The sequence below is a fragment of the Crinia signifera genome, chromosome 8, assembly GCF_055691185.1.
Source record: "Crinia signifera chromosome 8, ASM5569118v1, whole genome shotgun sequence".
NCBI lineage: Eukaryota > Metazoa > Chordata > Amphibia > Anura > Myobatrachidae > Crinia > Crinia signifera.
Window position 1 is genome coordinate 146,051,934 of NC_139224.1, and position 72,089 is coordinate 146,124,022.

General features: G+C 45.6%; 1 protein-coding gene across 1 annotated transcript; it reads left to right on the plus strand.

Moving 5' to 3' along the window:
* Positions 1-6,391: 6,391 nt before the first annotated feature.
* LOC146027299 (cytochrome P450 4B1-like) lies at positions 6,392-50,896 on the plus strand. The gene is made up of 12 exons (XM_083158232.1): positions 6,392-6,589; positions 6,691-6,835; positions 19,413-19,457; positions 35,644-35,771; positions 36,484-36,608; positions 41,745-41,896; positions 43,149-43,255; positions 45,176-45,366; positions 45,906-46,039; positions 47,909-47,973; positions 50,216-50,298; positions 50,472-50,896. Exons 1-12 carry the CDS (start codon positions 6,392-6,394, stop codon positions 50,641-50,643), a joined length of 1,545 nt encoding a protein of 514 aa, XP_083014358.1. The 3' UTR covers positions 50,644-50,896.
* Positions 50,897-72,089: the final 21,193 nt, after the last annotated feature.

Below are 72,089 nucleotides of genomic sequence, written 5' to 3' on the forward strand. Positions count from 1 at the left end.
GTGAAAGGGGGGCGAGAAGAGGCTACGTTGTGGGGGCGGGGCGAGGCTGATGTCACTAAGCCCTGCCCCCATGACCGGCAGCCACATCAATTTGCAGGTCCGTGGATGGTGGGCGGGGCTAAATGATGAAAATCGCGTCATTTTAGCCCTGCCCCTCCCTGCGGACCCGCAAAATCCGGGGCTATAAACCGCGGGGAAGGGGGGAGCCGGGGCTGTAGGGAAAATGCAGGAGACTTGCCCACCTTACTGGGGGCCGGGAGGGGGACCCGATTTGCGTAGGCAAGTCTGCTGAACTCGCATGATTCCGTCTCCTGGTTCCCTCCAGTACAGCAAACCCTGGGTTGCGCTGCGGGAGCGGTAATAATCCCCAATGATTGTCTCAGCAAAGGTGCCTGCATATCTGATCTCAGTAACGGGTACATCTTCTTATCTTATCTGTGCAGGAACATCTTACTACAGTACATTCTGCATATATGTTAAAGGTCTCCACAATGATGAACAGGTTGGAATATTGGCAGGAGGTTGTTACAGGCAGATCTAACTGTAGACAGTTTCAAGTAGGGATGGCCATCGGTGCCTTTGCCATGGATGACAAAAGTGCAACTGGCCATCGATGGCGCATAATGATGTTTTTACATATCGATGGTCATCCATTTTCTTTGACTGATTGGCCTATTGGCCAATCAGAATACAGGAGCGGGGCTTCACTGGTGTCCTTGGCGGAGCTATGCTCCGTGTCCCAGGAAAAAGCAAAACTAAACTATTCGTTTGAGCTTGACATCGAAGGTGGGAAACCATCTGGTTCTCCCCCATCGATAGCAAAACTATTCAACATCGGCCATAAACCAGCAATGTTTTCTAAACATCGATGATCGATGGCCATCCCTAGTTTCAAGTGACTTGGTATAACACAAAAGCTTTTCACTGTGAGCCCATCTTAGCACAACTCTGGTACATACTGTAGTTTTCTCTAAAAACAATATAAAATACAACAAATAATGAAGTATTTGGCTGCTGCTCACCCAAATAGAGGAATGCTAACCCTCCACACACAGCTCCACCTCCACACACACCTCCACCTCCACACACACCTCCACACACACCTCCACCTCCACACATACCTCCACCTCCACACACACCTCCACCTCCACACACAGCTCTAAATGGAAATGAGAGCGCTACCATTCCTGTTTTTTTCTCTACCTATTTCTATATCAACTGCCCTGAACCCCAATTTTCCTTCCACATCAGTAATGTATATAAACATACCACAACCTATAAGCCTAATTCAGGTTCAGTCGTAGAAGTGTGGAAATCGTTGACTAGCAATTTCTGCATTTGCAAATTGGCAGAGCACATGCGCCGGCAATCTAAGCGCCAGCGGTGGGTTGATGACACTGCATTTTTGGGGCGTCAACATGGCGTTGTCTGGACTGTTTGTGGGGTGACCCATGGCGGCTTGGTGAAGTCACACGCAGCCAGTGCAACTCAGAACATGGCGACCCTGCGCATGCCTTTGCAGCTAGGCTGCGCATGCAGTGGGGTACCCATAAGATGTGAGTGCTTAGCTGTACCTGCATGTAAGGAGTTGTAGTTTTGCGATTAATCGGGGACCTGCGACAATCCCATAAGCCACCTGGATAAATAGATGTGACTAGTGGATGGAACACAATTATATCCTGTTATGAATACAGCAATGCACAAAGATGTTGCATGGAATGTATGGACAGTAAAAAAAAAGGTCATAGTACTAAAGAATTATATTGAAAAACATAAGAATCAATAACTAATAAGTTCTCCAACCAACTGTATTTGTTCTCTTCCTTCTCTCTCAGCAGACAGCAGACATTGGGGTTGGTTCAGACTTTCTTGCAGCAGGTCCAAATGATCACCTTGGCCAATGGTGGGCCACTGCGCATGTGCCTAGTTGCTGATGCGCATGTACAGGGCCCAGCTGTGCGCACCTTCAGCAAATTTTCCCTTTGTCTGACAGGCAGGTGGCGTTCCGGGGTGTACCCATGGCGTTTCATGGGCGTTCCTATAGAAACACTGGCGAGCCCCAGTGAACGCAGACGTTCCCAGGACGGTGGAATTAAGTCAGTGCCCGCCCCAAAATTGCTAAGTAACCAGCAGACACTGAGTGACTCCTGGGTCACGCGGTGGCTGTGAGCGCGCAAGACAGGAGGATAAATGATTCCATGGTAAGTAAACATCAAATGATTTCTCCTCTGTGTGGGTGCTAGGGAATGGATGTGCACCCGAACACATCCCCTCGCAGCCCTGCACAGCGGGGTGGTGGTAACCTCTGAACCTTGCAAGCAGGTCTGAATCTTCCACATGGTCTTATGTATAAAGACGGAGATTAAGGACCAGTCAATCAGCTCATGTTGCAGACTGTTTGAATAATTACAGTTAGGAGCCGAATGGTCATTAATTTCTCTTTCTCCAAGGCCTAGTACATAGTTTTGTGGTCTCATTATGACATGTACATTAAGCTAAGAGAGTGAGTTGTGTTTGGTGCGCACATTTTCTCGTTCTACAAGGTCGTAGTATTTATATTTGATCCACATCACCAGCATTTATTATAAAATTCATGGTGTAGTGTTCTGTGAGAGTACCATCAGTTATACAGTAAGGGCCTGATTCAGACCTGAACGCACAGCTGCGAATTCTGCAATTATCGATACACTGCGCATGCATACGGTTGACAGTACACATACACAACGCCATCCTGTGATGAAGTCCTGCGACATTTGTCATTTATTTTCTGCATATAGCCCTATCTAGCTGTTGTATAGGGGCACAGAGCAGTGAAGCAGGTACTGTAGGTTATTTAACATGTCCTTCCAGGGAAGCAATCACAGAGTCCTGCAAAAACGTACTGTTATCAGCTGCTTATCTTACACTATTGGTCTATATTGCCACAGTTATATAGCACATGCATCTGCTTTCTAATGACAGATATGACCTACAAATTGCCTCAAGGCCGGCATATACTTTCTGCAGGAAGACCGCAGTCAGCAAAAAATATGGTGGCCTTAAATTTTTTATTCTTTTTAAATGCATCAAGAAAGGAGCAAAACTATTCTGCATTCCGGGGCTTGGTGCATACGAGCTAAGCTCCCAAAACCTCCGGAAACTGCATTTTTGGAGGTTTGGCCGCATTTATGGTAGAGATGTGCAGGTTCTGATTTACTCTGATTTCAAAGCAGGATCTTATTGGCTATCCCAAATCACATGACAGTTGTTGACAGTTGATAGCCAATAAGATCCTGCTTTGAAATCAGAGTAAATCAGAGCCTGCACATATCTAATTTATGGGGTTGCTGCTTCCAGACCAAAGTAATTTTGTAATGTGATTGAATCGTTATATTGATTACATTTTGATGTTAGTTAACCTTTTGCATTGTTTATTTTTTAAATAAATAAATAGAACATACTACAAACCCCCCCAAAAAACCAACAGTGTCTACGTTGACTGTCACCATAGACACCGGCACCCTATGGTCCATACCGTGAAATAGGAAGCCGCAATGGAAGTATCAATATATCCACCATGGGAATGGTGGTTAAGAAAATATATAGATTGTAAGCTTGGCCCTTATTCAGATCTGTGCGGCCGGAGCCGCACACGGTGCTCCGGCCGCACAAACCAATCCCCGCCCACGATACGGATCGCCACGGCCGTCCGTACACGGACGGCTGGCGATCCGCAAGAAAATGGTGGGGCGTACGCCTCCACCATGGTGGGAGCTGCCCCCTGCATTCGATGGTCGGCGACCATCGAAGGCAGGGCCGCACGCCCCACCAGGTCCCGCAAGCTGAGACCACACGGACAATCGTCCGTGTGATAGCTTGTATGGGGGCTGAGAGCTGACATCCGGCGACGTCAGCTTCCCGCCCCCATCACTGGCGTCATACCCTCATTAGCATGCATACGCCCCGCGTTTGCATGGGAACGCCCATGAAACGCGGGGCGTATGCATAGGGAAATGAGGGTATGAAGCCCCTCACGCCCCTATACGCCCCCTTTGCGGCGGACAAACTACGTCTGCGGCGAATTGGGCTGCACATGCGCAGATTGACCTCTGCGCATGTGCAGACTGAAAACATCGGCGGTACGGCCGCACGCGGGCCGTACCGCACGATTCAGAATAAGGGCCCTTGTGAGCAGGGATTCGGTGTGAAATCCTGACGGTCAAAATCCCGACAGGGTCAAAATCCCGAATGGGTCATAATACCGATAAGGACAAAATCCCGACAGGGTCAAAATACCGACAAATAGAATATACAGGTGAAACAGTCAACTTGACTTTCCGTCGTGAGGTCGACATGGGTTTTTTCACTGTTTTTTTTACCTGAATGTTGACACAGTCGACATGGACACAGTTGGAAGTGAACCGCAGCCCTTCGCATAGCTCGCTTCGCTCGCAATGCTTCGGGCACGTTGCCTCGCTGTGCTCGGCACACTATTTTATTTTCCCACCACGCCCTAGTGGATGGTAGGGCATTAAATACCGCCTGTCGGCACATGTCGGGTCAAAAAACAGTGAAAAAACCCATGTCGACCTTGCGACCCATCGACGAAAAGTCATGTTGACTGTTTCACCTGTACATTCTATTTGTCGGTATTTTGACCCTGTCGGGATTTTAAATGTCGGGATTTTGTCCTTGTCGGGATTTTGTCCTTGTCAGTATTATGACCCATTCGGGATTTTGACCCTGTCGGGATTTTGACCGTCGGGATTTTGACTGCATCCCGCGAGCAGTGCCCTCCTACCTCTATGTCGGTTTGGTACTACCAATTGTAAAGCACAACGGAATACGCTGCGCTATATAAGACACTGTAAATAAATAATAAGACCCCCACCCCAGTAAACTGTGCTGCAAATCTCTCCCGACCAAACGCATGTGCTTGCAAATTTTGTGCAATCTTGTCTGCAGCCCGGACCCCCCAGAAGCCTAGGTTAGTATGTGCACATGCCGCTGGGTAATCTTGCCGATATGTGAAAAATTGCAAAGCCACAAACGTTTGGTTATTGTTTTCATATTACAGCTGTTTCCGCTGAAGTTGTTACATGGATATAAAAGGGAAAAGTTATTTTTTTCTACGTTATCTGTTTCATACAAAGCAAGGTTCAATGTAAGTGACAAAGAGCTGGTTATAGCACATTTGGCATTTACCGCCTCTTCTTGCATCTCGCCCTTCAAGGTTCAGAGTGCAGTATGTTCGGAGATGGTCTTCTCCTTACAACTGATATAATGCATGGGTCCTGTCAGCGTGATTCACTCTGGTCATTCTCCACTGTCCTCTCGCATTGAGGGCAAGATGTACTAAGCATCGCATCCGAGATCCGCCTCTTATTGCGAGCATACCTTTCGGGAATGTACATAGAAATGCAGTTATGACCGCAAAGGATGGCTTTGCTGTCTAGAAATCGTAACTCCCCCCCTGCGAGGTCTTTGGCCTATCCACCCCTGCTCCCTAAAAATATGATTTCACCTACAGGACTGCTGCTCCCTTGCTATTTTTTTTGTTCTGTGAATCATTATTAGAAAATGTAGATACTGTTGTTTATAAAAATCCCAAGAAAGCGGCAATTTCAGATAAATGAACCCAGACCTTCCGGAAGGGTTACCCACCTTTTCAGGGGGCCGGGAGGGGTACCCTGATTTTTGGGAGCCTCCTGGTCATTTCAGGAGGGAAGGCAACCCTGGTTTACTTTGACAATGTCCATTTGGGTCAACTAACGTGAAAACTCATGTCGACCTAATCCTTTTGTGTCGACCTCCCAACCTTGTTGATCTTAGCCTTGTTGACCTACAGTATTTCAGGTGTTGACTTAAGGCCTTTCAGCCTTCATTGGTTGACCCATTCCCACTGTGGGTGTACGTAATAATGTGGCCATTAAGTGTATACATGTGTGTAAACACCCCACCAAATGTCTGCAACGAGTAGGGATAAAAAAGCCAAGTGGCCAGCGATAGGAAAACAGTATGCCAAATGTAACCCAACATCTCTGTGAGAGGTGCGCAAAATATCGGCTAAAAGTGCCAGTGTCGCTGCATTTGTTATATAAATTCAAATAAAAAATTTTTTGTGTAAAAAATTATATTTCCTAAATAATGTAACATCATTGTGATGAATAAAAATGTTTTCTTACCAATTTTCACACCTATTTTGACAAATTCACTTGGCACTCAAAGGGTTAAACCCTACATTATCTTTGAATAAACTTCCCTTGGATTACCTATTGCCAGTCCCCTCCCTTCCTCCCTCATTAGCACACATAGCACTGCTGCTCCCATCCCATCCCAGTGCCCTCCTACCAGTCCACTAGCACCAGTCCTGTATGTCAGTCTGTCACATCCAGTGGCTACTATTCTCACTATGAATTTGTCAGTCCTGCTGCCTGTTCCCATCTTCCCCCTCAGTGTCAGCGAGCTCTGCCGCTGGGCTGCCTCTCTCTGTCTCTTTTATTTGCTGTTTAAAGCCTTTAAGTTGTATTTGAATTGGAGAAAGCTGGAGAGTACGTTCGAATCTTTCCCAGGTCCTGAATGCCACTGGCTATACGGCAATGCCCGTGAGGTAAGGGTCTCTTCAGTCTATCACACACACACACAACTAGTGTATCAGTTACTTCCCCACTAACCCCGGCTTATGTTGCTGTGTTCTCCCTCTGATTGTAGTTTCTGAAGACCACATCGAACTTGGACCTCATTATACGATGGGCTCAGACGTATACGTATGGATTTCCCTTGTGGCTGGGGAAGTTATTTGGAGCACTTATAATTACACACCCTGAATACGCAAAGGCTATTCTCTCCAGACAGGGTAAGAGACTTGATGCAGATTTATGTTTATTTATTTGGTGTTTGACTTTTTTTTTTAAGTTTCTGTTACACTCATAGGGGGTAGATGTATGAAGCAGTGATACAGGATGAGAAGTGAGCCAGAGAAGTAGTAGCCCATCAGTAACCAATCAGCTGCTCTGTATAATTTTATATCATGCAAATTATAGATGTTACTTCGGTGCTGATTGGTTGCCATGGACCACTTCTCCTCTGGCTCACTTCTCCGCTCTTATCACTGCTTCATATATCTATCCAATAATGAGGATTCAATGAGTTGAATGCAAGTCGCCTAGCCAACGTATAGTGGTGGGGTCTTTGCATCTTTGTGTGTATGCATTAAAAATGTATATTTAGCAATATTATAAGGTTGCTGCTACTACTATATATATATATATATATATATATATATATATATAATATTAGAAATATTAGAAACAGGATTGATATACCAGTTCAGTGGGTGACATTGAAAATGTTCATGGTCAAAATATAGACTTGCTTATGTTTAAACTGTGCAGTTACCTACAGTATACTCTGGATGTCGATATTTCAACAACTACACACAATTGGGAAAATGTAATAGGATGAGAGACTCAGAAAGTGAGAGATTTGGTAAGAAATTGTCTTTTTTTGGGGGGGGGGGGGTTTAAAGCGGCGACCATTTACACTGCAAAACCAGTTTACTTTTGAAGTGTAAATGATTGTTGCTTTAAAAAATAAATAAATGGCGATTTCTGACCAAATCTCTCACTTTCTGAATCTCCCATCCTATTAAATTTCACCCAATACAGTATGTCAACATGATTTTATTGGCACCTTCTAACTTCAATACTCATGTGATTTAACAAATGTCCATTAATGGCATTATTTGTATTTCCACACATTTCTGATAATAATGAAAGTTGCTATTTGGGGGTATTAGGGTACGACTTACCATAATACATTATTATTATTTAGTGTTTGTCGACATTATGACTGTGGATTTTTTGACTGTGTCAAAATTTTAATTGTTGACATTGGCTGTGTCTACATCTAATCTGTCAGCATAATGGCAATGGCAACCTCATGTCCACGTCAACGTTCTGATTATCAACCTTTTGACTGTGTCCACATGTTAATTGTCGACATTTTGACGTCAACCTTATGATTACCTAGATTTTCGTTGTAAACATTTTAACTACATTGCCAGTTGAACATATAGGGGTATATTCAATGCGGCCGGCGTGGGTGTTTTTATGGCGAGGGCGGCTTGTTTTTAGCGAGATTCGATGAAAACAAGCCATCCTTGCCGTTTAACCCCCTCGCCGGCACCTCGTCCTATTCTATGTTCTGGGGGAATCCTTGCTGTTCTCTGATGGCAAGGATTCCCCCGAACGGTGAGGTTCATGGCTAATGAAGCGAGCCCGCTGTATATGGCCGAACATGTTGTTTCCAGCTTGTGAGGTGGAAACGGCGAGTTCAGGGGTCAGTTGAATAGGCACTGCGCGCCGTCACAGCTCGCCTGATAGGCATTGAATATATTACAGAATGTAAGTACTCAGCACATCAACATGAGAACGCTGACAGGGTCTAATAGTCAACATTTGACATGTCAAACTTTGACATAATGTTGACATATTCAACATGTTGACATTATGCATGTGAAAGATGGCAATGTTGATGATGATATTTATTCCAAGCTGCAAACTAACCCTGACTGCAGCCGAACACTAACACTGATTGTGCAATGTAGATCTGTATTTTGTCGACATTTTGGATATTCCAACATGCTAAATGTAGACCTTCTGAACAATGGCAACATTATGAATGTCAACATTACATCCTTGCCTACTCTCCTGCAATTTGCGGAAGACTATTTCTTGGGCAGTCCCCTGCACCCACTGAAGAGTTCCCCGATCTCCTTCAGGAGGAGATTATACAGGGAATTTGGATGTCCTTAGGGGCAGGGCTAAATTACAGTAATTTGCAACATTCAGCCCTCCTGCAGACCGGCAACTCACTGGATTTTGGGGCATTGACTGATAGATAGTGTGACCACACCCCCGATGTAGATTAGCATCTCCTCTATGGGTTTTTAATGAAGAGGAACTTAAAACATACAGTGAGGCAATTAGCAACATACAAAGTGATTTGTCTACCTGACTACATATCCCTAGAAATAGCATGAATGAGAAATAAAAACCTATGACATTTTTTAAAAAAAAGACAGCAAAAACTCCTGTTTGTAGCCTTGAACTTTATACTGATGTGAACGATTTTTCTTTACCTCTTTACCTCTATTATCTACAGTATATAACATTTACATTGTAAACAGTTGATTAGGCTTTTATCCCTCTTGCTCAATCTTAGCGATCACACAATTGTTAAACTGTCCTCTGTGCATTATTGTTATACTGTCCTCTGTGCATTATTTACTCTTAATATACAAAGAAAGAAAAGTGTGCCATGGTGTGGTGCACCATAGAGAAATAATCAATGACAATAAAATATAGCTTTTAATAAGACATCTTTAAAACTGCGAAATATAAAAAAACATTCAAATGACAAACAAAGTGTAAATAGTGCGTGTTTAAAAACATTTGTTATATATACAATATTGTATATACAGTATAACAAATTTAACAAGAGGATATATTTCCCACATTTGAAACAGTAACTGTTACCATATATAGACAAATCCTGAGACGCTACATTGTAAAACTATAGAGACTTACTAAAACACACAATCAGTCCCCACACGTGCTGTTTTTAAACACGCACTATTTACACTTTGTTTGTCATTTGAATGTTTTTTTTATATTTCCCAGTTTTAAAGATGTCTTATTAAAAGCTATATTTTATGGGCATTGATTATTTCTCTATGGTGCACCACACCATGACACACTTTTCTTTCTTTATATATGCTAACATGCAATAGGTCGACATGGTCAAAAGGTTGACATGAAAAAGGTTGACATGCAATTTTGTACTCAATTTTCAGCCGGCATGTGCTTTAAACCCTATCAACCTTTTTTTTTTTCCATCAATAAATTTTTATTAACACAGATTTTATATGGGGTACAGAAAAGAAAAAAGAGGGGACATGGGGGGGGGGGGGACAGCATTCTGAATTAGATACGGTACAATCTTGTACTTAAAACACAGTCTTGTAAATTCAATAGATGTCATACAGATAAAATACATGAGACACTGCACAACATTCCGCTACGCAGAGCGGGTTATACATAATATAGGTGATACACATACCGAGTAAAACAACAAGGCAAGCCGAGGTGGGCCTATATAAATAATCCTGGCTCATTTATCCTGGCCTGGCCTGATCTGACTATTGTCTAACACCTAGGGTGGAGGAGATTCTGGATCTGGAGTTTCATTCAAACTGAACATGGGTGGTTGCCCGGGGGGGTCAGCGGGGGAGAGCCTGGTCCCCGGTCCTTTTGTTATGTAGTCTTGCCACAGGGACCATCTGGAGTGGGATGGAGAGGTGTTGGTCGAATAGAGTTGGGAGCTGGTCTCCATAAGATAATGGTGGTTTGTTTTTATGATAACCTGGGGGAGGGTTGGTGGGGAAGACAGTTTCCAATGCTGGGCTAGAGTTGCCCGAGCTGCGATAAGAATGTGTCCGAGCACATATGTTTTCTCCGATGGGAGTTCCTGGGGGTATATGTGAAGTAGGGCTAGAAGTGGGTCAGGTGGGAGGTTTATCTGAATCACTATAGAGATCAGGTTGAAGACTTCTCCCCAATATTCCCTGAGTTTGGGGCAGGCCCAGAAGATATGATATATATTACCTATATTTCCACATTGACGCCAGCACATGTTGGAGCATGTTGGCCAGAAGGTGTGGAGTCGTTCAGGGGTTAGGTAGAGACGGTTAATCAATTTTATATGCATCTCGGAATGGTTGAGGCAGCGGGACATTTTGTGTGAGGTCAGGAAAATCTTGCCCCATTGGGTGGCTGAAAACTGGACGCCTAGGTCTTTCTCCCATTTCTTATGGGCCGCTGTTTTGGTGAACTCAGGGGGGGTTATCAGTATCCTGTACCAGAAGGAGATGTCACCAGTAGAGAGTGTCATGAGGGGGCGGGAGAGGGCCGTCTGGTGGTGAGCCTCTGGGGGGGGGCGTTTGGAGAAGTGGGAATTCCACCAATGGGCCAGCTGCAGATAATGGTAGTGCTCATGGGAGGGGAGGAGGTATGTCTCTTGAAGGGAGGCGAAGGGGAGAATCGTATTGACGTTGGTCACGTCACCCAAGGTTTTGATTCCATTACGTTTCCAGATGTTCAAATTAAGATTAGGTATGATTTTTGCCATTGTGGTGATAGGGAGAGTAGTGATAAGAGTCGTATGGGCTCGAAGGGTAGTGAGTAGTTGATCCCATACATGCAGGGTGGCAATTGTCGCTGGGAGTAGGGCTGGGAGGGGGGGTCTGATATGCTTAGGGATCTTTAGTAGGTCGGGGAGGGGGATGTGCGGGGAATAAAATTGTTCGATTTCCACCCAGGCTCTGCGTGAGGGGCTTTCAGAGTAATGTTTGGATGGGGCCAGGAGGCAGGCGGCCTGGTACTGGGACAGGTCGGGGAGGTCGAGTCCTCCAAACGCCCTAGGAAGGGACATTTTGGAGCGGGCCATAGCTGGGGGTTTTGTCAACCATACGTATTTTGTCAGGCCATATGCAGGGATTTTTTCGGGAATATGTAAGGAATGGTACGGAACAAGTACATGAGTTTGGGTAGGAGCGACATTTTGAATGCCGCTATCCTTCCCATCCATGAGATTTCGAATGACATCCATGATCTGGAGATTGATGTAAGGGATGTGAGGAGGGGGGACAGGTTAACTTCGAATACATCTTTCATGTTTGGGGGGATGTGTATGCCGAGGTATTTTATAGAATTGGGTTGCCAGTTGTAGTTATAAGTGGATTTCAAGAAAGGGAGAGATTCCGCAAGGTTAATCGGGAGGGCGTCGGTTTTTGATGTGTTAAGCTTGTAATAAGAGGCAGCGCTATAGGAGGACAGCGTCGAGTGAATGTGGGGGAGTGTATTGGTGGGGTCTGTCACGAATAGTAGGACGTCATCTGCAAATAGACTCAGTTTATGATTAGAGGGGCCTACCTGTAGACCTGGTATATTAGGATTGTTGCGAATGGACATAGCTAGTGGTTCGATGGAAAGAACAAATACCAGGGGGGAGAGTGGGCAACCCTGCCTTGTGCCGTTGGAGATTGGGAAAGGGGTGGATAGGAATCCGTTGCTGAACACCCTGGCCGACGGAGAACTATATAGAGACATAATTGAGCTCAGAATCCGGTCTTTGAAACCAAAACGCGACAGGACCTCTCGCATGTATTGCCAGTTAAGTCGGTCAAATGCCTTTTCGGCATCGAGTGAGAGAAGGAGCAGGTCCTGACTTGGGGATAATGAGTCAACCAAGTTGAAAACTCTTCTAGTGTTGTCCGGGGCCTGCCGCCCAGGGACAAACCCTGTCTGGTCCGGGTGGACCAGTCCGGGTAGGAAGCGATTAATTCGGGATGCCATTAACTTAGCGAAGATTTTAATATCGGTGTTCAGCAAGGCTATCGGGCGGTAATTTTGGCACAACGCAGGGTTTTTGCCTGGTTTCGGGATGGTCACAATCCGAGCTTCCAACAATTCTGGAGGGGCCTGTCCTGTAGACGAAAGCTCATTGAATAGGTCTCTGAGGTAGGGGGACAACAGGTCGCTAAAGGACTTATAGAATTCTGTGATAAAGCCATCCGGCCCTGGGGCTTTGTTGCTGGGGAGTGACTTAATGACCAACTGGATTTCTTCCTGGGACCAAGGCGCGTTGAGGGATTCTAGCTGTTCTGGAGAGAGCGAGGGGAATTGTAGGCTGTTTAGGAAGTCACAGATAGTGGCCTCCGTGGGTTGTGGTGTGGAAGGGTCTAAGGAGAGATTGTAAAGCTTAGAATAGTAATCCGCAAATTGATTTGCAATAGATTTAGGGTTGAGTATTTTTTCTTTACTAGGGGAGATGATGTATTTAATTCTATTTCTGGCCTGCTGAGCTCTTAGTTTTCGGGCTAACATTCTGCCCGATCTATTACTGGCTAAGTAGAATCTATGTCTTATCCTGTTTAGAGCTGATTGGGTTCGGGCAAGCAGTAGTTTCTGGAGTTGGCTTCGTACTGACGCCAACTCTATCTTCAGGGAGGAGGAGGGGGATATCTTATTCTTGTCGTCTAGATCGATTAGTTTGGCTTCTAGGGCTTTTTGAGTTGCAATAGTCTTGCGTTTTAATGAGGCTCCGGCTTGTATGGCTGCTCCTCTAGTGACCGCCTTAAAGGCACACCAATGGTTGATCACCGAGGTATCTGTTGTGTGGTTGTTAGACATATACGCTTCAATTGCATTCAGTATGGCGTCTTTGGCTGAGGGGTCTTTTAATAAGTGAGGAAATAGACGCCAGGGTCTGGGGGGGATTTTTGAGGGGAGGAAGTTCCAATGCCATACCACAGGGGCATGGTCGGACCAGGTGATGGGGAGTATGTCAACTCGTGCGGAGTGTTGGAGGGACCATTTGTCACAGAGAATATAGTCAATTCTAGAATATGTGTTGTGGACTTGGGAGTGGAAAGTGTATTCTCGGCCGGTCGGGTAAGTTGTTCGCCAGATGTCATACAAATCGAATTCTAGGAGTAAGTTACGAAAGGCTGTCGATTGGTTATCCGAATGCGAATGGTGGGTAGGGGGGAGGCGGGATTTATCCAGGCGGGGGTCAAGGACTAAATTAAAATCACCAAGCAATATCAATGAGCCTTTTGAGGTTTTTTGTACAAGGAGAAGAAGTTTGCGGAGGAAGGCAACTTGGTTTGTGTTGGGGGCGTAAATAGATACAATGGTCGTCAGTCTGTCTTCTAGTAGACCGGTAAGGATCAGGTATCTGCCGTTCTTATCAGCCGTATGGGTATGGCATGTAAAAGGAGTGTGGCGGTTAAAAAGGATAGCAACCCCATTGCGCTTGAAAGGGCCATTTGCATAGTAGGCTGTCGGGTAGTTAGAATCTTTAAACATGGGTGGGTTCAGGGCGGCGAAGTGCGTCTCCTGGAGGGCCACTATGTCCGCCCTCTGTTTGTGAAAGTAGGATAGAGCCATCCTGCGTTTATGTGGGGAATTTAACCCCTTAACATTCAAAGATAGTAGCTTAGGCATAGTGTATCCTTAAAAGGTGCTGTGGGTATGTCGGCTGTGTCCTTGGGGGGGAACTGTGAGTCAGGCGGATTAGCGGTAAGGAATGCAGTCCGGGGGGGGGGGGGGGAACATGTGACAGATAGAGAAAAGAGTAAAGGGAAAGGTAAAACAAAAGGGTCCGTCAACTAGGACCCGCATGACTACTGCAGGGGAAAGAGAAAAGTTTTTCATGCAGTAGTATCTAGGGGTTGTGGGGGTGGCGGCCTAGCTTCTCTGTAAATCAGGGAAGAGAGGAGGGCCACCTCTCCGGTAACAACATCGACCTGTTTGTTTTTTTTTTGTTTTTTTTCTTAGTAACTAAACAACACATTATTTTTAACTAATGTACCACCTGTGGGCCTCAGGGGAGACGGATAGGCCAGCACTGTATATAAGTTTCTAATATATATGTATATATCTCAGCTGCTGTGAGGGTACGCTACGTACAGCCCAAAACTTTTAACAGGCTAACAACAGGTTAACAATAACTTACAGCAGTCATCAGTGTATAACGTCCCAATGCCTAACAACCTGTAACCAATCGGGATTAATAAAACTGATACTTATCGTGTATATCTCAACCCACGGCGTGGAGGTGAGAAGGTAGGCTGGCTTGGATAATCAAATACAAGAGAAGATGTCCATAATTGCACCAAAGTCATCAGGTTTCTGCCCAATCCTGACGCAGGGGCTGGGGGCGCTTCTGCCCCTGAGGCCTTGTAGTAGAAATGTCCCAATCCGACAGGAGCTTCATTCCTGCTTCCAGGGTGGGCACAGTGTAGGTGGTATCTTCGTGGGTGATAATCAGCTTCACAGGGAACCCCCAGCGGTACCGGATCTCATGGGTGCGCAGTGCCATGGTGATAGGGGCGAAGGCTCTTCTGCTGGTCAGGGTCGCAGGGGACAGATCCTGGAACAGCTGGAGGCCTCCGAGGGCATCGGATTTCTTTGCCTCTCGGGCGGCTTTCAAAATTTGCTCCTTAACGGTAAAGAAATGAACACGGAGGAGGGTGTCTTTGGGTAGGTCTGTTGGAATTGATTTGGGTCTTGGCAGGCGGTGGATGCGGTCAATGAGAAGATCTTTAGGGTCAGCGGAGGGGAGGAGCCTTGAGAACAGTGCTGTGGCGTAGCCCTCAAGTTCGGAGTTGGATACAGATTCTGGAATGCCCCTGATCTTGATATTATTCCGTCTGGATCTGTCCTCCAAGTCCGCAAGTTTGGTTTTGAATTGGGTGATTTCAGTTTGCTGACGATCATAAGAAGATACTAGGTCATTGTGGGATGCGACCAACTCCTCCATTTTCTTCTCTAGATGATCCGTCCTGTCTCCGATCGCCACTAGTTCAGTTTTAACCTCGCGGATTGCTAGCTTTAGGTCTTTGGCTATCTCTGCCTGGAATGCAGAGAAGACCTGGCAGAGGGACTTTACTGTAACTGGTTCGTCGGATTCAACATTTATACCCGCCAGCCCTGTAGGGGGGTTTTGCGTTCCCTGGACCTCCAGCGGGGTGTACGACTTCTGTATGGGGCTTGTCTGCAGTTGTGAGGATTGGGAGGGTTTCCCAGCTGGCATACTTATTTTTGCTGGGGCTGCTTCCTTGGGTTTCTTTGGGGGCATGTTTAAATGAGGCACTGACTGTTGAAATAATGAGCAGGTAGAGCTAGGCACCGTGGGGGGTAATGTAACAAGTCGTTACTGCATGCACATCACAAGCTGTGGTAGTCCCGGAGAGGTGGACATGTGGCGTGGGTGTTCACATTGAGCCCAGATTGAGGGAGTTAGCAAGCAGGAGCTATGGAGGGTGTCTTGTATTATAGCGCCCCCTGTGGTGATCGAGTCAGCCCCTGGGGGGACTGGGAGAGGGGGCTATTATTATGCCCTAGAGAGGAGGTGGTGCAGGTTCTGGGGTGCAGCGTGGTGTTTTGCTGCCTTTGAGAGCCTCCAGAGAGAATGAGAAGGGGTGAGCAGCGCTCAGACCTCTGCAGTGCAGCAGTTGATAGTGAGGGAGCAGGGATTTGCTGGCTCTGCAAGGTGCAGCACAGTGCCTCGATCTGTGGCAGTCCCAGAGGGGGCTGTGGGTGCTGGGATGTAGCTGCAGGGGACCGCTGGGTATGGTGGGGGAGCAGGGAAGATGGCGGAGCCACGTGATGTATGGGGTGATGGCCGGGACCAGCCACGGCCAAGTAGGGGGTGGGTGCCGCTGGAGTCTGTTCCCCAAATGGGGATATGCTGTGGTCGGGGAGGGGGGGATCTTCCCTTACCGCTGGAGAGAAGCGGAGTTGCGGCCGCCGGTGTTGAAGCTGGCGGGGGTCCCCCTCTGTTCCGTCTCCGTCCCGAGGGGGCTCCAAGCTGTCCAGCGGCTGGGCGGGAGGTAGCGGTGATCGCGTGCAGGAGAGGGAGATGAAGCTGTCTCTCGACTGCAACGCGCACGACGCCTTCTGATGTGTCGCCGCTCCGTCCGGCTTCCAGAAATTAAGGCCCCGGCTGCTATCCCCGGACCAGGCCGCAACCCGCGGCGGCTCTGAAAAGTGCCGCCCGGCTCCGCAACCCGGACCAGGACAGGCGGGTGATGTAGCTGGGACAAGGGATAGGATGGGGAGGTGGACTGGGAAGGGTGAGGGCTGGTTTGGGGGTGATATTAATTCGGGTTAGCAGGAGCTCCGGTGAAGCACGTCTTCTCGGTCAGCTCGCCAGGCCACGCCCCCTCCAAACCCTATCAACCTTTTGACCCTTTAAACCCTGTTAACCTTTTGATTCTGTCGACCTTTTGACCCTGTCGACCTTGCGACTGTTGACCATTAGTGGTCGACCATATGATTGAAGACCTAGACACTGTAGATGTTTTATATCATTATCATGATGACATGGGGAAGGTCGACATTGCATTTTTCACTTTTTTTTGAGCCGACATGTGCCAACAGGCAATATATCATGCCCTACCATCTTCTAGGGCTGTGCCGAGCGCAGCGCGGCACTGTGTCCGAAGCATGGCAAGCGCAAGCCATGCGAGGGGACGTGGTGCTACGTGTCCATGTCCACTGCGTCGATTCGGGACAAAAAAAAGTGAAAACCCCAATGTCAACCTTTTGACTGTCGACTATTGGGGGCTTGAGGAGATAATAGTGCCAGCAATACATAATGAGATTGTGGGAGGTGAGCATTTGCAGCAGGGTGGGAAGATGATCAGCTCAGTCTGACGGGGCGTACACACAGCAACACTGCTTAGCGTTCTGAGCAATGCTAGATTGTGCCAGCGCTGTGTGCTGAGTGATCTGTCAGGGCCAGTGTCCTCCACTGAGAACACTGTCCCTGACCTCGGCGACCCCCGCAATTAACTTGATTTATCAAGCATGCTGGATATTAATCACCCCCGGTGATAGCGACACGTGGAGCCGGGCATCGCTATCGATATGGCCCCTACACACGGAGCAATGTAGGGGCATTTTCTAAACCATCTAGTGAGATCCCTTAGAGAATTCTCCTAAATTGCTATGTGTGTGTAGGCCCCATTAGACATGTTGAGTTTAAGAAAGCGCTGGGACATCCAAGAAGACATAGCAGAGACAGCTGGAGACACAAGTGAGTGGGGGAGAGGTCAGGGGAGGAAAGGTAGATCTGAGTACCATCAGCATAGGGAGAGCTGTGCCAGCGTTGAGGTGCCAATCATGGACACTTACTGTATATGGAGCTACAAATGATTAGGGCACAATACAGAACAAGCATACCAGGGTGTAGTCATCAACAAGTAGATCTTACCGAGCAACAACTGCAACCTACATGGCAGAATGTAATGCCGCCCGGGTTCGGCAGCAATGTGGGATGCCGGCCGAACGCTGACATTTTTTTAAAAGGAGCAATCACTTTCAAGGCATGGTTCGTACATTCTGCTGCATTATATTCCACCCACAGTATTATAGATAGACAGGGCTGCCAGCAGAAATGATTGGGCCCAGGACTGACAAAAATAGGCAGCACTAGATTTAAAGCCGAAATCCTTTTAAGGCAAAATCAACTTGGTTTTTCCTGAAAAGTGATCGACGGCTTTAAATCTAGCAGCCACATAAGCAAAGTCTTAAACCCCATAAACATAAAGCGATATTTTAAATGTGTCCCTTCTAAACAGTATAGTGTGTAATATCGTCCAGTATGTAACCCTCAATATCGTTAACAATGTGTGCTCCATCATCTGTACATGCAGCACAAGTTTGGCTATGTCGTTGATGACTGCATGTATGGAGGATGATGTCACTGTACAATGGGTGTGGGACAAGGGGTCAACACCATAAAGGTCGACAACCATTAAGGTGACACCGTTAGGTCGACAAACAAGAAGCAAAAAGGTTGACATGCAAAAAATGTCAGCACAAGCATTAGGTTGACATGGTGTTTTGTTTTAAATTTTGGTTAAAAATGTCAACACAGTCAACATGGATACTAAAATGTAGCACTGCGTCCCCTCGCTACGCTCGCCATGCTTCAGGCACACTATTTTATTCTCCCACCATGCCCTAATGCAGGGGTCCTACTATTTTGCTCTTGGACCCCATCAGACAATAAAAATAATGACAGGATCCCAGTAAGTTACAGCAGAATGTCATCACACCACAGGTGTAGGCAGCAGACAGCACAGCACATACATGGCAGCATTGTGGAGGCACAGACTGATGGGAGCCTGAAGTAACAGACAATTCAACAGATTTTCTAGACTCCTTAAATCACTGACTGAGATTAGAGACAAAGGTGTAACTACCATAGGTGCAAGGGATGCAGGTGCTATGGGGCCCAGAGTTGAAGGGGGGCCATCGTTGCTGTGTAATTAATATGTTTTACATACATCACCATCAGTTGCTAATTAGGGGGCCCTTACAAACTTTTGCTATGGGGCCTATGAATCATAGGTACACCTCTGATTAGAGAAGTCATCAGCCTGATGGACAGCAACATGGAGTCGCGACCCCATGCTGAGTAGGTCGGGATCGACTTTGGGGTCAGGACCCACAGTTAGAGAACCGCTGCCCTAGTCATCCGTATGTATTCCACATAGAGTGCCCCCTGCCCAACAACATGTCCCTCCCTCCTCCGGCACACTAACATGTCCCCACTTCCCACCAGATTAGGCTATTTGCCAATCCATCTGGCAAGACAGAGCCCTTATATCGGTACTCTCGCCCCCTAGTTTGTGATCTTAATAGGTTGCTAAATAATTTATTGCTTTTGTTTGTTCATCCATTTCAGTTATGCAGGTTGCATTGCCCAACATGAATTGTATGTGTTATACTGTATATACCCTTAACTGTTCTATGATGTTTCACTAATTCAGCTTATTTTCACTTGCAACTTCTCAGATCCCAAGGATGACGTGACCTATAGATTTGTAATCCCTTGGATTGGTATGTAATGAATTCATTTATATTTTAGGACCTTAAATTTAAGCCTTAAAATGATGATGTGTCTCTCTATCTATCTATCTATCTATCTATCTATCTATCTAACTATCTATCTAACTATCTATATTTAGCTCCAGGACTTTTCTAGCCAATATAGGATAGGAAAGAATAGGCGGCACTCACCGGGCTTAACTTGAAAAGGGTTTGTATTGAAGATTTCCATACTTAAATTATAGCCATCTTGTCGATGTTCAAGGCTGCAGGCCTTTTCATCAGGACGGATTACAAAGGGCCTTATTCTGATCGGTGCGGATTTCTCCGCATGCGGTCGTCCCGCCGATGGTTATCGTCTGCGCATGTGCAGAGGTCACTCTGCGCATGTGCAGGCGATTTCGCCGCACGTATTCTTTAAACGCCGCACAGGGAGCGTAGAGGGGCGTGAGGGGCTACTTAGCCTCATTACCCTATGCATACGCCCCGCGTTTCATGGGCGTTCCCATGCAAACGCGGGGCGTATGCATGGTAATGAAGCCGTGACGCGTGTGTAGGGGGCGGGCATCTGACATCGCCGGATGTCAGCTGCCCGCCCCCATACATGATTTCACACGGACAAGTGTCCGTGTGGTCTTGGGTGGCGGGACCTAGTGGAGCGTGCGGCCCTGCATTCGATGTTCGGCGACCATCGAATGCAGGGGCTGCTCCCAAGACGGAAGAGGCGTATCCCCGTCCACTTTCATGCGGATCGCCACATATCCGCGTACGGACGGAGGTGGCGATCCGTATGGAAGGCGGGGATTCGCCTGCACGGTCGTGGCCGCATATTCTGATCGGGCCGCACCGATCAGAATAAGGGCCAAAGTGCGGATAGTGCCAGTGCAGGTGAAAAAAAACCAGAACAAAAAACAGGTAGCACCACTATACAAGCAAAGCCCGACTCCTATACTGCTAGTATATAAATAATTAATCATTAACCCAGTGTTGTGATCGAAATCAAAGTATCAAATAATCTCATTTCAGTAATAAGAACAATTGAGGGATACCTCCTATAGTGTGAAATTGCGGCATCAATAGTCTTGAATACAGGCACTTAATAAATACAGCATGAATTATAAAGCAGTCATTTGGAAAATAAGTGCCTGCTAAAATGTCACCAATATTGAAAACCGCATCTAAAAGAGCAAGCGGCACACATATCCATACTGCATTATTTTGAAGGAGAAGGACGCTTGTGTTAACAAAGATATACACGGCTGCCGATCACAGGGAGAATACTGTGGCACGCACAAGCGCCTACCACCGATACAACCCCAACTGTAATAAACAAATTAACTCCTAGTGAACATTGTGCAAATTACTAAGCACTCAATTTAGCCAACAAATGTTTGTATAACTGACACAGTAAATATGTAAACTAATGTGCTATTAACATTTAAAAGTATAAGCGGCACATCCATCTCTGTCACTCTGTTCAAAGGAGAAGGACGCCAGTAATAATATAATACGGTTGCCTATTACAGTGGGAATACTTTGGTACTCACCAAATAGATAAGCGTGGACCCACATGCAGGGACACGCATGTAACTGATATAGATGCCAACCATCACAAAAGGGTATAGAACCCAACACACTAAATACCAACACCACTAATGAATACTGAATTGAGTATAACAAGAATTTAAGGATCCACACACTGTAATATGTATCTGTGAAAATACTAAATCACCCACTGTCCATATTGGCACAATAAGATCCACCTGCATAAACGCTGCCTGAAACCAATATAGAAGGTCAGCAAAAATACAATTGCAATGTGTTTCAGATAAAGGCTAGATTACTGATGCATTGTAAGAATCTAAATACTCAGGGGGGCGGTGACCTCAGACGTGATGACATAACACGCTGGTGAGCAAGAGGCGGCAGGGAGCGTGTGAGATGGAGGCCGTGACTACCGCTGAATGCTGCTACGGCTCTACTGCCTGAGACCAGCCGAGAATGCTGAATGCTGCGACGGCGCTATTACCTGAGCCCAGCTGATTACCAGGCACTCTATAACAGATGCACCGTCCAGTAAATCAAGCCGAGTGAGGTACAGCAAACGCGGCACGCGGCACGCTAAGAACGACTACAAGCGGGCACGGTGACCTGATACCTGATACCCTAAGCCCCTTCAACCCCCCCCCCCTACACCAGGTGAAGACCCCAATCGGCAGCAGGACGCGAGGCTGGGAACCGAGGAAGGGAAGGAGCTGGAGCCTGCGCTACGCCATACCGGCCAGCGCTGCGGACATACACCTACCGCTGGGCTCGCTCCAGACGCCGACAAGCACGAGGCTACAAGTGGGCACAAGAGAATTACGCAGTAGCATCAAGAGCCCGGGCGGCACGTGAGTAGCTGCAAACGCAGCGGAGCACTATTTTCGCCTTCATAACAATATATAAAATGGCAGCATGAAAGGAACTGTACCCAATTGACCAGTTATGTGCTGAGACTCCCTTTTTTGGTCCCCAATCCACATAACGTGGAACTATGTGAAAACGCTCACTCCCAGCCCGAGGTGAATTCTGTATAGCCCCAGAGCAGAGAGGAGTGCTAGGCTAAGACCTGAAGTGTTTGGTGACGGTACCCCAGGAGGGGGGGGGATACCTGGACAGAGCAACGTTAAAAAAAAATTCCCCATGTCTACAGGTGTAGTGTGTGCACTATAAGCTGCATAATACATTCTCTAGCAGCTCTACAAAAGGGACTTCACTTAATTAATTAAACACCTGCTAAATTAAAATATGGGGAAAACTACGCAGACGACAGCAGCTGCAAAGCTGGCACGCTTTGCTAGCGGAACGAGTGCCCAAACTAGGAACAAGGAGATGCGGGAGTCCTTATCCCCAAACACCTCGGTTATGGGTAATCAGGTACCATTAGAAACATCTGGAGAACCTACCCTACAACAGTTATTAGAGGCAATAACGGGAAGTGAGACCAGAATTGGGGAAAAAATCTCTCAAACACAGGCAGAGATTGGCCTGATTAGACAGGACTTACAAAAGATCCAACTAAGGGTGGAGGAGACTGAAAAAAGGATCTCAACAATAGAGGACAGACAAATTAAGATGGAGACACAACTAAATAATAACATGCATATAATAAAAGATCTACAGAGTCAGCTGACAGAAGTTGAAGGTCGGGCTCGTAGGAATAATATAAGAATTGTCGGGATCCCCGAGAAAACTGAAGGTGTAGACCCGCAAAAATGGCTAGAGAACTGGTTAACTACTCAATTTGGAAAAGAGGCCTTCTCCAATGTGTTTTGTGTTGAACGGGCCCATAGAATCCCCTTACGACCAGGTCCCCCAGGTGCTTCCCCCAGGGCTATGATTGCAAAAATTCTAAATTTTCGCGATAGGGATGTTATTCTACGGCTTGCCCGGGGAAAAAACCCAATAGAGATCCATGGGTCCAACATCATGTTTTTTCCTGACTTTGCAAAGGAGGTTCAGAAGGAACGGCAAAAATTTATAAATGTTAAAAAAAGGCTCCGTGAGCAAGAATTACAGTATGCCATGCTGTACCCGGCAAAGATGCGAGTCATTGTGGACGGTATAAGCAAATTTTTCATTACCCCAGAAGAAGTGTCAAGCTGGCTGGATGGCCGGAAGAAATAGTATATCATCTTGAAATTATGTGGACACTGTTTTTTATTATGAGGACTTGGTCTTTAGAAATCCGGGGGTCTGGGAATGTATATATTAGCTACATGATCCAGGTATAGGGGGGGGACTGGGGAAAAAAAAAAAAAACAGAAGAAATATAAGATAGGGTAAGGTCCTCTCAACTAGAAAAATATGAGTTACTAGGTGGTCTACCAAAAGAAAATTGGCGGCTAATGACGTCCACATGCTGTATTAGTCAATGTAAAGAAAAATTAAGCAGAAAGCCGCTTCATGGGAACCAGCTAGTCATCAATGAGGTTATGGGGGTAAACACGCTCCATCTGGGGGGGTTCGGGGAGGGGAGGGGGGGGAGGGGGGACGGGGAGAGTGGTGGGGGGTGGGGGGATGGCGGGGGAGGGATAGGGGGATCTAAGTGTGCTATTGGGGTGATGGCATACAGGGAGGGGGGGAGGAAGATGGGCAATTTACGGAGAATAACGAATAGAGGTATTGGATACACCGGTATGAATTTTTGGATTAGAGCACAATATTTAAGAGTTTCAGAGAAAAAACTTAAAGTTAGTTATGGTTAAATTGATATATTGGAACACGCGTGGTTTAAATGATAAACTGAAAAGATCTATTGTTATGAATCAGGTTAAGAAATATAGTGCACAAATTATCTGTCTAGCAGAAACACATCTTACACACCAAAGAGTTGGAATATTAAAAAGGACATGGATTGGACAGTCCTATCATTCATGCTTCACAAATGATTCACGAGGGGTCTCAGTATTGTTCCACAGGAACACACCCTTCCACTGCGTCAGGCAAGATATTGACGCATATGGAAGGTATGTGTTCCTGCAGGGAAATATAAAGCATAAGTCAATATGTATTTTAGCAATTTATATCCCCCCCCCATTTCAATATGAAATACTGATAAAAGCGGTTGCATTTGCCTCCAAATCTATAAATAAAGAATTGCTTTGTGTAGGAGATTTAAACAATGTTATGAATCCCACAATCGATCGCTGGTCAAAAAATTCAAGATCTGGCAAGGGAAATAATAAAGGGTTGCATAACTTTATGGAAAATATAGGCTGGTTGGATATATGGCGAGAGAAGCATGGGGACGAGATTGCATACTCATGCTATTCACAATCCCACGAAGCACTATCCCGGATTGACATTGCCTTTGCAGACAATAATACACTAGGGCGGGTGGAAAAAATCAACTATCTCCCACGTGGGATTTCAGACCACTCACCAGTCATGTTGCAAATAGCGGATAATGCAGAAGTTGGGAATAGACTCTGGAAATGCCACCCTAATTGGCTGTTGCAAATGGGCCCGGATGTTGAACTTGGTACAGAATGGCTAGAGTACTTTCAGAAAAATATGGACTCCGCCGAAATGAGTATAGTATGGGATACGGGAAAAGCGGTGATGAGAGGAGCCTTGATCAAACGAATAGCCCAAATAAAAAAACTGACCAGGGAAAAAAATAACATTCTAGAACTAGAAAGTAAAAAGCTAGAAATAAAATACTGGCAGAGTAAGTCTGAAATAGATAAATCGAAATGGTGGGCAGCCAAATCAGCTTGGGTTCGGGAAAGCCAAGAAAACGCCAGAAAACAAGCCCAATTTAATTCAAACTATAGTTATTTCCATGGGGACAGGGCCGGTAGATATATGTCTTACTTGATCAACAGTGAATTACCTCAAAAGAAAAATAATATAAGTAACATAATTGATAAACAAGGGGTCCTAATAGAGGATACACGCGGAATTGCCCGAGCTTTTTCCCAATATTACGAAGAATTATACTCTTCCCGTATTGAGAGTAATGCAGAGGAAATAAGTTATTACCTGGAGGAGATTCCATTACCCAAGGTGGAAATGGAGGATATGGTGGCGCTCGAGTGCGATATACAGTTAAGTGAGATCAAGGAGGCGATTCAAGCGCTGCCAGGGAGCAAAGCGGCGGGTAGCGATGGTCTGCCGGCTGGATTGTATAAGAAATATATTGACGTGTGTGCCCCTTTATTATTGCAGACATTCGGGAAATGTTTAGAAGTTGGAAGGTTGCCAAACTCAATGGGGGAGGCACTGATTGTGGTGATATACAAGGAAGGAAAGGACCCACGACGGACAGAATCATATAGGCCAATTTCACTTATAAATATGGATGCCAAAATATTGGCAAAAATTATAGCGAGAAGAATTGAGGGAGCAGTTGATCAGCTCTTAGATGAGGATCAAGTGGGATTTCGAAAGGGGAGAAGCACGGCAATTAACATCCGCCGCTTCTTCACAAATGTCCAACTGGAGGCACCCCAATCAGAGATGGATCGGGTGGTCACACTCGACGCAGCCAAAGCTTTTGACTGCGTCGAGTGGGAGTACCTATGGGCCGTGTTGAGCAGATTCGGATTTGGACCAAAAATCATTGGGTGGATCAAAATGTTATACCAATCCCCAATGGCTAGGGTCGTGGTGAATGGTTACACCACAGAACCGTTTGGATTAACCCGGGGCACCCGTCAGGGGTGTCCCCTGTCCCCGATCCTGTTCAACTTGGCCCTGGAGCCCCTTGCTTGCAAAATTAGAGAAATAGACAGGAGGGCAAGTCCAGGGTCAGAGGGTTTAGACAAAAAGGAGATCATCTCTCTGTATGCCGATGATATGATGATATTTGCTGGGCATCGCACGCGCGCGCTACCAATACTACTCCAAATTATTGAAAAACATGGGCAGTACTCAGGTTTGGTAATCAATTGGGAAAAATCAAATATAATACCAAAAAAAGGCCTCGCCAGTCACCAAGTAATAAATAAGGAGCTTAAATGGACCGATCAGGTGGAATACTTGGGAGTAACGATTTCTAATAACCCCAAGGACTATATCAATAATAATTTGATACCCGGAATCAAGTGGTATCGGGAAAAAGCTCGGGCATGGCAAAAATTACCATTAACGGTAACAGGGAAAGTTAATCTAGTGAAAATGACGGTATTACCGAAACTATTGTATATCCTCCAGAACACTCCTTGCCATATTCCAGGGAAAATATTCGGACAAATAGATACTATAACCACGTCATTTATATGGGGGAAAAAAAGGGCCAGATTAGGACTAACCATTCTCACAAAGACAAAACAACTCGGGGGCTTAAGTCTCCCAAATTTCCGGTTATATTATATGGCATCTCAAATCTCCCAACTCCAGGGTTGGATAAATGGCCAAATAGAGGGACACAGTAAAACGCTAGTTTTACAATCCTATGGAAACATAGAATTAAAACAGCTTTTATTAGTATGTGATAAAATGAAACCAGCAAATATGATTATGTCTTTGATTTTTAAGACCTGGATAGCAGTTCATAAACTTCTAGGCTACGAATGGGTAGATCCAGAAAGCCCAATATGGGTTAGTAGAATTAACAACAAGGATAAAAATAATATGGCCAATATGATCGAAACCAAGGAAACCTGGGAAAAAGTAGGCATTAAGAATATTGATCAGATATATCACGAAGGAAATTTAAAAAGCTTTGCCCAGCTTCAAAGGGAATATAACCTCCCCCAGGAATATTATTTTCGATATATACAATTAAGAAATAGATTGAAAGAAGCCTTGGGAACCAAAGAAATAATCATTCAGGACTCACCGATTAAAAAATTATTAAGTAGGGAGAGGAAAGTAAAAATAGCCGAACTGTATAAAATATGTATTACAGCTTTACCAGTCCCACAGATAGAAAAGACTAGATCTAAATGGGAGCAAGACATGGGTAGATTTACCGATATGGAATGGGCCCAAGCAATATCATCACTTAATCGAGCTACTAAGTCCATAAAATTTCAACAAATTCAATATTTTATTACTCATCGGGCATACGTCACTCCAATTCAAATCAATCGCTATGATGGGAACAGGAGCGCCATATGCCCAAAATGTAAGAACAGCCCTGGAACTTTTTTTCATATGATTTGGCAATGCAATGCAATAAAAAAATTCTGGGAGGAGGTAATAGATATATTGAAGGAAATTGGATATAGGGAACAGGATATAGACTGTAGGCTATGTATTTTAGGTATAAAAATGAACCATTTGAGAGGGATGGAGGGAGATATGATTGAATGTTTGATTACACTTGTCAAGGTTTTAATGGCAAGGAAATGGATGGCAAATGATTGCCCGAAAAAAGCAGAATGGATTAAATTGGTGAATGACACTATTATACACGAAAAACATATGCACTTTAATAATAAGGATAAGATGAGTAAATTTTTGAAGAAGTGGGATAAATGGTTGAAATCGAAATATTATTGCACTTTAATATAATTTTGTAAAAAAAAAAAAAAAAAAAAAAAAAATGGAACATACACGGTGTAGATATAAGGACCAACATTGCCAAGAAATTCGTAACTCTATAATAAAAACTGCAAAAAAGCCCAAGGGATTAGGAAGGGACGGGGTGGGGCGGGCTGGGGGGATAACTACAAGCATACAAGCAATAGATATTTCTAGATATAAATCAAATAAAAAATGTTAATTTGTGATAAATTTCCAGTAAGAAAGTATATGTAAAAAATGTATTGGAATACTATATCTATGAAGATGTTAGTAAAATGTCTTAAGTTTTATATATTGTAATGGCTATGTATGTAAATTTTAATGGGAAAAAAAAAAAAAAAAAAAATCTTTTTCAATAAAGAAATACTGAATTAAAAAAAAAAAAAAAAAAGAATCTAAATACTCTGTATAAAGAAAATGATACAATGCATGTAACAAAACACACATGAAATTACATTGCAATTATAATTAAAAACTAGCCTTATAAGCAACTATAGCAAGCCCTGGGAACATAGAAATTAATCCCACGGAATGAAATAAGGGGTTCCACAGACATTAATGTATGAATATTGCTAAAATACAAGTATCCACATCTTGGTTTTTACCACAGTTTCTTTTCTTTTTTTGCACACCCCTACTATCGTCTTATTTGAGAGGATGGAAAATATACACCTCCTTTTAACTATAATAATAAAAGTTAAATTTTAGAGATTGTGAAATTTTCAGTTGGACGTCTTCCAAAACATATTTTCAGAGTGCACCCCAAGAATCTTTCTTCTTTTTCCACATTAACAAAAAAACATTATTACCTTAAATACCACAGGTGTGTGTGCATGTGGCATCTGTGGGCGGCACTTCTGGGGGAGCGCCAGGACCCCCTGCCCGCTGATGAGGTAAGGTCTCTGCTGGACAACCCTCAGAGTTACCACCCGCATAATCTGCTAGGCGACATAACCAAAATTAAGACCAACGCTATTTGGTTGGGAAATAGTGCATAAAACTATTGATAAAACATGCTAAATATTAGTGTTATCATAATTATCACTCTGGTATTTAACACTTATTAATAAAACTTTTAGAGTAGCAAAATATTACGAGTGCAATGTGTCATTAAAACATGTACAGTATACTATCATTCAAAATATTTTGAATCCAGTCAACGGAATCCAACCTGCGTTTTATGTGACCCGCACTGTATCCAACCTACACTGTATCCTGCACTGTATCCAACCTACACTGTATCCCACACTTTATCCAACCTACACTGTATCACGCACTGTATACAACCTACACTGTATCCTGCACTGTATCCAACCTACACTGTATCCCGCACTGTATCCAACCTACACTGTATCCTGCACTGTATCCAACCTACACTGTATCCTGCACTGTATCCAACCTACACTGTATACTGCACTGTATCCAACCTACACTGTATCCTGCACTGTATCCAACCTACACTGTATCCTGCACTGTATCAAACCTACACTGTATCCTGCACTGTATCCAACCTACACTGTATCCTGCACTGTATCCAACTTACACTGTATCCCGCACTTTATCCAACCTACACTGTATCTAACCTACACTGTATCCTGCACTGTATCCAACCTACACTGTATCCCACACTGTATCCAACCTACACTGTATCCTGCACTGTATCCAACCTACACTGTATCCCGCACTGTATCCAACCTACACTGTATCCCACACTGTATCCAACCTACACTGCATCCTGCACTGTATCCAACCTACACTGTATCCCGCACTGTATCCAACCTACACTGTATCCCACACTGTATCCAACCTACACTGTATCCTGCACTGTATCCAACCTACACTGTATCCCGCACTGTATCCAACCTACACTGTATCCCACACTGTATCCAACCTACACTGTATCCTGCACTGTATTCAACCTACACTGTATCCCGCACTGTATCCAACCTACACTGTATCCTGCACTGTATCCAACCTACACTGTATCCTGCACTGTATCCAACCTACACTGTATCCTGCACTGTATCCAACCTACACTGTATCCTGCACTGTATCAAACCTACACTGTATCCTGCACTGTATCCAACCTACACTGTATCCTGCACTGTATCCAACTTACACTGTATCCCGCACTTTATCCAACCTACACTGTATCTAACCTACACTGTATCCTGCACTGTATCCAACCTACACTGTATCCCACACTGTATCCAACCTACACTGTATCCTGCACTGTATCCAACCTACACTGTATCCCGCACTGTATCCAACCTACACTGTATCCCACACTGTATCCAACCTACACTGTATCCTGCACTGTATCCAACCTACACTGTATCCCGCACTGTATCCAACCTACACTGTATCCCACACTGTATCCAACCTACACTGTATCCTGCACTGTATCCAACCTACACTGTATCCAACCTACACTGTATCCTGCACTGTATCCAACCTACACTGTATCCTGCACTGTATCCAACCTACACTGTATCCCACACTTTATCCAACCTACACTGTATCCTGCACTGTATCCAACCTACACTGTATCCCGCACTGTATCCAACCTACACTGTATCCCACACTGTATCCAACCTACACTGTATCCAGCACTGTATCCAACCTACACTGTATCCCGCACTGTATCCAACCTACACTGTATCCCACACTGTATCCAACCTACACTGTATCCCGCACTGTATCCAACCTACACTGTATCCCGCACTGTATCCAACCTACACTGTATCCTGCACTGTATCAAACCTACACTGTATCCTGCACTGTATCCAACCTACACTGTATCCCGCACTTTATCCAACCTACACTGTATCCCGCACTGTATCCGATGGACACTGTATCCAACCTGCACTGTATCCAAAACACACTATGCCCCACACTGTGGGCCAGATGCACTAAGCTTCAAAAGCAATAAAATAGAGAGTGATAAACAACCAGCCAATCAGCTCCCACCTGCCATGACAGGAGCTGATTGGCTGGTTGTTTATCACTCTCCATTGTATCACTTTTGAAGCTTAGTGCATCTGGTCCCCTATCTGATCTGCACTGTATTTAACCTACACTGTATCCAACACAAACTATATCCCGCACTGTATTCAACCTGCTCTATATGCTATATCCCACACTGTTTCAGACCCACACAAAATCCCACGCCCTGTTTGCAGCTGCAGTGGAATGTGGACAAATAGCACTATGTGGAGTAATGTGAATAACAAACACTACTATGTGGTGTAATGTGAATCGGTACTAATATGTGGCCATGCCCCTTCATAGTTAAGCCACGCCTATAAATGTCCACTGAAAATGCACTGTCCATTTTTTTTAGTATTGGGGGCACCAATTCACTTCCTGATACACAGCACCAAAATGTCTAGTTACGGCATTGCTCTCCCTTATTTGGCTCTGACAAATAATAATGATTGACTCTCACAAATTATAATGTCCAGTGTGATTCTGGGATTTGACTCTAGGAGATGAATATGTCCCTCAGCTAGCCGTAATGTTTACTTAATTATTCAGATATTTGTCATATAGAATAATACTACACTAGGCCTATGCCCGATAGTTACTGTCCCAGGGTTGGACTTTGCACGTTGTGTCATCTTCTGATACAAACACAGAGGCAGGGAGAGATAATGCTTCCTTTGTTTGTTGCGGTTCATACTGATAGGTAACGTTGTCGTTTTCCTCTGGCATTTGTGCTGTGTGACAGGAATAGAATAGGCTTAAAGCCCCCCCATAAACCAGAACGACATTGGACCCAAACGTCCGATGTCGACTGGTCGTGCTACGGATTGTGTGCACATCATGTGACTACAGCTAAGCTGGCCATACACTAGTTCAATTTGCCCACTTTTCACCCGATGGATCGGGCCGAGAAATCGGGTAAAAATTGGCCAAAATCGGATTTGTTTGACATTCAATCCGATGCGCACTGGACTTTCTTCCAGGTCCATCCTCTCTACTGACTTTTATTTGGGTGTGTCTGCCCCAAGATGGAGCTGATGTCCTGTGACGTCAGCTGCCCGCCCCCGGCAGGCATCGGCCTGGCCACAGGGCTTTCCCATGGGCGACCCCCGTCCCCGCCGCCGTCAGCCCCAATCATTGTGAACGGCTCTTACACTATGCAAGTTTCTGATACCAGTAGCAAAGGGGAGCTGCACATGTGCAGTATATAGCATGCGCATGCTCAGATCCTCAAAAATTGGAACAATGCCTCGCCGTTCCATGGTCCCAGTAACATGCATGCACCTTCTCCTTTCTAACACTCCAGACTTCTGCTGAATCTGCTGCTTTCTAACTTTCACTTCCTGTCTTCCCCCCTCTGCAGGAGGCTTGCATGTGATCATTGCCTGATTTCTAAACTTCTCCCAATCAGTGCACAGGAAATATCCCTAGCTATGCATGATAAAACTAAATAGTTAACTCTTGCAGTACCAGGGTATTATACTCTTCCGTGTCCAAATCCAGGGTGGGACCCGGCATTTGCTATGTGAAAGGGGTACTATTCACATATAAGTCAGCCGGAGTTCTCTCTGGGATCCTTTCCCACATTCTGTTTGTACAGTATCCCAGCTTCTCAACCCATAAGTGGTCACTGAGCTCACATGTAACATAGTAACATAGTAATTAAGGTTAACCTGTCTTTGTATTCTAGTGATTCAAGACCTTTTACTAGCTTAGTCGCCCTTCTCTGTACCTGTTCCAATTCATTTATGTCCTTTTTAAGGTCCGGTGCCCAGAACTGAACACAGTATTCCAAGTGTGGTTTCACCAATGCCTTGTACATTCACTGTCACTTTGGCATCCCTTGAATCCATTCCATTTTTAATGCATGCCAGTGTCCAGTTTGCTTTTGCTGCTTCACTTGAGCAGTGTGCTGCACTATTACCAATTATTCATCTATGATGACCCCAAGTCCTTCTCTACAGCAGAATTTCCTGTAATAACTCCATTTAGCCTATAAGTAGCTTGTTCATTTTTGTTCCCATAATGAATAACTTTACATTTATCAACTTTAAACTGCATTTTCCACCTTTCCAGTTGAATTAAGTCATCCTCTCCCGAGTTAATTTCCTTACTCAATTTTGTGTCAGCCATAAACATTGCAATTGTACTCACAATGTCACTGCCTATATCATTAATGAATATATTAAACAAGGTGGGTCCCAATATTGAACCTTGCGGGACTCCACTTTGGACCTTACTCCAGCTGGAATTTATGCCATTTACCACCACTCTCTGTCCCTGATTGTGCAACCAGTTTATAATCCAATTACAAATGTTATCTCCTAACCCTAAATGACATAGTTTTATTAATAACCGTTTATGAGGCACCGCTCTAGCGAAATCAATAAGTATTACATCAAGAGATTTACCTAAATCCAGCCCCCGTTCCTCATAGAAGCTTATCAATCTATTTTTGACTAACCCATGCTGCGCCTTACTTATCACCTTCTCCTGTTCTAAGAATTTTTGGATACTATCTCTTATTATTCCTTGTAATATTTTCCCCACAATGGATGTAAGGCTGACCGGTCTATAATTTTCAGGGTTAGTTTTGCTACCTTTATTCCCAGAGCCGGCCTTAGGCATAGGCCAACTAGGCAATTGCCTAGGGCATTTGGAATGCCTAAGGGCATCAGCAGCTTCTGCTGATTAAAATGATATGCAGCATGCCTATTTTGTGTGTGTGAGTCAGGCTGTTAGCGGCTGTGCAAGTCCTGTCTGCGGGTGGGTTGGTTGTGCAATAGTGTTCGGCATATGTGTAAGGGGCATTATGTGTGTCATGTGTATAAGGGCATTAATAATGTGTGACATATGTGTAAGGGGCATTATGTGTGTCATTATGTGTATGAGGGGCACAAATAAAGGTTGGCATAATGTGTAAGGGGCATTATGGTTATAAGGACATTGATAATGTGTGTCATGTGTAAGGGGCATTACTGTGTGGTATTATCAGGGGTGCCGAGAGAAAGGGGTAGGGGGTACAATTTACCCAGGCCAAAGACTGATGGAAGGGCCCGTGGGGGCCCCGTCCCCTTAAGTGACAGCAGCTGCTGCAGCTCTTCTCCTCTGCCCAGCACACACTGCTTTATGCTGGGTTGCAGTGTGGCCATGGAGGTGCTTAAAATACAATATTTTCTCAGGATTTTTTTCTAATGGTATAATGTGAATAATATGAGGAGTAATGTACATAAGGTAAAGTGGTACTACTATGTGATGTAACGTGAATAAGGGACACCATCGCATGTAGTTGCACTACTGTGTGGCATAATTTGAATTGGGGGTACTATTGTGTGGCCATGCCCCTTCCCAGCAAGAACACACCCCTGTTTGGGCTCCGCACCGAATGGGTGCGCTGTTTCTATTTAAAATATTGTGGGTAGGAGCACCAAAATGATGACTGCTATGATGAGGGTTGATGATGCTGGGAAAGGGGAGCAGGGTCAGAGGCGGAACTAGTGGCAGTGCTAGGGGGCACCAGCCAAAATCTTGCCTAGGGCATAATTTAGGCTAGGGCCGGCTCTGTTTATTCCATATTTGTACTATGTTAGCTATGCGCCAGTCCCTTGGTACCGTCCCCGAGTTAATTGATTCCTTGAATATCAGATATAATGGTAGTGCTATGACAGAACTCAGTTCTTTTGGTATCCTAGGGTGTATTTCCTCCGGGCCAGATTTGTTGCTATTTAGGTCCTGTAATCAATTTTGACTATTTCCTCACTCAAACATACAGTTTGGGAGCAATAAAGAGCCGAGCATTTAATCTGTGGGAGATCTTCGGAAGATTCTTCCCTTGTAAATACTGAAGCAAAAAATGTATTAACTAATTCCGCTTTCTCTTTTCCTTCTATTACCAGGGTACCCTGCTAATTTTTTAGTGGGCTAATATTTTCCTTCTTTAACCATTTCCCATTTATATAACTGTAGATTTTTTGGGGATTAGATTTGCTATCTGCAGCTATTTTACATTCAGTCTCTAATTTTGCCATCTTGATTGTATTTTTACATTTCTTATTACATTCTTTATATGCATCAAATGATTCAGGTGTTCCATATTGGTTTCCTTTTGACATTTGTTCTTTTATTTACCCGAGGCATAAATTTATCAGTGCCCTCCTGCAGTATTTTTTAAAAAGTTTGCCACCTTTAGTAATATCTATACTTCTTAATTCTGCGTGTCAAAACCACGTGCCCTTGTTTCACTCTTATACCCTATACCAGTGGTTCCCAAACGGTGTGCCGTGGCTCCCTGGGGTGCCTAGGGACACTTGCAGGGATGCCACGGGTATCAATTCAAATTATTTATGGTTAATTATTTATGAGCAAAACCAGTGCTGGTGGCTACCAATCATAAAATGTGTACAAGCAGAAGCAAGTTCTGCCCTTTACCACATAACTGACCCTAAGAATCGCATATAAACCCAATCTAATAAAAAAAAAAATTGGCCTAGGTGTGCCGTGAAAAAAATTTGATACTCTACTAGGGTGCAGTGCTTCAAAAAAGATTGGGAACCCCTGCCCTATACTATAGAGCAGGTATGGGAAACCTTCGGCCCTCCAGCTGTTGATGAACTATATATATATATATATATATATATATATATATTCTAGAACAGAAGAATTTGGGCCACTTTAAAAGACAATTTTTATTTAGTAAAACATAGAACAAAAGATCAGGTCACGTACCGCAGACAGCGGCTCTTACTTGCCGCAAGTCAACAGTATGGAATGGTACAGAGTACCTAGCCAATGTTTGAGCGGTTACACTATCTCCAGCTCCACAGTCACGCTGACGCTAGGCCACGCCCTACGCATTTCATCACACCGGATTTCGTCAGAGGGCGTTGCAGTAGAGCACTTGAATAATCCACTCAGTGCACATCAAGGACCCCCCCCCCCACATGACATCAGCAGTCAGCCAATCACAAAGAAACATGCTTGTGGAGTTCTTCTGACCTCTATTGTGACTATTTTGCACTATTTCTTGGTGTCACTGTCGATAGGACAAACTGTGACATTGGACTGTGGTGCATTGTTCTTGTTCACATTGTAGCACATTCCTAATCACACATACCAATGTACCAATGTGACCACTGGTTTAACCTTCTTACTGACTTTCTTGTCTTATTAGTAACACTTCTGTACATTTCTTTAGGTGAAGGATTATTGATCACCTCTGGGCAAAAGTGGTTCCATCTCCGGAAATTGCTGACACCGGCCTTTCACTATGATGTCCTAAAGCCTTATGTGAAGCTGATGGGTGATTGCACTAAAATCATGATGGTAAAGACCTGTTTCTACAACTGTCAGACAGTAGCACTGTGAGGCTGTGTGGAGCACACACACACGAGATTGACAGTCAGCAGTGGTTGGGGGAGGAGACAGTGACATGGTCCTAGATGTACATTTTTGAGCACCAAAGAATATTTTTGAAAGAGAACACAACGTTTATAGAGAGATGCCCTCCTCTGCTCTCACACAACTCGCTGGACCAGCCCATGTTACTAATGCTCCACTGGGTAGGATTGGCCAACAAGCATAGACGGTTTAGAAAGCATTGATGGACAGCCACAGAAATATCAATGTCTGATCCCAATACGGAATCCCTCCCACAGCATGCACAGATGCCGACTGCACGTGTGCACAAGTAATACTTCAATGGCTAATACGGGGTTTCTACACTTTACAGCAATGCATCAATGGTGTGAGCAATCAATGGTCAATCCTGCCACTGGGTTTTGTCTACAATTATTGACGAAAGAGGGATGGAGAACCAATGTAAAACTGCACAAAATGGCTAGGAATAGCTAGGATAGGTCAGTCCACTAACACTGATGGTGTTACCCATATTGTTAGCATAGTTGAACATACAGGACTCTGCTATGTAATGTGGGTGTGTCAGTTTAAGGAGCATGTTTGAGGAGGGATAAACTCCTAACTAGGAGGGTAATCCAAAAGTATATTACCCCTTTATATAGACTGTATGTTGTTTCAGGACAAATGGGAACGGCGCCTCCAAGATCACAAGCCACTGGAGATTTCCAATGATGCCAGCCTCATGACCGTGGACAGCATCATGAGATGTGCCTTCAGTCACCATAGCAACTGCCAGATGGACAGGTAAACTATGATAGTTTTAGCCAGCATTGCAATGTGTCCTAGATTTCCAACATTGTCCAAAGGGAGAATGTAAAGGGTAGGATCTTGTAAAAGTGCATACCAAATGCCAAATTTGCAGCAGTTTTTTTTAAAGGTTAGACCAACCTGGTTTTGTCTTTTAAAGACTGAGGCTTTAACGCACCCTCCCATGCGGTTTCCAAAATTATGAATAGCACTGCCCATGCATGAAGATTAAAAGTAGTAGTGGGAGTCTACATTCATTATCAAGCACATGTGCATACCCTCCAACATGACCTATTCCGACAGGTACAAAATGCTCTCTGTTTGTGGACTTCCTGGCCTGTGGCAGTTGCAGAGCTGGGGATGCAGCACAGTCCAAAATTCAAATAGGGAATCTACACCAACTGCTACTGAGTTCCAGCCACCGATTTTTGGCACTAGCAGTTAGTTTGGCTCCCCTATATGAATTTTGGCGGTGCAACCCACACCTGCAACTGCCACTGTCCAGGAAGTCCAGAAACAGAGCATGAACATGAATGTTGGAGGGTATGTCTGTACATGAATGTTGGAGGGTATGCCTGCACATGAATGTTGGAGGGTATGCCTGCACATGAATGTTGGAGGGTATGTCTGCACATGAATGTTGGAGGGTATGCCTGCACATGAATGTTGGAGGGTATGCCTGCACATTAATGTTGGAGGGTATGCCTGCACATAAATGTTGGAGAGTATGCCTGCACATGAATGTTGGAGGGTATGCCTGCACATGAATGTTGGAGGGTATGCCTGCACATGAATGTTGGAGGGTATGCCTGCACATAAATGTTGGAGGGTATGCCTGCACATGAATGTTGGAGGGTATGCCTGCACATGAATGTTGGAGGGTATGCCTGCACATAAATGTTGGAGGGTAGCCCTGCACATGAATGTTGGAGGGTATGCCTGCACATGAATGTTGGAGGGTATGCCTGCACATGAATGTTGGAGGGTATGCCTGCACATGAATGTTGGAGAGTATGTCTGCACATGAATGTTGGAGAGTATCCCTGCACATGAATGTTGGAGGGTATGTCTGCACATGAATGTTGGAGAGTATGCCTGCACATGAATGTTGGAGGGTATGCCTGCACATGAATGTTGGAGGGTATGCCTGCACATGAATGTTGGAGGGTATGCCTGCACATGAATGTTGGAGGGTATGCCTGCACATGAATGTTGGAGGGTATGACTGCACATGAATGTTGGAGAGTATGTCTGCACATGAATGTTGGAGGGTATGCCTGCACATGAATGTTGGAGAGTATGCCTGCACATGAATGTTGGAGGGTATGCCTGCACATGAATGTTGGAGGGTATGCCTGCACATGAATGTTGGAGGGTATATATGCACATGAATGTTGGAGGGTATGTCTGCACATGAATGTTGGAGGGTATGCCTGCACATGAATGTTGGAGGGTATGTCTGCACATGAATGTTGGAGAGTATGCCTGCACATGAATGTTGGAGAGTATGCCTGCACATGAATGTTGGAGGGTATGCCTGCACATGAATGTTGGAGGGTATGCCTGCACATGAATGTTGGAGGGTATATATGCACATGAATGTTGGAGGGTACGCCTGCACATGAATGTTGGAGGGTATGCCTGCACATGAATGTTGGAGGGTATGCCTGCACATGAATGTTGGAGGGTATGCCTGCACATGAATGTTGGAGGGTATGCCTGCACATGAATGTTGGAGGGTATGCCTGCACATTAATGTTGGAGGGTATGCCTGCACATGAATGTTGGAGAGTATGCCTGCACATGAATGTTGGAGGGTATGCCTGCACATGAATGTTGGAGGGTATGCCTGCACATGAATGTTGGAGGGTGTGCCTGCACATGAATGTTGGTGGGTATGCCTGCACATGAATGTTGGAGGGTATGCCTGCACATGAATGATGGAGAGTATGCCTGCACATGAATGTTGGAGGGTATGTCTGCACATGAATGTTGGAGGGTATATATGCACATGAATGTTGGAGGGTACGCCTGCACATGAATGTTGGAGGGTATGCCTGCACATGAATGTTGGAGGGTATGCCTGCACATGAATGTTGGAGGGTATGCCTGCACATGAATGTTGGAGGGTATGCCTGCACATGAATGTTGGAGAGTATGCCTGCACATGAATGTTGGAGAGTATGCATGCACAAGAATGTTGGAGAGTATGCCTGCACATTAATGTTGGAGGGTATGCCTGCACATGAATGTTGGAGGGTATGCCTGCACATGAATGTTGGAGAGTATGCATGCACAAGAATGTTGGAGAGTATGCCTGCACATGAATGTTGGAGAGTATGCATGCACAAGAATGTTGGAGAGTATGCCTGCACATGAATGTTGGAGGGTATGCCTGCACATGAATGTTGGAGGGTATGCCTGCACATGAATGTTGGAGAGTATGCATGCACAAGAATGTTGGAGAGTATGCCTGCACATTAATGTTGGAGGGTATGCCTGCACATGAATGTTGGAGGGTATGCCTGCAGATGAATGTTGGAGGGTATGCCTGCACATGAATGTTGGAGGGTATGCCTGCACATGAATGTTGGAGAGTATGCCTGCACATGAATGTTGGAGGGTATGCCTGCACATGAATGTTGGAGAGTATGCCTGCACATGAATGTTGGAGAGTATGCCTGCACATGAATGTTGGAGAGTATGCCTGCACATGAATGTTGGAGAGTATGCCTGCACATGAATGTTGGAGGGTATGCCTGCACATGAATGTTGGAGGGTATGCCTGCACATAAATGTTGGAGGGTAGCCCTGCACATGAATGTTGGAGGGTATGCCTGCACATGAATGTTGGAGGGTATGCCTGCACATGAATGTTGGAGGGTATGCCTGCACATGAATGTTGGAGAGTATGTCTGCACATGAATGTTGGAGAGTATCCCTGCACATGAATGTTGGAGGGTATGTCTGCACATGAATGTTGGAGAGTATGCCTGCACATGAATGTTGGAGGGTATGCCTGCACATGAATGTTGGAGGGTATGCCTGCACATGAATGTTGGAGGGTATGCCTGCACATGAATGATGGAGAGTATGTCTGCACATGAATGTTGGAGGGTATGCCTGCACATGAATGTTGGAGAGTATGCCTGCACATGAATGTTGGAGGGTATGCCTGCACATGAATGTTGGAGGGTATGCCTGCACATGAATGTTGGAGGGTATGCCTGCACATGAATGTTGGAGGGTATGTCTGCACATGAATGTTGGAGAGTATGCCTGCACATGAATGTTGGAGGGTATGCCTGCACATGAATGTTGGAGGGTATGCCTGCACATGAATGTTGGAGGGTATCCCTGCACATGAATGTTGGAGGGTATGTCTGCACATGAATGTTGGAGAGTATGCCTGCACATGAATGTTGGAGGGTATGCCTGCACATGAATGTTGGAGGGTATGACTGCACATGAATGTTGGAGAGTATGTCTGCACATGAATGTTGGAGGGTATGCCTGCACATGAATGTTGGAGAGTATGCCTGCACATGAATGTTGGAGGGTATGCCTGCACATGAATGTTGGAGGGTATGCCTGCACATGAATGTTGGAGGGTATATATGCACATGAATGTTGGAGGGTACGCCTGCACATGAATGTTGGAGGGTATGCCTGCACATGAATGTTGGAGGGTATGCCTGCACATGAATGTTGGAGGGTATGCCTGCACATGAATGTTGGAGGGTATGCCTGCACATGAATGTTGGAGGGTATGCCTGCACATTAATGTTGGAGGGTATGCCTGCACATGAATGTTGGAGAGTATGCCTGCACATGAATGTTGGAGGGTATGCCTGCACATGAATGTTGGAGGGTATGCCTGCACATGAATGTTGGAGGGTGTGCCTGCACATGAATGTTGGTGGGTATGCCTGCACATGAATGTTGGAGGGTATGCCTGCACATGAATGATGGAGAGTATGCCTGCACATGAATGTTGGAGGGTATGTCTGCACATGAATGTTGGAGGGTATATATGCACATGAATGTTGGAGGGTACGCCTGCACATGAATGTTGGAGGGTATGCCTGCACATGAATGTTGGAGGGTATGCCTGCACATGAATGTTGGAGGGTATGCCTGCACATGAATGTTGGAGGGTATGCCTGCACATGAATGTTGGAGGGTATGCCTGCACATGAATGTTGGAGAGTATGCCTGCACATGAATGTTGGAGGGTATGCCTGCACATGAATGTTGGAGAGTATGCCTGCACATGAATGTTGGAGAGTATGCCTGCACATGAATGTTGGAGAGTATGCCTGCACATGAATGTTGGAGAGTATGCCTGCACATGAATGTTGGAGGGTATGTCTGCACATGAATGTTGGAGGGTATGTCTGCACATGAATGTTGGAGAGTATGCCTGCACATGAATGTTGGAGGGTATGCCTGCACATGAATGTTGGAGGGTATGCCTGCAGATGAATGTTGGAGGGTATGCCTGCACATTAATGTTGGAGGGTATGCCTGCACATGAATGTTGGAGAGTATGCCTGCACATGAATGTTGGAGGGTATGCCTGCACATGAATGTTGGAGGGTATGTCTGCACATGAATGTTGGAGAGTATGCCTGCACATGAATGTTGGAGGGTATGCCTGCACATGAATGATGGAGAGTATGCCTGCACATGAATGTTGGAGGGTATGCCTGCACATGAATGTTGGAGGGTATGCCTGCACATGAATGTTGGTGGGTATGCCTGCACATGAATGTTGGAGGGTATGCCTGCACATGAATGATGGAGAGTATGCCTGCACATGAATGTTGGAGGGTATGTCTGCACATGAATGTTGGAGGGTATATATGCACATGAATGTTGGAGGGTACGCCTGCACATGAATGTTGGAGGGTATGCCTGCACATGAATGTTGGAGGGTATATATGCACATGCCTGCACATGAATGTTGGAGGGCTAGGAACCCGCATCTAATGCCATCTGAAGATGCCGTTAAGTGACACTTTCATGACCAAACATTTATATGCATTATGGTGCATGCAATTATGTTTATTTGCAGAGTAATATGCATCAATAAGCTGTTTCAACTAACTTATTGTTGTTGTTTTTTTGCAGTGAAAATCCCTATGTTAAAGCTGTATATGAGATCTCTTATTTGGTAGACCACAGGTTCCGTCATTTTATCTATCATAATGACTTTATTTACTCCCTGAGCCCACATGGATACCGCTTCCGGAAAGCACTGAAAATTGCACATGGCCATACAGGTAATCTATGTGCCATAAATCCATTAACAGATCAGATTATCAGAATAGAAGGTGTGGCCACATACAGGAGGGGGTGTGGCCATGTCTACAGTACTAAAGTAGAGGTGTTTCTTGCGGCGTTACATGGCTCACTACGCCGCACAATCAGAATCACCCCCTTAATTCCTGCTGCAGTATACAGGCCCTTATTCACATCTGATCGCAGTACAAATATGTTCTCAAAATGGGCAAAACCTTGTGCACACACAGGCATTTATCGCTGGCAATATGGTTGCTGAGCAACCATATTGCCAGCGTTTGGAGTGTGCACCGGCGATAAATCCAGTCCAGCTGATTCCCTCTGCGGCTCCCTGGCAGAGGTTCCCTTTTATCAGCGACCATCTCTGGTCGCTGATGAAAAGGAGACACTGAGCAATATATTCCCCGTGTGTACACAGCTTTTGATTTGAGGGAGTTATTTTCTTTCTGTGCAGGGTAAATACTGGCTGCATTATTTTTACACTGCAATTTTGATGCCCATAGCAAATCTATTGTTTTGGGGCGTGACAAGTATGATAATGAATGGAGGCCTAACACAATTGAATTTCACATGAGACACTGAATCACCCATAGTGTTTTCTCCCTGATTCATATGCTGCGACATTTATGATGCAAAATGTAACTGCTCCAGATCTGCCCACTTTAGTGGAAGTTTCCCCCCATACTTGCTAACAGGGTAGAACAGTCCTGCAGTGGTAAAAGGGGAATTCCCAATAGGCCCAATTCCTTCCTCTAATATCAGAATCCAACCTGTGCACTCATTGTTCCTCTATTATAAGTTTAGATATGTTGCCTCCAATGGCTTTCCAAGCTTCAGTGCATGCTGGTCTCACCCTGCGGTAACTGGCCACACCCCTTAAGCCTAGGCCCTGCCCCCTGTATTTCCTTTCACGCACCAGTCCAACAATGCTTGCCATTTCCTTGACTGCAGGATGCCATGATTTGTAGGATTGAGTAATGCAGTCTCTCAGACAATCAGTGGGGTGGTTCCACTGACATTGGGGCAGTTGGGCTGTATACCTGAATAAGCGTCCATAAGTGAGGCTGCTTATAGATAAATATTCATGAATCACTGGCATCTAGTGACCTGAAAGGATGTATACTACATAGTACATAGTCCTTAATGAGTGCATTACTTTTCTGCATTATTATGAATACTGGTTCAGCCTAATAATGAATGAACACAACATTTGTGTTTCCTGTACCGAACAAGACAGAGTAATAAAACAGAGAAAAGAACAACTGAAGAATGAGAGAGAGTTGGCCAAAATCAGCCAAAAGAGACATTTGGATTTTCTTGACATTCTTCTGTGCACAAAGGTGAGATGCCTATGTCCTGTGCTACACTGTATACTGCTGTGTCCTGTGCTACACTGTATACTGCTGTGTCCTGTACTACATTGTATGCTGCTGTGTCCTGTGCTACACTGTATACTGCTGTGTCCTGTGCTACACTTTATACTGCTGTGTCCTGTGCTACACTGTATACTGCTGTGTCCTGTACTACATTGTATGCTTCTGTGTCCTGTGCTACACTGTATACTGCTGTGTCCTGTGCTACATTGTATGCTGCTGTGTCCTGTGCTACACTGTATACTGCTGTGTCCTGTGCTACACTGTATACTGCTATGTCCTGTGCTACACTGTATACTGCTGTGTCCTGTGCTACATTGTATGCTGCTGTGTCCTGTGCTACACTGTATACGGCTGTGTCCTGTGCTACACTGTATACAGCTATGTCCTGTGCTACACTGTATACTGCTGTGTCCTGTGCTACATTGTATGCTGCTGTGTCCTGTGCTACACTGTATACGGCTGTGTCCTGTGCTATACTGTATACTGCTATGTCCTGTGCTATATTATATATTACTGTGTCCTGTGCTACATTATATACTGCTGTGTCCTGTAACCTGTATATTCCAACGTGTAGAATATAGGACTGGGATGGGGGGAGCGGCGATGTGTTGTTCTATTGGAGCAGTCCGGACAATGCAGGTGTTCCCTGACTGCTTGGGGGGAGGGTTTCAGTGGCTGCATGTTGTCACACAGACGCTGCCACCCAAAAAATGTTCAGCCTGCGTCTGACATTGCAACCAGACTGCCCAGCCAGGGGTCAGCCAGTGATGTGTGAGCACTTCGATGTGTAGCGCAGTGCTTGCACTTTAGCAATGTGCTTGCAAATTTTTGTGGGCACATCGCGGGGTGGGTCCTGGCATGGTGGCATTGCTGGGCCCCACCCCATCCGCATGCTAGCTGTGGCTTAGCGAATTCTCGCTAAATTACAACTCTAAATCAGACCCTAAGCTAGGTAGCAAAGGTATAAGAAGATACTCGGGAGTGGTGGTGGTGGGGGGGGGGGGGGGATGCTTATCAACAGAGATATATGATAACGGAATTAAGGACAACATCATTTTAATACCCACAACTGATAAAATATTATTTTCTGCACATATACAAACACACAATCAGATGTTTACTCATCATATTTACTTGAGTAAAGTATTTAAATAAATTCAGACAGAGCAGGTAATTGCTCTAATTTCTACTAAAACTTGTCCGAAATGATTCATTATTGTTCCACAAAGTTATAATACAATGCATTGGGTACACTGACAATTCCTATAGGATATAATCATAGGTCAACGGTTAGTAATCTCAAAGTGCTGATGTGAGTGTCTTTGTGTGGTGTCTGATTATATGCACTAGCATTCCACTCAGTGTGCAACCCCTGAGTCATCCTCATTCTGTTCCCCTGGGGTTTTCCCATAAGATACACATTCAACATTTGTGCGTGCACTCAGGGTAACACGTGCAGGAGGTCATTCTAGTTGCTTTGGTCCCCTGCGTGTTCGCACTGGGGACCAATGTCGAGCCTCTGTGCATGCACATATCTGCATGTGCATGGCTGCTGTCCAGGCGCCTTCGGTGACTTGCATAGTAGCCGTGGTGCTTGCAAAGGGGATGGGGGGGGGGGGGGGTGGGGGGGGTGTAGGTGGGTTGGAAGCAGGCAGGGGGCGTTCGTCTTGCGTTTCCTGGGCGTACCCACAAAAACACTGGGTGCCCACGGGAAAAAAACGGGTGTCCCCATGCGAATGCAGGCAGGCGGCTGATGTCACTGGACGTCAGCCTCACACCCAGTTCTCAGACCGGATGGCACAAGTCTAAGTCAGCCCATACTGATGCTCATGTTTCCACAAGCTAGAGTCAGAATATAATTTTATGTTACATATCTCTCATTAGGATGAAAATGGGCAGCATCTGAGTGATAAAGAAATGCGATCAGAGGTGGACGCATTCATGTTTGCGGGACATCATACGACGGCCTCTGCAATCTCTTGGATAATTTACTGTATGTCCAAGTACCCCGAGTACCAGGAGAGATGTTACGAGGAGATGAGAGAGGTCCTGGGAGACCGGGACACAGTGGAATGGTGAGAATCAGCTGTAAAATATCTCTATTCAGATTACATATCACAAGCAGTACTGTGCAGAGTATACAGTCATGGCATCTATGTCATAAATGCTTGGAATATTCCCATAATTTGGCCTGCCATGCCTTAATGATGCCATCACTTTCCCTACACATATGAATAGGACCTAGCCAATAGGGGATTCCCTGCTACTGTCAGTAACCGCCTGTTACTGACTCCATCCACTATGCAGTGGGCGGGGATATCGCTGCCACCCCCAGACTCCTACGACGTGGCGCCTGGAACCACGGTTACCTCCTCAGGCCCAAACACTGGCACCTGAGTACTACCTGCTGGGGTTGATGCGTCAACACGCTGCTGACAGACCCCTGGCTGGCGTTGGTTGGTTCCCCACTGGTCACGGACCAGACCTCTGCTAAGGTAGACTCATTAATATAGTATTATTACATTGTGAATCTCAGCACGTTTAGCAGTGAGTATGTATTGTGCATTGAAGGTACCGGGCCTCATAAGTGTTGTTGCTCTATATATGTTACCAGGGAAGACCTTGGAAAAATGTCATACATCCCAATGTTTATAAAGGAGACCTTGCGGCTTTATCCTCCGGTTCCAGGAGTCGCCAGAAAGCTCAACAAACCAATCACTTTTTGCGATGGGCGGAGTCTTCCTGAAGGTTAGAGCAAGCAAATTTCTGCCAAACTGTGACAGCAGTATTACAAATACAAACGTGTGTGTGTGTTTATATATGGACCTTGTGACCGGTGGAACATACCATGTGCAGTGGCAGCAGCAAGGTCAGTGGAACACCATTTTGACTATCCATGCCACCATCTATTCCTTTTAGTAAAGGGTGGCGAGCGGAGTAGAGCAAGCCTACAGGCCCGAAGCATGGCAAACCTGCAAGGTACATTTTGGGTGTCCTCTTGACAACTTTCAGACTCCCCCTGCCCTCCCGCCTCATATGGTATGTCCGATCAGCAGAAACATTTACTGCATGGGATGTATATCCAACCATATTATACAGAGGTGTCACTAGGGTTGGTGTCACCTGGTGTAGTAACTCATGGTGTCACACCCCCCCCCCCCCCCCCACCTCCATGGACATCCTCCCATATCACACCTCACAGATTCCTTGGTAATGTTTTTGTACTAGTCTTACTTATAAATAAAAATTCTTGTATATCACTGATTGTAATGGAAATAGTAGTGATATAAACATAAAAAAATTAGCATTATACATTAAAATGACAATGTAATATGAAGAGCCTCCAGCAGCCTAACTAACCCCTCTCGCTGTTTGGCATTGTGGTTAAACAAACATGCAATTTGGCTCCCAGTACGCTATATACTGTTTGCAGGGCCGGATTAAAGGGGGGGGGGGGGGCGGCACAGGGGGTCAGTACCTATGTATCTAGGGCCCCCCTGTGGTTGGCGTGTATTTAATAAAAAATATTAGTTTTTTTGGTACTTGTTTCCTATCACGGCGCCCACTACGGCATTTGCGTAGTGGGCTATTCATGGTAGTAAAATCGCATTGCATCGCATGCCATTATTGTATGGCATGTGATCAGATATCGCATCCGATTTTACATCTAATAATGCACTAAAGATTAGTTAGCTGACACATCATTTAAAAAGTGATAGAAAATGTATATTGCAGCTAGATGGCTAAACGTGGATCTACCATTTTATTATTTCCTTAACGTCAAAATCATGCACTTGGGTCTCAGAAATCCAAAGACTCAATATAGTATAAATGGCACTATAATGGAAACTACAGAGGAAGAGAGGGATCTAGGTGTCACTATTTCAGGGGACTTAAAAGCAGGTAGGCAATGTAACAAAGCAATGAAGAAGGCAAGTCGGATGCTTGGTTGCATAGGGAGAGGAATCTGCAATAGAAAGAAAGAAGTAATAATGCCACTGTATAGGTCATTGGTACGACCTCATCTAGAGTACTGTGTTCAGTTCTGGAGGCCATATCTCCAGAAGGATATAAATACATTAGAGACTGTACAAAGAAGAGCAACTAAAATGGTGCATGGCCTACATCACAAAACGTACCAGGAAAGACTAAAAGATCTTAATATGTATACTTTAGAGCAGAGAAGGGAAAGGGGGGACATGATAGAAACTTTCAAATATATCAAGGGCTTTAACAAGGTACAGGTGGGAGACATTCTTCACAGGAAGAGGAGCAACAGAACACGAGGACATGCACTGAAACTAGAGGGAGGAAGATTCAGGGGAAATGTGAGGAAGAATTTTTTCACAGAAAGAGTAGTAGATAAGTGGAATAGCCTCCCATCAGAGGTGGTAGACGCAAATACAGTAGTACAATTTAAACATGCTTGGGATAAGCATATTGATATCCTTACATAAAAATAAGGATCAAATATGGTTTGAGGTAACATGTTTAAAAAAAGGGGCAGACTAGATGTGCCAAGTGGTTCTTATCTGCCGTCAAATTCTATGTTTCTATTCTATGTTTCTATGTCAATGGAAATGAAGCAATCCTGTATTGTTTGCTTATTTCCTGCAGGTTCCTATGTTATCCTGAGCCTGTACTGTGTAAACAGAAGTCCCAGTGTCTGGAAAGATCCAGAGGTGATGATGTAATATGCTATAATAATCATAATGTGTAGGGCAAGATCCTGTCCTAGGTGATCATAGAACTACAGAGGCTTCTCAGGCTGTGAGGAGGCACAAGGGGTTATTCAGACCTGATTGCATGGTTGCTACTTTGCAGAGACCTGCGATCAGGTAATCGCTGCCCTGCCAGAATTAAATTCGGGGGATAAAGTGGGGGAGGGGGAATGTAATGTTGAGGTGAAACTTGTTCAAAACTCTACCACTGTCCTTGGGGGGAGGGGATGGGGTAAATAGATGGCATAGGGAAATGAGTTCCACCACCTCTCCTTTCCTTTACCACTTTAAGCCCTGGGTAAATCCTGCCCTACGCAAGTCTGCGACAATTATACAGCCCTGCTATTAGTTGCAAATCCATACGCAATCAATCACTCACTATCGAATGAGTTTTAGTGTGCAGTCTCTAGGTAGCCCAGGACTTACTCAGCGGCTGCAATAGAAACACACTGCATGGGACCAGAGCTGACATCACATGACTTCCCTTTACAGTCTGGGCAGGCCTGTGCTTTCCCTGCCACTCACAGAAAAAAGCCAGTTACCACCCACACAGGGGCGCTTCAATAGAGGAGGAGGCCCGTGTGCAGCCTCCTCTGGCGGGCCTCCTCCTCTCTCCCAGCCGCAGCATTACATTTTTCCAGCAATGGGTGCAGTGTGCGCCCCTTGGGACTTAGGGGCCCACTGTGTGCACCGCGCACATTGCACTCATTGGGCCAGATGTATCAAGCTTCAAAAAGTGATGAAGTGGACAGTGATATACAAGCAGCCAATCAGCTCCTACCTGTTATTTTTCAAACCCAGCCTGTGGCATGGCAGGTAGGAGCTGATTGGCTGGCTGTTTATCACTCTCTATTTAATCACTTTTGAAGCTTGATACATCTGGCCCATTATAACTACGCCTCCGCAAACACCGACTATCTGTCAATCATGGAAGAACTGATGTTTGCCCAACTCTAATGAGGCTTAAGGGTTTAGTTAAATCTGAGACTTGGTCGTTTGAATAAGATTGTATCACTAAGTACAGTACAGTAGGTACATTATTAAAATTTGGGAACTGGGGCAATTTTGTATTGAAATCTATGGTTGATTTTTTTTCATCACAGAGGGTAATGCCAGATTTTTCTGCCGTTACCCTAAAGAAGCCTATGGGCTTCTTTTAGCATCCCCCGCTGCACTGGACCCTGCTGCACCGGACGCCGCCACCCGCCACCCTCTCACCTGCTGTGTTTTGGGGGCGTGGCCTATAATGGCGGCACTGCCACGAGGCCACGCCCCGTCTTTCCCCGCTGTGGGGGCATGCCTAGCAGCTGTATGACCTGCTGGCCAGCCCCCAGCCCCTCTGCCTGCAAGATTAGACGCTGTGCGCATGCGCACAATGTCTATTCACGGACGACAGGGGGGACTCACAACTGCCCCCCCCCCAACGCGGGACACTGCCGGCAGTGGGAGGGACGCGGAAATGTCCCAAAATACTGGGACCTTAACGAGATAAGCGGGACAGTTGGGAGGTATGTGTTCGGGCAGCCTCCTGCTGTGCTGTCCGGACCCAGTGACCTCCTCCTCTCTAGCAGCAGTACTTCCCCTTCTGGTAGAGGCTCCTTGGAGTAGGAGGTGAGAGGGACCTGCGGGGACCCTCTCACCTGGCGCGGGCAGTTTTGCAAACGGCAGCTCTTTTCGCAAGAGCTGTCCTTTGCGATACTAATTACATATGATAGTACATATGCTATTAGTACCAATGCAATTTGTGGTGGGATGTACCGCAAATGCTTAGTACATGCCACCCTTAATGAGAGAACAATCATTTGTTTTACCTTGACTGGGCAAGTGGAACATGTACATCATTTCAATTATGAATACTCTTTATTAGTAAAGGGATCACATATTGGGCCTGATTCAGGCCTGCACACTTGGCTGTGAGTGTCCTGAGCCCTCCGATCACTTGCCCCGCACGAGAGAAATCCCACGTCCGCAGCCGAGCACACAGGGGGAAAATCCATTCGTAATCACTCACCATTGATGGTGAGGGATGTATGGTGTAATCATGGCTACATCGCACATGCAACAGAGACCCAGACACTGTGATTAGTAGCCTCCTTCCCCCATGTTACAGTATATATGTATGTGCTTGTGTCTGGTGTATAACTATATACTTACTTATATAGTAACAAAGTAATCTGTGAACATTCTTTATATATTATATTAGGTGTTTGACCCATCACGATTCTCTGCGGACAATTCAGCAAGCAGACACCCTCATTCCTTTATTCCTTTCTCTGCCGGACCCAGGTAAGACTACAACAGAACAGCAATCTCAGTATATTCTATGAGTGATATATATATATATATATATATATATATATATATATGGTGTATGGGCTGGACGGCACTCACCCCCAATGTAATATCTGAAACTGACCTGCCATCCCTCCCTGTCTGCTACATTATATTGTGTTTTGCAGGAATTGCATTGGGCAGAACTTTGCTATGAACGAGCTGAAAACGGCAGTAGCTCTGATATTACAGAGATATGAGATCCTTCCAGCCCCTGAACATGAACCACAGGTCATTTCTCAAGTAGTTCTCAGCTCCCAGAATGGGATCTATGTGAATCTGAAGAAGCGGGAGGACTAGGAGTGACTGTGTGATCACGGCATCACATCGGAGAGCGCGCGGAACGTTCTACAGATGACAGTCCTCATACATCTGCTGAGCAACCTTATGGTGTGAATGTGGAGCAAAGTTTCGACACTAACTAGTGAATCGGTTGTCACAAGCAAAACCTTGACATGCCAATAATGGTCAACACATTAAAAGGTTGACTCCCAATTCGGGTAACGCATACTTTCGCTACACTCCACTGGCGTTTCGCTCCGCAGGTGCAGTCCACGTGGATTGGAAAGCACGAAAAAAGTAAAAGAAAAAAAAAATCAGGAAAAACTCATGTAGACCTTTTTATGTGTCAACCATTGACATTTCTACATTTCTACCTTTTGTCTATTTCGACCTTGTGCGTTTCGACCAATAGTGGTCGACTCTATTGACTGTGGAGCTATCAACTGGAACCAGATGAAACAAGGCTGGAGAATGGAAATCTAGCAGCTCTCTGATACACTGTATATGGTATACGGAATACTTTCATGGACCTATATACTTCTTATATGACATACCATCCCCATGTCCCAATTCATGCAATTTCATTCACCATAATGTACCACTGCAGAGTCCGCCTGTGCACAAAATAGCGCTGTTACTGCTTGTAAACACTAGGGGGCGCTTAAAACCAAATCATAGAACATAAGGCACCTGGCTTGGGTTAATGCCTACACTTGACCATATTCAATTATTTCTAATGTATTTTCAATTTAGTCTGATTACCAGGTATTTGGATAAATGTAGTTTGGAGGTAACCTAAGAAGACCATTTTTGGCCCGTGAGTCTGGTATTCTTCCAACCACACTAAGAACTCTAGAAAGAGATTTGGCCGTAAGTGAGCAACTTTGCTCATTCAAATTGTCTACCTAGGACCCAGCTCGGTCACTGCTGCAGCAGCAGGTGTCTACTTGTAATAAAAGCCTCCTAATGCAGCAGCAGGGATAGCTACGCCAACCACATACTGTATGAATTAACCCCAGTCTGCTAATCAAACACTACGCCAAACAGACAGCGCTAGTGAGAGATGTTCTAGGGAGAGGTGTTTTCTCCCTCTGGGGCTGCCAGTCGCTGTGATGTACAGAGTGACAGCTTCCAACAGGAAGCCAATTTTCTGCTGTTCCAACAGCCCTACCTGGCTTCTAGGGGCTGCAAGCGATGCAGTCCCTAGAAGCCAGTATTTGTGTGCATGCCCTGGTACCGTAGATGTTTGATAGAGACAATCAGACTTTTTTTTAAATAATAAATTCTATCTATTGTACCCATCACCCTTATTTCTCTGGTTTATTTATTGCTCCTGTATTACATATATTATGCAGCCTTAAGAGCGTGATCTCTCATCCTGTGATGTGAATACATTTCTAATTCCAGGAATACACAAATGCCATAACAAATGGAATATGGGGTGTTGGGATACTTGCAGACGTACTATTACACTAGTGTGATTCTTGATGTGACCCAAACTTGAACCAATACTCTGAATGAATTAGTCGGGTGGTCAGGATTAGTATCAGGTTCCCACAGACCTCAGTGTCCGCACAATGAAGCAGATCGGCTTTCTGGACATTGGAGTCTGGCAATCTGTCCACAGGGATTACAAGTTGCCTATAAACCCCGTATTTAATGTACATGTCACCCTTGTTCTGTCCTAATATTCTATTACTATTCTTGGTCTAAATCTACAATAACACTGAAAGATCCAGATGCAAGTAGAGGTTCTAGGTGCCCTAGGCTAATACACGTGTAGCTCCACTTGTAATGCTGCTAACACACGTGTGTGGGCGCTCAGGGACTCGCCAGTCATAGTCCTGGCGCTCTAGACTGCAGCCTAATCAGCCTATTGGTTAATCAGGAACCGTATCTACATTCAAGTCAAACACATCTTTATGCAAATATCTTTGGGCCCCTTACACTTGTGAGATTTTGTGAGATTTCATCCAATTTGAGTCAATTTATCTGACAAGATCTGATGTGCCGTCTGACAAAATCTTATGTGCCTGATGTGTAGGACACAATCCACAATCCTGTTCCATTGGGTATAACCAAGAGATTGGAAGAGATTGAACCTCCTGCACATAGGATAAATCTCGAGTTAATCAGTTCAATTTGTTGAGACAATAAGTTGACAAGTGTAAGGGGGCCTTTACATTTATGAATAGACCTTTACCTGCATACTTGATGGCCAGCACATGCACCAAAGTCACACTGCATGTGGCCTGTGCAGGGTGAGTATCCGTGTGGATACGGTCATTTGGTCTACAGCATTATGGTAGACAGTCATTAGGTCGACACCATTAGGTCGACACCATTGGGTCAACATGTGAAACGGTCGACATAGGTCTTAGTCGACAGGTCATTAGTTCGACAGGTCATTAGGTCGACAGTGTCTAGGTTGACAGTCAAAAGGTCGACATGGGGTTTTTCACTGTTTTTTTGAGCCGTCATGTGCCGACAGGCGGTATTTCATGCCCTACCATCCACTAGGGAGTGGTGGGAGAATAAAATAGTGTGCCGAGCGTAGCGAGGCACCGTTCCCGATGCATTGCGAGCGCAGTGAGCTATGTGAGGGGATGTGGTGCACTTTAAACTGTGTCCATGTCGACTGTGTTGACATTCAGGTAAAAAAACTGTGAAAAACCCCATGTCGACCTTTTCACTGTTGACCTAGACATTGTCAAACTAATGACCTGTCGAACTAACGACCTGTCGAACTAATGACCCTTCGACCTAGAACCCTTTCGACCTTTTCCCATGTCGACCTAGACCCATGTTGACCTTTCCCCAAGTCGACCTAATGATGTTGACCATCCTGCTGTAGACCAAATTATCCCAACCCGTATCCGTGTGTACATTCTCCAATCGAGCCTAATCCCTAGCCAGCAGCACTGCTCTGAGTACCTGCAGACTCTGGCTCTGTACCAGAGTGCACTATGCATGTGCGGGTCTCCAGGGAAAGGGTGTGGCAATTTCTCTACTGCACATGTGCTGCCGAAGTTGGCCATGGTGGACCTGGGGGCTGAAGAGATGCTGTGCGCAGCCTTGGGCTGCTCAGTTCCTAGGTGAGCACTGGGCAAAATGCTAAAAATGGGGGTTGCATCACTAGGCCATGCCCCCCTTACCTGAGCACATGCCCACCCGCGGCATAGTTTCGACCCCTTTTCCAATTTGGGGAATGAGAAAGTTGGGAGATATGCTGAAAATGCAACTGGAATTGATTGGCAGTCACCTCCTCAGGCCACATACTGTGTGTTGTCAATAACCTACTATATAAAAAAATCTTCCAAAATGTCTTAATTCAGTAAAGTGATGATGAAGAGGTGAGATTTATTTTTACTTTTTGTGGAAAATCTGTTGCAACGTGAATCATTTCCCTGGCCCAATAGTCTATAATCTACAAGAGACCCAATACCTTTCAGCGACCCAAGGTGGGGGGTACGGACTACACCGGGTAACATCATCAAATGGGCAACACCAAAGTAGCAGTGTCATGGTGCTGTGAGAGGCTGAGGGCTTCCCAGCAGCTCCAGGAATGCTGGGCAAGCCCTCAGCTTAAGGAGAACAGGGGTGTACACATGGTCACGATCACAAAACTCATACACCAGCGGCTTTACGTCATATTCACATGCACAAGGAGTCTGCACTGGGTGACCATAGTGACACCACTGCTTTCTACTATAAAAGTGGGACCAAACCGCTGTAAGGAAGGAGGAGGTCTGTATGCAGCCTCCACCATTCAGATCCTTCCTCTTTGCCAGCTGCAGTGCCACCCAGCACGATAGAGTGTTAGCACTTGGGCATCATTTAGTTTGAACACACCCCACCTATATCTAATGCTCTTTGCAGATGTTACAGTAGCCCCCCCTGTAGTGCAGCATGGTTATGCCCATTTGAGAAAAAATATGCTTTTCAATCAGGTCTGAATTAGGCCTTAAATACAGGATTCAGTTTTTGCAGTTTGTTAGGTTGCTGGTGACTGTGGGCCTTATTCATGTAAAGGTAAAACCGCAAGAAACCGGGCACAACTTTGTTGCACTGCAGGTGCGGCAGATGCAGTGGCGGATTCGGGGGGAGGGCACCAAGGCTACATATCCCGCTTTCTGCTGCTACAAGACGTGCCTTGATGGTCCAGTGGTTTGTGCACCTGTGGAAGCTGCCACCGGCAGTGTGCGGACACCCCTATGTTGAGTAGTAGGAGCCGATGTGGTCAAAGCCGCAGAGAGGCTTGAGATAGCTGCTGCCACTGGCACTATTATGTTGATTCTGGGCGGGCTTACCTAAATGTGCCACTGCCTGTGTCACCGAGCAGCCACCTAGAAGAGCCTCTGCCTGTATTAACAAACGGTCGTCTGCCACGTGCTGGACACCATGGCTATTCAAGACGAGGTGACTACGGAGTGCAGCCACTGTGCTTGGCTCATTGGGGCAGATGTATTAAGCCTTAACAAGAGATAAATGCAAGGGTGATAAATAGAGATAAAGGTCCAGCCAATCAGCTCCTTACTGACTTTTTTCAAACACAGCAAGTAACATGGCAGTTAGCAGGTGATTGGCTGGGCGTTTATCTCTCCTTATCACACTTGCATGTATCTCTTGTTAAGGCTTAATACATCTTAATAACCATAAGTGGGCAACTTTGCCCATCCAAATTGGCCACCTACGTGTGTGCCCAAATAGTGCATTGATAATGCTTCTGAGCTTTTGAGTGTCAGGATCAGGCCTGGAATGGGCAGTATAAGGTCCACAACTGTTCTCAATTCATTGGAAGTTTTTACAGTTCTTTAGAATATATTTTCTTGAGTGGATAATATTATATTTAACAATGTTTTATTTTTCTGCTAGAACTGTATTTAATTTCAATGCTGTTTTTAACAATTAACATTTTTGGAAAATATTGTGCAAAGTGATTTCTAACTAAAACTATTTGCAAAGCCACGTCCCCAATATTCTATGGAGTTCCTGTCCAGGTAAGATGTTAAAAAATCAACAGCAAAGTACAATAGTATAATAAGAAAAAATTACCTTTTAAAAAGCAAATTTGATTTTTTTTTCCTCATAATTTTGTATTACTTCCTGCAATAAACAGTGGAACTTAATGGATGTGTTCTGTATTAATGTTTGCTGACCTACTGTGTATGTTACCGAGTTCCACCTGTAGGTGGCAGCAAATACTTTACTACGTTACACTCCCACAACTTTCTTGGTTTTGAGTATACAGTTGGCTCTGCAGCCATTTATTATCAATGATGGCACACTTGTTGTGATTTCACTTTACAAAAAGAATGAGACTAAGAGACCGATTCCGACCTGCTGAACCATCGCCGAATCCGCACCCTCCAGTGGTGGTTGGGGTCTGCTCATTGTCGCATATTCGCATGTTCAGGACCCGGCTGCAAGCTCCTTTGGGTAATTTTATATTTTCCGAGGTGCTCGCAGCCTGAGTGACAGGCATGGGGAGTTCTTCTGGGTGGACCCCCAGTTGTTGATGAGTGTACCCACAAAACTAGTGGGTCATAGAAACGCTGGGGGGGCCCAAGTAAACACAATCGTTGCCCTGCCTGCTCAGGGTACGCAGGTGATGTCTGAGTCACGCGGCAGCTGCAATCGCCAGGCAGAATAGAGAAATAATTCCATGGTAAGTAACCATGTGAACGGTTGTGCACCCGTACACAAGGGCGTAACTACCATAGGTGCAAGGTTGCTATGGGGCCCAGAGCTGCAGGGGGCCCATCATTACTGTCAAAGTAATATGTTTTACATACATTTATAACCATCACTTGCTAAATAGGGGCCCTTACAAACTTTTGCTATGGGGCCTATGAATATCTAGTTATGCTCCTGCCCGTATACATCCTTCCTTTCACCCAAACTGTGGGGGGGGGGGGTGCCAATAGATGAATCGGCATGCGGGGGAGTAGTAGTCCCACTGTAAAAGAGGGGGATACTCTGGAGAAGATGACCCCCTTTATTAGGGGGGTCCTTACTTCCCCAGCTTGGACTGACTAGTTCGGGAGGAATAATGCTTTGGCTGGGGTGACCCCATGAAGTGTGACCCCTGTATGTCTAGTGGAGCCCAGTGCTGTTTCTAAAAATACAAGGGACCCCTACTTATTTTTCCCAGTGTAGTAGGGACAGCTCCAAGAATCCAATGCTCATTCATTAGCATATATTCAATGCCGTGGGCGAGCGGTGACTGCGAGCAGGACTTTTTGCTCGCAGTCACCGCTCACCCTGTCAGTATTCAACTGACCCCCCCCTCATTCGCAAATTCCCCCTCACTCCGTTTTTTGAGCGAGGGGGAATTTGCGAATGTGCCTCCAAAAACTGCGAGAATCGAGGCTAATTACAGCCTCGGCTCTCGCAGTTTAGGGGAATCCTCGCCGTTCTGTGACTGCGAGGATTCCCCCGGAACGTTGCATAGTGCGAGCGGCCGGTGCGGGGGTTAAACTGCGAGGATCACTGGTTTTCTGTGATCCTCGCAGTGTAACCCCCTCGCCGGCCGCTTGCACCGGCATTGAATACTTGCCATTAAATACGGTGTACCTATACACATTGTGTTTACCATATTTTTTGTCCACATCTGTTATCTATACTTATTTTTTTACAATAATAAAAAATAAAATTGAATATTAAAATATATACATAGATAGTGACATAGTTTGTGAGGTTTAATAAAAGATGTCAGTCCATCGAGTCCAACCTATAATTAATTGATGCTATATTTATCCCTATCTATGATGATCCTATATTCAAAGACAGTTTTTGGCCAGGACAAGACCGGCTTTCAGTCGTATGGTCGTCTTAAGACCAAGTTTAATTGTTGGATCAAACTGGTGACATAAAGAGTAAACTACTGAGAGTTGTTCTGATCTCCCCTAGGACTGATCTAGTTCCATGGACAATAAAAGTGTTTGGTCTTATTGTACTGTGTCTGTGGTCTCTAAACAACCTCCTTTTTATAGCCCATTGTTTTCTCCTTGTGAACTAACCAGAGGCGTAACTCTGGGAGGCAATGGAGTCATCTGCCGCCGGGCTCCTGCTCCCAACGGGGCACCTCTCCTCCCCTGCGAGTTTGAATAATTTAATTGAAAGCCGTTGATATCACTTCTGTGGCTTACTCCTCCTTCTAGGAGGAGCATAGAAGTCACACTCTCTTTATTTTAAACATAATTTTTGAAGTGTCACACTCTGTATTAGAACCCATGACCTGTTCCACTAGAAGCAGACACCTTACTGATTCAGTTTTATGTATTTTCTCATGTGTAGGAAGCAGGAGAATTCTAACTATATGAAATTACTAAACTACATAGCTCTGCCTAATAGAAACCATTATACATAGTCAGAATCTGAACACTTACTGAGCAGGAGCAAATAGCTTTATCAGTAAGGTGTGTGCCTCCAGTGAGACAGGTCACAGGTTCTAATCCTGGGAATGTGTGAGATAGGAGGGGGCACCAATATTTATCTTGCCTCCGGGCAACTTGGATAAACTTGCGCCACTGGAACTACCCACAATTATGGATCTTCTCTCCCTTTGTTACACATAGGACCTTATTCTGGTCCATTCGCAGGCATGCGTGCGTTCGCACGGGACTGATGTTTTTGCATTGTGCATGCTTGCAAAAGGAGGGTGGGTGGATGGCGTGCTGGACCATTAGCATATGGTGTTCCCATGAGAGCGCTGGGCGTTCTAATCCCAATGGAGCCGTGATGGACATGTGGGGTGAGGGCACCAGAGCGTACATGCTCAAAGCAACCTTACATATGCGTGCACCTTCCACATTTTTCGATGGTCGTCAACTATCAAAATATGTGGGAGGGTCCCAGTGGCATGCAAATTAATGTTTACGTAAAACATCCATTCGCAGCCAATGCGAACGTACGTACATTGTGAATGGTGAGCCGGCGTACCACCATCCGCAAGGCGGGATCTGGGTCACTCACAAGGATGCAAATTCGCATAGAAGCGAATCAACCAGAAAAACCCCCATAGGCCCCACTTCAGCTTCATACGCAAATGACCAAAAATCACTATTTGTGGTCACATTTCTGCGATGCGATTGCAAAAAATTGCAGTTGCATCGTGGGGAGGGGCCCGGCCTGCAGGGTAATCTCGCCCTGTGCTGCCCGGCTACCCGCATGCTAGCAACTGCAGCTGTAGTTCTGCGCATCTTCGCAAAACTACAACTGATGCTGAGTCAGGTTCAGGACCCAATTTCAGTGACTGATCTCAGGAATTTTTGGCCAATTGTTTTATTGGGTTCTCTAATCCTCTTTCAAAATTAATTTACATTTATTCGTATTATCCTTTGTTTATATAGCAACTTTTTATTCTGCACAGTTATCTTTATTCCAATGCCACACACAGACACACACACACACACACACACACCAGCCAATATGCCGACTGTCTCTAGAAAATGGGAGGAAACTGGAGCACTTTTAGGAAACCCACATCAGCTTGGCGAATAAAAAAATCCATCCAATTAAGTCCCTGTTCGTAAGAGAACCCGAGGTCCCAGCGCTGCTAGGCAGCAAACACTGTGCAATACATCCACAAATATTCATATCTACTAATTGCTAGTGTATTGTTATACTCCCATGTCCTGAATTGTCCTGTATCTGGAGGTATGCCTTACTTCCACTTCTCCTACGGCAGTGGTTCTCAAACTCGGTCCCCACACAGTTCACGTTTTCTAGGTCACCTGACAGGTGCACTTACCACTGACTGACACATTTTCAAAGCTCAACAGGTGGAGCAAATTATTTCACTTGATTCTGTGTGGAGACCTGCAAAACATGCTCTGTGTGGGGTCCTGAGGACCGAGTTTGAGAATCTGTGTCCTACAGTTCCAATTGTAATACTATAAATGACAGTAGTTTACAATTTGCTTTCTGACACTCAGCCTTTGCCTAACGGGAGGATTGGTGCAAATGAAGACATCTAAGTTGTGCGTGAGTATTATTGGGATTATTATTATTTATAACCAGTTATTTATAGAGCTCACAATTATTCTGCAGCACTTTACAGAGAATATTTAGTCATTCACATCCTTCCTGGCCTTGGTGGCTCTTACAATCTACTACTATTTCTGACACAGTACAGAACCTGGGATGGATATTTCTTGGTGCTTCCGGGTAAGAAGCAGGGGGCCAGATGTTCTAAGCTTGAAAAGTGATAAAATGGAGAGTGATAAACAGCCAGCCAATCAGCTCCTACCTGTCATGTCACAGACTGTGTTTGAAAAATGTCAGGTAGGAGCTGATTGGCTCGTGGTTTATCACTCTCCATTGTATCACTTTCAAGCTTAGTACTTCTCTCCCTGAGAGTCCAGGTTGAGGGGACCGCCCAGCATTTTCTGGGCGTGCTTACTAAAACGCCCATGCATCCTCGTGGTGGGTGGCTGACGTCAATTCAGCGGAGAGCGGGCATCTGAAAAGTAAGTAAGACATTCTTTTCAGAGTGAGGACTAGAGAAACTTGTTGCAGCCACATGCAAGTGGATTTGTTGGCATTCGTCGGGGCAGCTAATATAAGAGGCCTAGCAAGCAGGTCTGAATCAGGCCTAAGAGCTCTGCAACGTACAATTAACATCAGTTGAACCTAGGTGCAGATGTTCGAAATCATGGAGTGAGATGGAGAATTTGCCCATAGCAACAGCTTTTACTGTAGCTGCTATTTAACAGACTGTGCCAGAAAAAAAAATAGAAGGTGATTGGTTGATACGAGCAACTTCTCCACTTCATGACTATAAATGCCCATACACACTAGATGATATTGGTCATTCAGGGCTTTCTGAATGATTTTGTGAACAATATCGTCCAGTGTGTATGCTGTGCTTTGTTACCAAGGCGCGATCCCACGCATCTTTAACGACCCCCCCTCCCTCGTCAAGCATGTACGGACGAAGAGGACATCTTCAACGATGGCCGCAGCATGGCCGTCGTTCCCCCCGCCACCCCACAGCAGTCTGCTCTGTCGTATGAGGCACTTTCCGATGCTCGTCTCCCCCGCCGGGTCCCACCGCCACCAATATCTGCATCAGCTAGTGTGTATGGGCCTTAAATCAGAACATTAAATGAGCTGAGTGCACCTGTCCCGGTGACTATGGAGTTACAGTGGTGTCCTAACTTGACTTAACCCAATGGTGCTTGAGCCAAGCATATGGATGGTGCTCTGCGTGGATGAAATCATTTGCAGAGCGGATATAATGAAGAACACAAATATAGCAGTTATTAAGGAGGCTCCCAGCTCTTTGCCAAGTTTGGATTCAATGCTCTGCTCCTTGCAGGGGATACAATCAAACAGGGCCAAGAGCAGAAGGGAACAGGTGACGGCAGCCGACTCTCTAGAATTGCTGTTCCTTGTGTGTCGGTGTATGGGTCATGAATTCCCATTTGGACTTCAGTTCCAGGGCTGGAAGCATAAACAGGGATTCATGGTACTCCACCATGCTCAGAATAGCAGAACTGGACCTTATTCAGCTATAGCATCAGCTATATCATTGGCGGTTCCACTACCAGCAACCAGGGGTAACTATGCAGCCAATAGTTAATCTGCATGTACAGGTGGAATTAAGTTTGGGGACTTCCAGACTCAATATAGATTGTAGGATTGTACTATTATATTCCTCATTAGGTAGGATCATACCAGATCTTACAAAATCCTACCTGTACCCAGATAGGGTAGATGCAAAGTGTTTCGTCATCCCTGGCAAAACCTCAGTTACGGCTGCCACCACCACCGACACATCAATACCAGCTTCCAGAACCTCAGGTGAAAGGTTAAGTTGCCATCTTAGAAGTTCAACCCCTGCTGTTTGTTCAACAAGGAGCTTTAGGCAGATGGTGTATAACAGAATTCTGGGTACTTGTGTATTTTGGCGGCGCCCCCGATGTCCGTCGTACGACGAACAGATTGCATCGCATCGCATGCCATGCACCCGATGGCATGCGATGCGACGCGATTTTGACCCCCTATATGACCAAAAATCGTATAAGCACCCTAAAGGGTGCTTTTGAGCACCCAAATGGGTGCTTACAATGTTAAATGCACCCCCACGCCACCCCCCACTATAAACGTGAACCCGAAGCGTGGCGAGCGCAGCAAGCCCGCGAGGGGCGGCGGTACGCGTCCTACGACCTTTTCATACCCCCACTATCCACGTCGGCGTGGAGTTGAGAATAGAATAGTGTGGCGAGCCCGAAGCATGGCGAGCGCAGCGAGCCCCGCGAGGGGACGCGGATACCTTCACAGGTAAACGCGTCACTTCGCGGGCTTCACAGGTATCCGCGTCCCCTCGCGGGGCTCGCTGCGCTCGCCACGCTTTGGGCTCGGTGGCTCGCTGCGCTCGCCACACTATTCTATTCTCAACTCCACGCCGACGTGGATAGTGGAGGTATGAAAAGGTCGTAGGACGCGTACCGCCGCCCCTCGCGGGCTCGCCACGCTTCGGGTTCACGTTTATAGTGGGGGGGTGGCGTGGGGGTGCATTTAACATTGTAAGCACCCATTTGGGTGCTTAACATTGTATAAGCACCCATTAGGGTGCTTATACAATGTTTAATCGCATCGCATCGCATCGTATGGCATTGTATGCCATGTACAATGGCATACAATTTCAAAATTGTATGCCATTGTGCACTATCGTACGATATCGCGTCGCATCGCATACCATCGTATGCGTTATGGTATGCGATGCGATGGGCGCCGCCAAAATACACAAGTACCGAATTCTGTATAGGTAACAGCGGTGTACTGTATAAGTAGAACTGGGTATTACACTAATAAATTCATTTTTATTGTGTATTTATATAATTAAATATAATGGCATGGCTCTTATTTCTCCTACTCTGAGTTACAAATTAAGTTATTGGAGTGGCCACAAAATCCTTATTTATGACACAAATAACTCCCATTTTCTATATCATACACATAGTCTATATCACCTCAGTACCTAATAACAAACCAGAACTAATACTTGTTATCTCACATTTGAAAGCATCTGGGGGGGTGTCCTACACTGTCAGGTCTGGAGTCCCGGGCTCTGAAAGAGAAGGTAACCCTGCCCATCTTAAAACTTGAGAAAAAGAAGCCCCGCCCCCATGTCTTTCCTCAGGCTCAGTTTACCAGACTCGGGAGGTAACAATATCAGCTGTGCCCTTAAATCTGGCCCATCCAGTGTAAAGACTACACGTCCCAACAGCCACCAGACTAGATTAGACGACGCCTGCACAGCAGCTGCTCAGGAGGAGGGCTACAGGGAGTTTGGTCACTGCCTGAGAGGAAAAGAGGAGGAGGACCTAGGATAAAAAGAAAAAGATGCTTGAGTCTAATCCAAAGAGGTGGCTCAGGGCAAAATAGATGCCAGGACCAAGGTGAGTCAGAAAACTCTTTCTTATCCTCCTCACTCTCTTCCATCTTCTCCTATCCTTCTCTCACTCTACCTATCTATCACACACACACACACACACACACACACACACACACACACACACACTCCCATTTCCTCCTATTACTCTCTCTGACCACCCCCTATTCCTTTTCTCTGTCCCCAATTATTCCTTCTTTTTCTCTCTACCATCTCCCTTGTGACCATGGTAATAAGGGGGCGTGGCTGCCTATTTGAAAGTCCCTGGCCCCATCATTTTTTATGGCAGCCCTGGTGGGCGCTAAGCAGTTACATTATTCTAATACTCTCTGAGGATGCTAAGTGTGCCCCCACAGAGACGTAAATGGGACTTTATCTGCCCTATCTGATAAGTCACGCCCCTTTTTTTGTGGTTGGAGGGGGTGGCTCATCAGCCATCTAAAAGGCAATAAACAATCTGGTTGACACTTTTAAACATTGCCAAAAAATTATAAGTTGTTGCCAATGCATTTTAATATGTCCCTAGCTTCCAATTTTATTATTATTATTATTATTATTATTATTATTATTATTATTATTTTACTTTTACTTGAATCTTGAGCTTAATTTTTAATAGGGGCATTGGACATCTATTGAAGAAAATTTGCATTATTGTAGCAGATGCACCAGTGATATTTATTCGGTACTTGTTTCCTAGCACGGCGCCCACAATTTTAAATCGTATGGCATCTTATGCATTGTATCGCATCGCATGACATATAGCCGCATACGATGCAATGCAATTTTAAATTGTATAAGCACCCTAATGGGTGTTTTCAATGTTAAATGCACCCCCATGCCACCCCCACTATCAACGCCAACCCGAAGCGTGGCGAACGCTGCGAGCCCACGCTGGGCGGCGGTACGCGTCCTTCGACCTTTTCATACCCCCAGTATCCACGTCGGCGTGGAGTTGATTTTATATAGTGTGGCGAGCACAGCGAGCCACCGAGCCCGAAGCGAGGGGAGTGCAGCCTGCCCCACGAGGGGACGTGTATTACTCTACATGTATTCCGCATCCCCTCGCGGGGCGCGCTGCGCTCGCCACACTATCTAAAATCAACTCCACGCCGACGTGGATGGTGGGGGTATGAAAAGGTCGGAGGACGCGTACCGCCGCCGCTCGCCACGCTTCGGGTTGGCGATGATAGTGGGGGTGGCGCGGGGGTGCTTTTAACATTGTAAGCGACCATAATGGTGCTTATACAATTAATAATCTTATTGGGGGGCCATTTAACATTGAAAGCACCCATTATGGTGCTTATACAATTTAAAATCGTATCCCATCTCATTGTATGCCATTGTATGCCATATACAATGGTATACGATTTTAAATTGTATAACATCGGGTGCCATCGCGACGCATCGCATCGCATACATTGTAAGGCTTATGGTATACGATGCGATGGGTGCCGTGCTAGGAAACAAGTACCATTTATTATAAGAATTCATTAATGGGGTGATTTTTTAACCATCTCCGTGATGGGAGACAGCACATCCAAAATGTCGGGCCTTGCAGTGGTCATCAGTCATTCCAGGTTTCCGAGAGAATGAAACCTTTGGTAAATCCGTCTCGGCCACCCTCAGTACTGACGCCTTGTACAAAACAAAAATGAAATCCATCTGCAGATCTAAGAGTTAAATGACTTCCGCTGGGTAAAGGGGGCACAGTGAAGAGCTGGTATTTTATCACAGCGTTGGCTGCTACCCACGTTTATCACGAGTCATTTCTAGATAGCCAAACAATTGAAGTAAACGGATATATATCAGGGAGATAATCATGAACGGCGTGTCATTACTACACAGCCCACATTTATTATCTCCTCCGCCAGTCATGTCATCGCCACTGCACTGGGTCTGATAATTGAGTTCATTCATGCAGATGGCGTATTATCAGCAGATACAGGAGGAGGCTGCAGACAGTTAGGGATGCTGCTTGCCAGTTAAAGATTAAGGCCCCACTAACCCTCTGAGAATAATTAACAGTCCCAAAACCCAGTATTCCACAGGAAAAAAATTCAGAGTGATATTTTAACGTTAGCAGGTGTAATAAGCAGATAAGGGCAGCTCCAGGGATGCTGTCCTGTTCGGGATCCTGAACAATAGAAGCCATGATAAATTTATTTATGATATTGCTGGCTCCTCCTAACAGCAGAGTACCTCCGCCAGGCCTGCGACTGCGTTGGTGCATCTGGTGTTCCGGAGCATGAGTCGCTGTGAAGTTACTGGATGCTGGAACGCAGAATTCCACAACAAAACCTATTCTGTTGTCTATATAAATGGAGAATGCTGTTTAAGTCTCTTCGGGAAATAACTGTCCGTACATGCAAGACGTTATCTCTCTCCTTCCATCTGTCTCAGTCAGATGCCACGTTAGGCTGGAGCTGCATTATTGCTATGTAGCTGATCATTTTGTCTCTGTCTTAAGGTAGACTTTGTCAGGCACACATTGCGATGAGCATTCTGAGCGCTGCACAGCGATGTGCCGCTGAGCGATCTGTCAGGCCGGAGAACACTGGTCCTGACCCGGGCAATTAACTAGATCACTTAGAAAATCATTAATCGTTACGTGTGTAGGCCCCATAACTCATCAGCACTGTGTCATGTATGTTTTACACATGCCCTGTGAAAGATTTTGGTAAAAAAGTCTAAATTGTTTGATTGTTGGGGCTGCAGATAACACAATTAAATTGAGACATATGCCACTGCAATCTCATAGTAACCGTTCCGATTCTGGGCCAGATGCACTAAGCTTCAAAAGTGATAAAATGGAGAGTGATAAATAGCCAGCCAATCACCTTCTATCTACCGTGTCACAGACTGGGTTTGAAAAATGTCAGGCAGGAGCTGATTGGTTGGTTGTTTATCACTCTTCATTTGATTACTTTTGAAGCTTAGTGCATCTTGCCCTGATAGAAAAACTATAGGCAGGCGCTAGTTGGTTGCTATGGACAACATATCCTCTTGTCCTGTTTAGAAGTTCGATATGTGTAATTGATATTATCAGTGAATTACTGCTTTACCTACTGTTTCATGTCCTTGTATGTATTGTGAGCCCCTGAATCTACACTGCATGGTCAACAATGACTGCACAGTGGTCACTTTCCGGGAAGGGTTCAGAGGGCGGTAGCTGCAGGAACCAATATCGGAAATGCATCATATTGATAAACCAGGCTGCCTTGTATCCCCATAGCGACTTATGGGGGATGTGGCAATGGAGGGATCTCCGATATTCCGTCATACATTCAGGGGATAATGGTTACTAAGGGCACACATTTATATAATACTAGCCTAGCATATGCGCTACATCATTATACCTGCAATGTCCCCATTTTAGGAACAATGGGCAAATTCTACCATCACTGGTACATTGGTTATGTTGTCAGTCCCCCACATTGAGCTGTACCAACATTCAGCAAGCAGCGGTATGGTATCATCTCAGGTGCCCACTCCCTCTGCGTGGTTCTAGCAGATACCAATTGACATACTCCATGAAGATGTGTTCCCCAACCTATGAGGTCAATGTACTAAGCTTTAGGGAGAGATAAAGTACCATCCAATCAGCTCCTTACTGGCATGCTACCTCTATATCTGTCTGTTATTACCCTGTTTTTAGGGCTGGTTGACGAGCCTTATGGGTCTGGAGCTAAACATTTTCAAGGGCCTATTATGATAAGTCAGGGTTAACTACTTTTAAAGTCTCCTCTCTGGGAGCAGCCGAGAGAGGAGACTGTCAGCAGCACTTCAGGGGGCGGGGCCTGGTGTAGACATCATCAAGCCCCACCCCCAGTACGGCAAATCCTGCAATTCGCTGGTCTTTGAGGGGGTGGGGCTAAATGATGCAATTTGCATATTTTGCCCCTCCCCTGAAAAGACACAAATCGCTGTAATTTACAGCTGCAGCCAGGGACATGCGGGGGTTGCCACCAGTATCTGGGAGGATAGGTAACCCTGTCATAAGTGGAGGAGGGGAGGCCAATGCCTTGTAGGTATGTAGAACCCACACACTATACACCCCAATGTCTCCCTAACTATATACTTATATTATCACAGACCATTGGCGGAAGGTAATAACTCAGCCCCTTAGAATGGGGTGTGCACATTTACAGTTCAGCTGCGGTTGGTGGAGGCGAGATCTCTGTCTACACTGGTGAGTCAAGATGGAAACCTGCAGAGAATAGCTGCATCCGGCAAGCCACTGGATATGACTGGCCTGCATCGCCCCTCTTTATGACACATACCAGTACTGATTTTATGCAATGCCTGAGAAACGTGCATCCAATGAGGTTATGTGCTAATGGGTACAGTGATCGCTTCAGAGCCCACACACGGCCCATTGATTCATTCATTTGTTCCACCAAAATCTCACCTTTGCCTGTACATCATTAGATGATTAGCAGGATTCCAGCTCTCTGTCTTCCTTTTATCTGGATCATTATCTGCTCTTGTCACTAATAGGCCAGGCCCAGGAGCTGGTTGTCTGCACATCTCATTCCAGCTGTGTGGAAACTGCATACACAGTAGCTGCCTCCATTATCAAAGCCCTCAACTTTCCCTGCTTTATGGCTCTCTGATAACACAGACTGTATAGGAATGAGACAGGGAAGGCTGCTACAGTGATAAATGCTTAATGATGGGAAATACAGCTGGGGCTAGGGAGCACTCATGTACCAATTATAGGTGACAGGGGCGGAGAATATAAGGGGAGGTATAAAACTGTCTCAAGAGAATAATATAATATATATATAATATAAAAATAAAACAATCTCTATTATTGAGCAACCAACCCCAGAAGAATCCGAGAGGAGCTGTCACCAACCTCCCCTAAAGCAGAGTAAGAAAATTGGTTCCAAAAGGGCACTTACATTAGTGACAGAGGACATATATAACACCAAAAACACACGTATGCCTTTATATTCCATATATTCCTTTATATGCTTTTATATTGTGTGACGCCCCCATCCTTTCTACAACATCCTTCACACCTATTTTGACAGATTCCCTTGGCGCTCAAAGGGTAAAGGCCCATACACACAGGGTGATTTTAGGGCTATTTATAAGGTTACAATATACTGGGTAGACAATGGTCAGTATTCAACTGACCCCCCAGCATACACCGATTAGCCCTCACTATTTGGAGCGAGGTGACCTCGGCGCGTGTGGCCGCTGAAACAGCGAGACTCATGGCTAAATGAGGCGGGTTCCCTGCATTAGCCACGAGCCTCACTGGGGGAATCCGCGCTGTCCTGTTGAATATGGTGAGCGGCCAACGAGGGGGTTAAACATTGAGGATCGCTTGTTTTCTGCAATACCTGCCATTTAACCCCCCGCCAGCCGCATTGAATACGGGCCAATGTCTAGTCTAATGTCATATGTGTGTCAGGGATGTGTGCTGAAGTGGTATGCTCAGCACGGGGCTTCTGTCGTCCCATGTGTATGGGGCTTCATACTGAAGACAAGACATTCCAATGAATAGAGTCCATCAACAACCCAAACTCTCCTTCCTTTTCTTATTCTATATAGAAAAAATGGAAGTAAAAAATCAGCATATGCAGAAGCCTTTAGTCTTCAGATTGTCCATGATATAGTAAAGCTTGATACACACTAGAGAAACTAGACTTCCAACATCGGAATGAAAAAGTCCTATATTGGGACGAAATGCGTTTGGGTAAGACCCACCCCAACCCAATACTGCCATGGGGTGGGAGCATGGGTGGATTCAGGGGGGGGGGGGGGGCACCCGGGCAGGTGCCCCCCCCCCTGTCATTTCAGACATAGCTCATTTTGTAGCTAGGAAACAGGGCTTTCCAATGAGCCCAGCCTTGTGTCGCTAGCCCGCAGGGAACCGGAGATAACAACGTTTTCCCCATAGGATAACATGGGACCGCTAATTTCGACCCCCACCCGGTTCTGACGGCTGCCAGTTCTCCCGCTGGCATCACAGTTCGTGGTTGATCTCATTCAAATCCAAATCGCTGGGCCTTTAATTTGATATCAGGCTGGTCTATATGGGTCAACTGGTTTCGGGAATATTGTGGGTAATATTTCTGAAATGTAATTTCATGGCTGTTCATGTTCTTTGAGGGCAGATTACTCTGGAACCAAACGGACCAGTTTCACGGGACCAAGATCATTCAAAGCCCACTCATGTAAATGGGTCAGTTGGTTCTGAAGATATAGCCAGTTAAACAATATAGCCGGTTAAAGGGGCGGGGGAGAGGGGGGGTGGTTTTCTCTCCCCTTCACACTAGAAAGTGCAGGGACTAGGCTGGTGTGAAAGGGGCCAACCCGGGAATGATCCTGGGACCATATTCCCAGGTAAATCCCTGCATTTTCTGGTGTTAAAGGGGTATTATTTCAAATAGCCGGGACCTGCAGTGCTCTGAATACAGCTGGGCAGCCTCCCGAACTCTGCCTGGCTGTCAATGGCTGTCACTTCTGCCCGGTGCCAGCTGTCCCCCAGTAACCATGAGCATGTATTCCCCTTTGGCAATGAGCATGTAATCCCACATGGCAATGAGCATGGAACTCTTGCCAATGAGCATGTAGGTAAGCATCACTTATGTAGCATAATTTTTAATAGGCATTATGGTGTTTGGCATAATATGTAATGGACATTATGATGTGTGGCTTAACAAGTAATGGGCATTATGGTGACAATTTAATGCGGAGGGGTCACCCGGGAGTGTAGTTCCATTGGTGGCTGGTCCAGGGGAGGGGGTGGCCACAACAATCCTGGTCGGCAGCTGTTTAAGCTCCTGGGTAGTGGCTACGCTGTGTCTCTGTGCCGACTGCTCACTGCAGCTACTCCAGTCCTGTGCTGATCAAGTGTCACTGATCTCAGAGAGTAGCCAGGACTCAGGAGCACATGTTGCACTGCCTCCTAGCCGCAGGTAATCACAAGCACAGCACTAAACATTGTAATAGCAGATGTGTGACCTCTAGCATGTGTATGATGACATAGTTAAAACTTAACCACTTTAATCAGAAATAAAGACACGGAGACTTAGGTTTGGCAGAAATTGTTAGCTGAATTTATTTATAAATTATTAAGCTAATTTTAGTTTTGGTTGATTAATTTATTTTAATGGTGGCCAGAAAGAACGGCTATGATCTAAACTCCACCCCAAACTAGCATACGATATTCGGCCTAACTCAGAAAAAGCGGTATCCTCCCCACCTACTCATTGACTACCCACCCATCCTGGTGGGCTCGCTGTCCCCAGGCGGGTAATCCAGCGAAGGCCTAAGCCAATGAGAGGCGAGCACACCGAAACAACACCAAATACGCTGCAAAATAACTTCGAGAAACATCTCAAAATCTATCAACAAGCCGTTCTTTTCCGCCAAAGCGGGGACCCCAGTCCCGGAGGCCCCGCCCCGCCACCCATTAAAGTACTGAGCCTACCGCTACCAACAGATCCTCCACAAACAAGAATAAACCAGCCTTGACTAAATGGACTCCATCGGGCCTAAAAAGCTGATGATAACGAAATCGAATGCGTTCGTGCGGTACCACCGCACCACCTGCCTCAGACACCCAGCGGGATAACGCTGCATTCAGTTTTTTCCTGGCTTCATCAATGACCCTATCATCTCTCGCTCCTCTCCAACACAAATGGGGGACCACACAGGACCAAATGAGGGTGCACTCAGGCCACGCAGCTCTTATAGTGGCCAGATCGCTCAGGATCAAAGCCCGCAGCTCCAGTTGGGACATTTTCCCAAGGTCATTACCTCCTAGATGAATGACTAGCACATCAGGTAACCCAAACAACTTCACCTTTTCAATGAGGAAAGCCCTTAGCTCGCGCCAGGACATCCCACTCACTCCCATCCAACGCACCAGGCCACACCACTCAAAAACAGGTCCTTCACCTGAAGCCACGAACTTCGCTGCCCAATATACAAAGGAGTGACCTACTATCCAAACCCTGAGCTTATCTCTGCTCACACCTGAAGGAAAAAATTGCGTAGAGAGGAGTTAGAATTTGTTGAGCAAGGACAATTAATAATACATTTAGGAGGATCTGCCAAAAACTTTTTGCATTCTGCACAATTTGGTGCTGTAGAACTGCTTCAACCTAGTTGAAGCCACTCCAGAACACAAGGGTAGTCACGAACAAGGGGAGGGGGTTTGGAAGGGTAAAGGTAAAAAGGGGGATTACTCGGCCGGAGGAAAAACGTCTGGACCTGTTGAGGGACTCTTAATTGGAGCCGAATTTGCCGAATTAAATGAAGCCGAATTCAGACCGTCAGTTCAAGTAAAAAAGCGTGAAAACTCCGGACGCTGGCCCAACAGCAGAGCGTAGCTAATCCCCGAGTAGGACTAAAAGGTGGGGGTAACATAGGAGTGCAATCATCAACTGGAAACCATACACGCACAGACCATCAGGAAAGGAGGTGAGGACGAATGTATTTCTTGGAAGTCACTGAGCGCCAACGCCCTAAATTCTTAATGTCCCTCACTGGCCAGCCAGCCCTAGCCGCAGATGTCGCCGCGCCAATGCGAAAGGAATGTGTGCCATAGTCCTCGGGTGTAAGTCCCAGACCGCCCAGACACTTGCGCATTATCCAGCTGACTGGATTCCTGGTCAACGGTGACTCGTCATAGTGTACCAACCAGGATCCAGCAACTGCCGGACAGACCAGAGCGTATTGTCCTGCTAATTCCACTGGACAGACTGAAACCGTAACCCCCGGGCCCATCTGCACCCAATTCCCCTTGGCCGCCTGGTCAGTTTTAGAACGCCTAATCCTACACCAAAGAGCCCCACAGTCTATGCGTATATCGGAAGTGAGCAGCGTCGCTTGTCTGTGTTTCGATGGGGACACCAACTCTAAAATTCTTAGCGCCCCATGGAATGCCACAGAAAAGGCCAAGCGAAAAAGTAAAGTCTCAAACGCGGACTCTGCAAAACAGCTAACCTTATCGATGAGTGAAAGTAGAAGCGAAGAGTCTATCGGGCGTCTGTAGTCAGGGAAAACGGGGGCTGCGCGCGACCAACCTTTCATAGCCTTA

Excerpts from the sequence above, each read along its gene's own strand:
- LOC146027299 (XM_083158232.1), top strand. The coding sequence starts at position 6,392 with ATGAATTTGTCAGTCCTGCTGCCTGTTCCCATCTTCCCCCTCAGTGTC. Across the intron at positions 6,590-6,690 it reads TATACGGCAATGCCCGTGAG|TTTCTGAAGACCACATCGAA; the intron begins GTAAGGGTCTCT and ends CTCTGATTGTAG. Across the intron at positions 41,897-43,148 it reads AATTGCACATGGCCATACAG|ACAGAGTAATAAAACAGAGA; the intron begins GTAATCTATGTG and ends GTACCGAACAAG.